The sequence below is a fragment of the Halichoerus grypus genome, chromosome 10 (assembly GCF_964656455.1).
Source record: "Halichoerus grypus chromosome 10, mHalGry1.hap1.1, whole genome shotgun sequence".
Classification (NCBI taxonomy): domain Eukaryota; kingdom Metazoa; phylum Chordata; class Mammalia; order Carnivora; family Phocidae; genus Halichoerus; species Halichoerus grypus.
This window is the reverse complement of record NC_135721.1, coordinates 113,030,372-113,091,319: the sequence shown is the minus strand read 5'-3', so window position 1 is coordinate 113,091,319 and position 60,948 is coordinate 113,030,372. Positions and strand designations below refer to the sequence as shown.

The window sequence follows — 60,948 nt, the reverse complement described above, 5'->3', positions numbered from 1 at the left end:
CGGTCTATGTGAAAGGCATTTTCTGGCCTTGAGCAGTGCACAACCTGCGGAGCTGTATGCAATGGTTCTACTGAACCCTGAAGTCGCCAAGTATGACGACAGGAGCTCGTGTGAGGAGGTGAGATGGTGGTAAAATTCTTGGTAAACAAAAATAATAGCTCCTAATTGTGGAGCAGTTACTATATGCTTCTAAATGTTCTAGGCACTTTCCCAATAATTCCGTTGAGTTCAGTACTTTTATCATCATCAGTATCATTTTACAGATAAGAAAAGCAAAAGAAATGGCAAAATCTGGTCCTGAACACACTTACTCAAGTGTGCCCGCCAGGCTCTATAGTCCACACAGAACTCCCTGGCGCGCTGCCCGCGCTCTTCCTCTGGCCTCTTACGGCGCCTGCGCGTGTGTCCCCGCGACCGCCTTCCGCCTGGCCTAGCGGCCGGTCACGTGCCGGCGCGGGGGCGGGGGCCCGCGCGGGACGCCTGCGCGCCTGCGCGCCGCGGGCCGACCGATTCTACCCTGTCCGGCGGAGCCGGCTGTGGGTCCCGCGGCCATAGCCGCGTCTTCTCTCAGCTGTGCCACCAGCCGGGGCTCGGGCCCGGGCCCGGGCCCCCGGGACATGGCCCTCCGGAGTGCGCAGGGTGACGGCCCCACCTCCAGCCGCTGGGACGGTGGCGCGGAGAAGACAGGTACGGAAGCCGGCGGGGCGCCGAGGAACGACCTTCGGGGACGGCCCGAGGGGCAGGGGCGGCTCTGCGGGGGGTAGGCAGAGGACAGCTGTCGGAGGAGCGGCCCCGGGCGCAGGCGGCGTCCGGGGGGTGGGGGGGCCGCGGGCTGGGGGGCCCCCGAGGGACCGCGCGGGGTGTGCCCAGCGCCGCGGGCTGAGGTCGGGACGGCGGGAGAGGAAAAAGGTGGTGGGCCCGGTCACGTCTGAAAGGGAAGCGATCCTGGAGTTGGGGAGTCAGCGAATGCCGAGACCAGAGGAACCCTGCTGGCCGACTCGCGTCCTCCGTGCGAAGGGCTGGCGGGGGATCTGGTCCGGCTTCGTCACGTCTGGGGAGAACTGGGTCTCCCGGAGAACTGAGGCCGAGCCTCCACCCCCGGCCCGAGGCTGTCTGGCCACGTCCGCACACTCCTGGTGCCTCCTCCCTAGTTGTAAGGCCCGTTTCCCAAACTTCATCTCTCGCCGGCTTAATTTACGCGGTGTACGTGCTCCACTTATTTCTTTTAATTGCCATAAAAATCCAGCCTTTTAAAATGTACAGTTCACTGGTTCTTAGCACATTTACAGTGTTGTGCAATCATAGCCACTGTCTGATTCCAGAACATTTCTAATTCCAAAAGGAAACCCCCCATCACTCCCCATTCTCCAGTCTCCGCAGCTCCTGGCAACCACTAATCTACTTTTTGTCTCGATCCTGTGCCACCTAATTTAACGTTACTTAACTGTGTAGTAGAAAGCGATTCTCCCAAATTTTTATAGTTTCATACTAAGCAATAATTTCTATGAAATCATCGTTTCGTTGTGCAGTGTTTTTGAATGTTTTACATACAATTAAAACATGGCACTTAGAATTATTAATGTTTACTCTGTACCAAGGAAAATAATCCTTTCCCCCTCAGATTAAGGTAGCTTTCCCATTTTTCCGTCCCCTGAGGGGTGCTGCCCATAATAGAGCCAGCCACATATGCAACCCACATTTTTGGTGAAGCACCTGGTGTCCACATCTTGTTTCTCTGGGCTGATTTTCTGTTATCTTCCTTTCCTCCTATTCACTCCTCATATTACTTCTTTGGGCCCTTTGGCCTTGTAACCCTTTGCTAGTGTTTTTGTATGACATCTGTCCTCACGGCATAGTGCCCCAAGCAGTATGGTTTTGTGACCTGTTGTAGTGTGGCTGTGCCTAGGTTGTGAGACTTCAACCCAGTTTCCTTGCTTCTCTGGAAGGAATTTAGAGATGAGAGTTTTTGTTCTGCTTTTAATCATATTGGAGAATTGTTGGCAAAGTTATTAATACTGGAATCCCTCCTTTGTAGACTTTATGATCAGATTGGTTTACTCTCTAGAATATTTTTCTTTATTGTTGGGGTAAAGCAGTTTTTTTGTTTTGTTTTAAGTAGGCTCCACGGAGCCCAACAGGGGCCTCGAACTCACCACCCTGAGATCAAGACCTGAACTGATATCAAGAGTCGGATGCTTAACTGACTGAGCCACCCAGGCGCCCCAAGCAGTTTTTCTTAATACATGCTTGTCTTCATGTTTCAGGTAGTTAATGGATCTCTGCTAATTTGGATACTGTTTGTTGAAACCAATTCGGACTTCCAGAAACAGAGGTTACTTTGTTTTATTTTGTTTTTAGTAGGAACCTTACTTGAGTAAGGTAAGGTTTTCCTCTCCCACTGTCTTTATCTGGTACAGGTATGAAGTTTAAACATAAAATTTTAAGTTAATTTCCAGTGTCAGCATTAGAAGTTCAAGGAATGGGACAGGAAGTGTCTGTTTGGGGGAATCTGTCTCCCCTCTGGCTGGGTCTTCCATTGTTTTGATTTAGGCTGAGTGGACGTTAATTTTACTGTTTTCCTGAGCATCCCAAGAATAGGTCTATGATTTTTCTCTTTCTGAGATGAAACTAGTTGTTCAGCTGAGACTCTGCTAACCTTTTCTTCCTTGTTGTATAGGCCTACTGTTGTCCTTATCACTCTATAATTTGTACATCTCTGGTGCACTGGAGTTTTCTGTTTTCTCCTTTTTTACATCACAATGAGAGCCTATATATTAGGGGCAATAAATTTTTGTTGAAGCGGGGAATGGCACACATAGGCGTGCCTTCCTCATCTGCCACTACCATTCAGTCACCAGATCGTGGGGTTGATAGCGGAGCCTAAACAGACAGCAGCTAAAGTCCACATTTGAGCAGTATCCTGCTTTGGGAAGTACCAGTAGCTTTAGAAAGAGGCCACAGAGTCTACACATCTATTTAGAGTTTTGCAGTGAGCCTGTCCCTAACAGTAGTGTGGGGGAAAATAATGTCATTTACTATAGGCCACTTTTTCCAGGAACAGTGGCTAAGCTAAGTTATTTCTCTTATTCTGCACATATTTGTTGAGTTCCCACAAAGTGCCAAAAATGAGAAGATAGTAGTAAATTTTGAAATGCAGGATTAAAAATAGAATAGGAGCATAGTGTTAGGAGAAATAAGTATGGGAGCTGTGGTTTGAGTTCAGAATTAGTTAAAATTCTGGCAGATTATCTGCCAAAGCATAATGGAAATCCAGCTGATTGCAAACAGTGTTATTTCCCGCAAGATACTAGCAACAGTTTTCCTTTCCCCCAGATTGCCGAATAGCTTACTTGGGAAGAGGGGTGGGGTGGATATATGTCTAAACAATTTGAGGAAATATTTCCACACTCTTAGCAAGTAGGTTAATAAGATTTCTAAATGTCAGCTTACCTCAAGCAATATTCAGTATTATCATTCTAAGTGTTCTTAATTTTTGATGTGTAGAAAGTACAAGGACACTCTGAATTTATTTATTTATTTATTTTTTAAAATTTTATTTATTTATTTGACAGAGAGCACAAGCAGGGGGAGCAGCAGAGGGAGAGGGAGAAGCAGGCTCCGCACTGAGCAGAGAGCCTGATGCGGGGCTCGATCCCAGGACCCTGGGATCATGACCTGAGCCGAAGGCAGACGCTTAACCAACTAAGCCACCTAGACACCCCAAAATTTAAAAATAAAAAAATATATAAATAAAATATTTTGGGGGCGCCTGGGTGGCTCAGTCGTTAAGCGTCTGCCTTCGGCTCAGGTCATGATCCCAGAGTCCTGGGATCGAGCCCCGCATCAGGCGCCCTGCTCAGCGGGAAGCCTGCTTCTCCCTCTCCCACTCCCCCTGCTTGTGTTCCCTTTCTCGCTGTCTCTCTCTCTGTCAAATAAATAAATAAATAAAATCTTTAAAAAAAAAAAAAAAAAAATATTTTGCTTTTTCTTTCTTTGCTGGAAATTAATCCAATTCCTGCCATATTTTGTCTCAGCCTATGTTGTTATATAAAAAGTGTTTTCTTCTACATGTCTGCAGTCCCTCTCTGAACACATACAGCCTTCTCTTCCAAAGGATGGGTCTTTGATCCAAAGTTTATTTTTTTAAATTTTATTTATTTGAGAGAGAGAAAGTGGGAGAGCATGCGCATGAGTGGGGTGAGGGGCAGAGGGAGAGGGATAAGCAGACTCCCCGTTGAGCAGGGAGCCCAACATGGGGGTCGGTCCCAGGACTCCAGGATCATGACCTGAGCCAAAGGCAGATGCTTAACTGACTGAGCCACCCAGGAGCCCCTGATCGAGTTTAAAATTCCTTCCTTGACTTCCTCTTTTTCTTTTTTTTTAATATTTTATTTTTAAGTCATCTCTACACCCAGTGTGGGGCTCGAATCCACAACCCCGAGGTCAGGAATCACAGGTTCCACTGACTGAGCCAGCCAGGCGCCCCACTTTGTCTTCTTCTTGAGTGCAGGATAAAACCAAAATTCTTATTGCCCGCAGTTCCTGCATCCATCCAGGTTCTGTTTTCTCTCTTTCCCTAACACTTCAGCCTCACAGAATTTTTGTTTTCTGGACGCGTTATTTCTTTCATGTGACAAGGCTTTCCACACACTCTTTCCTCTGTCTGGAATGCTTCCTTCAACACAGTCTTCCATGTGCAAAGTTTGCTTTAAGAAGAATAGGGGCAGAATAGGGGCGCCTGGGTAGTGCAGTCGGTTAAGCGTCTGCCTTCAGATCAGGTCATGATCCCAGGGTCCTGGGATGGAGCCCCGCGTCAGACTCCCTGCTCAGCAGGGAGCCTGCTTCTCCCTCTCCCTCCCCCTCTGCCTCTCTCTCTCTCAAATAAATAAAATCTTAAAAAAACTTTTTTTAACTAAAAAAAGGTGGCAGTGGGGCGCCTGGGTGGCTCAGTTGGTTGAGCGACTGCCTTCGGCTCAGGTCATGATCCTGGAGTCCCTGGATCGAGTCCCGCATCGGGCTCCCTGCTCAGCAGGGAGTCTGCTTCTCCCTCTGACCCTCCCCCCTCTCATGTGCTTGCTCTCTCTCATTCTCTCTCTCTCAAATAAATAAATAAAATCTTTAAAAAAAAAAAAAAAAAAGGTGGCAGAATATATTTTCATTGAAGCCTTTCTTGATTGCCCCAGAAGTAGTCATTCTTTCCTCTGGATTTTCATAATTTTTCAAGATTCTGTTATATAATAATGTGTCCCTCGCTAATGTGACTCTCTCAAAGGCTGAGGTGTCATATTCATCTTTCTGTCCCCAGTGTAGTACTTATTACGAGTAGCAGCTCATTCAATGATGGATTGATAAATGAATGGATAGACTAATGAGCGGGTGGGTGGAAGGAAGGAAGGAAGGACACACTCAAGCCAAGAGCTTGAAGCATCTTGGAGCGCCTGGGTGGCTCATTCAGTTAAGCAGTGGACTCTTGATTTTGGCTCAGGTTGGGCTCCACGCTCAGTGGGGAGTCTGCTTGAGATTCTCTTTCTCCCCCCCGCCCATGCACATGCTCTGAATCAATCAATCAATCAATCTTTAAGAACTTTAAGCACATTATAAACAAACGTTAGACTAGTTAGATGCTATGCTAGCAGAGGGAATTGAGACCTGATTTTTCATGATCTCTAGGTAGAGTTACCATTTAATTTAGCATCCAAGCTGGGACATTTCTGAGAGCGCAGTTAGCAGGAGGGCTTCACTATGAGTAATTATGCCGGGACTATAGACGTAAACCAGGAATCTCTCAGACAAACTGGAACAGATGGTCACCCTACTAGGTTACCAGGGAAAATAACAGTCTAACCAGGAGAACAGGTTTACCTGGGTGAAGAGTCACCTGTGTGGTATTCCTGTCTGCACCTCCAGGTGCATGTGACTCCAAGCCAGTGATGCCTCTGTTGGTATGGTTTGTATGTCACAGTTGTCACAGGTAACCAGGATCATTAGGACCAACTTCCGTGGTGTTAATAATGTGCATCTTTGTCATGGAAACAATTTGTAGACTGTTGTCTCAAAATAGGGTGTTATTGAGGAAGGCTGCTTAGGGACCCTTCTAAAGCTTACCCTTCCTTCCAGTGTTACCTTCCACTTACCTGTAGGGTCTTGCGCCTTGTATATGCTACATAACTATTTCTTAAATGAGTCTGTTTACTGTTAGATGAAAGGGCCTTGTGTTTCTTGGATCCAAGCCTTTCTTTTGCTCTCTGCCCCACCCCTTGCCTCTTGAAATCCCCTCTTCCTTTAGAAATTGCACTCTTCAGTAAGGCCTTCTCAAGTTAGCCTGACCTACCACGGCCTCTTTGAGCTCTTGGTGTCTGCACATCCATTTTTGGGGGAGCAATTATACTACACTGTTTTGTAACATCTCTTTGGTATTGTCTTGTTTAACTTTTATTGTGTTTGCTGTTCCTAAAATTAGATATTCTGCATTGAACTGTGAAAGCATATTACCGCATTATTTTCGATAGAAAAATTACAGTAGGATACACATCAACCACAGACTGTCAGCCAATTTTCTAAAAAGGAATTTAAACACAGTAAAATGCCAGTGTATAAATCACAAACTATCACATAAGGATGTAAGATGCTTAAAACATTACTTTCTGCTCACACACAACTAACATGGTGGTCAAGAAACAGTTGCTCTGTGTGCACGATCATGCCTCTCTTACCACCAGCCACACTGGAGACCCAAGTACACCCTTTGATGTTCTACTTTTGAAAATATCTCTATGTAGGGGTGCCTTGCTGGCTCAGTTGATAGAGCATGCAACTCTTGATCTCTAGGTCATGAGTTCAGGCCCCACATTGGGCATGGAGCCTACTTTTAAAAAAAAAAGAAAGAAAAAATATCTCTGTAATTTTGATATGTTACCAGCTGTCTTAGCATGTAACTGGAGAATTTTTTCTCATGTGGTTTTATTTTTAAAAGTATTAAATTTTGGTGACATGTATATAAACAACAGGAAAAAATTATTATATAAAGACATATGTATGTTCTGTGAAGTTAGTTATTAAGAAAGAACAAGCATTCTGTTCTATTCCAAAACTTTAATAGTGTTAGATATGCCTGAATTCACTGAGTGTTTATTATAATTGTAATCCCTTGCTTGTTACTTATATGGTATATCTCCTTAGTGTTTTGCACATGATGCACTAATGACATATCTGTAGGTCAACTTTAAAAATACCTACTTGTACCTCAAACCAAATAAGGAGATTGAGCCCTGCACAGAAAATGAGCACATGCTGAATATGTGCCTGATGCCTTTTCCCCCTTTGTTTTGCAGACTTTAACGCCAAAAGGAAAAAGAAAGTGGCAGAGATACACCAGGCTCTGAACAGTGACCCCACCGATGTGGCTGCCCTTAGACGTATGGCTATCAGTGAAGGAGGGCTCCTGACTGATGAGATCAGGCAGAAAGTGTGGCCCAAGCTCCTCAATGTCAACACCAGTGACCCACCTCCTATGTCAGGTAATGGTGGGGTGTGGTTGTGAGGGAAATTTGTCTAGGACGCAAGGATAGAAGAATTCCAGGTGGCACCTGGGTGGCTCACTTGGTTGGGCGTCTGCTTTCGGCTCAAATCGTGGTCTCGGGGTCCTAAGATCAAGCCCCGCATCGGGCTCCCTGCTCAGTGGGGAGTCTGCCTCTCCCTCTCCCTCTGCCACTTCCCCTGCTTATGCTCTCTTGCTCTCTCTCACTCTCTCTCAAATGAATAAATAAAATCTTAAAAAAGAAAAAGAATTCCAGGATCTTTGATTTTTATGCTCATTTTAAGCCAATAGTAGATGAACAAATCTAAAGCATTTTAGGACATGTTTGGGTGCCCTCTGAAACTGATAAGTAGAATTTTCTTCAAAAAATGAAATGAGCTTTTATTAGATTGATAGGTAGCTTTTATTGACTAGGTAGGGGAGTTTATTTTCTAGTTTCTATATTCACTTAGAGGTGGGTTATAGGAATCTGTATTTTAACAGGCAAATGAACTCAATTTGGTGCAGATGAACTCATTTTGAGAAACACTAGGCCATGGGGAGAGAGAATACCTCTCTGGTCCTTAAGCAAAACAAAACAAAACTTTTTTATTGGGAAATACTAAGATCGTTTTGAATTCTAAAGTTCTGTAACAGTATGAAAAGCTGTTACTGTGGCACCTGGGTGGCTCGGTCGGTTGGGCGTTCGACTCTTGATTTCAGCTCGGTTCTTGATCTCGCGGTCGTGGGATTGAGCCCCGCGTGGGGCTCTGCACTCAGTGGAGAGTCTGCTTGAGATTCTTTCTCCCTCACTCTCTGCCCCTCCTCCACATGCGTTCACTTGCGTGTTCTCTTTCTCTCTAAAATAAATACATAAATCTTGAAAAGAAAAGCTGTTACTTTACTAATTTGCAAGCCCCATGAAGTAAAAGTAGTTCCTTGGAATATAGTACAAAATACAAAAAAGTACTGCAGAACAATGAATCCACTTGGTCATTCATTCACTCAACAAACATCGATTGCTCTTCTGCTATGTACGGCCAAAGTCCAGGTGCTCGAGATCCTTTCACTCGTGTGGCAGGTATCAGTTGTGCTCCTGTCGTGTGCCAGGTGCTAGAGGCAGGTCACGCGGCCTCTGCTGCTAAGAAGCCCACGGCGCCGAGGTGCAGCCGAGTAGGTGGTAAGTTGCCGCTAGTTACTATCTTTGAAACCGGCTGCCTTGGAGCAGTCAGCTTTCGGTTGGAAGGAAAAGACGTCGCCACATTCACGCTCTAAACCCTGAGATGATGTTCTTCTGTCAGATTCCAAACGTCCCAGATCTTTACAAGATGAAGTCTGTGTGTAGGGAAGTGTTACACATGCTCCTCTGGTAGCTTCAGATTGGGGTTGTGATGGAAATGCGCACTTGTTATATTGCCCTTGGCTGGGGTTGAGGGAGATGTGTGCTTGTTCCATTTACAACAGCTGGAGACTGCCTCCTTACTTTCACACTGTGTTGGACTTAGCTGAACACAGGCTCCTATTTGCAGTGTCTTAGTTTTTAAATTTCAGGGTCAAGAGAGGTTAGGTTCTTCTTTGTGTGAGTTTATCTTAATGCTCCTTCCTGAACAGCTCAGTGCTCCCGAGGCTGCAGAGATGTCCGGGTTTTCCAGTGATCTGTGCTTTCCACATTCATGATCTTATTTGATCAGCGTAGTAACGTATGGAAGGAGATAACCCCATTTTACTGATGTGCACGTTGAAATTCAGAGCAGTCCCCCAGTGACATGCAGGAGCAGCTTCCAGTAGGTCCCTGGCTTCCTGACTTCTCTGCTGCTCCTTCTGCCTCACCCTGAACACTGCGTGTCCCTCCTCTTACGGTCACAGTGACTCGAATGAAACAGCACGTTTGGAACTAAACTGGGGATTCTTCTCCAAACGTTGTGTCTTGTGTCATGTCCTCTTCAGGAAAAACCTGAAGGATGTCCTCCGGGCCTCTGATGTCGTACCAGAACGTTTTTGCCCCCGATCTGGCTTCCCAGACATTCCTGCAGTAACATGTTCCTTTTCCTCCCACAGGGAAGAACCTACGGCAGGGAAGCAAGGACTACCAGCAAGTGCTGCTGGACGTCAGGCGGTCTTTGCGGCGGTTCCCGCCTGGTGAGAAGCTCTCCGGGTCCCGCCACCTGGGAGTTCCCGGCCCAGCTGCTTCCAGCCCGGCCCACGGCGTGACCTCGAAGGGGCCCCTGCCTCCTCAGGGGCCCTTTGTACGCTCAGTCTGCGGAGACATTCTCTCCCTGGCTCAGTCACGTTCACACCCCCACTGCGAAAGCCTGAGCCCAGAGTAATTTCTCTTGGCCTAGAGGTGCTGAATGAAAAACCTAGAGGCTTTCCCCGCTTCATGGCCACCAAAGCGACTTCCTAGGGACCGTTCGAGCCATCGTCTGGCTTTAAAGAGCAGATAGGTTTACAAGGGGGCACTAAGAAGAAGTATTCATATCTTCATTTGATTAGATGTATAAATAGGGATCTTACCTGTGCCTCCTTTGGGTCCCTGGACTGGAAGGGAAGGAGGCCATTCCCTGCATGTTTTAAAGGGTCTGTTTAGAAATCGCTTCCCATTCCGGGAAGCATGAGAAGAATGACCAACTGTTGTCTCCATGTTCACAGTGAAGGAAGCTGGGCAACAAACCTCGTGTTTATGATCCATTTCTCTTCCTTTGGCAGCCTCGCCTTTGTTTAGGTCCACAAAGAAAGGAGAATTGCTAAAGAGGACAAGAGCCTCTAAACCCGTTGCCTCACTCTTCCAAAACCATGCTCTGGCTTGGATTTTGCCTCTTAAATCTTGCTTGCTCCCCTGCTCATGATTCCTGTGTAGCCGGTAGCCTGCCCCCCCTTGCTTTTGATAAAAACGTCTGCCCATGGCCCAGTCCCCTTTCCCTGTCCTGCCGGTTTGGATGAGAACACGCAGGCAGGTGCCCTTGTTTCCCCCTAGGTAACCTGCTTTTCCTCTGACCCCTTTCTGCCTCTGCCGTTTATGGAATGTCGGTCTGTGAGGTTCTTTGTGTGGGCTGCACTTTCCATGTGGTTTCATTATTCTGCTTACATCCGTGTTCTTTTGAGCTCAGCTAACCTCTCTTACTCTGAAAATTCAAACAGAGTTTAGTCTTGTTCTCTCACCACTTTGATTACTTTCCCTAACCATAGTAGTTACTTCATTTTCTTTTTATTGGGTCTTTTAGAATAAGCCTTTTTGAGAAGGGGTTTCCAGATATATCTTGGATCAAGATATATTCCTGTGATACTTCGTTTGGTTTAGAGGAGAACATGCAACTCTTAAATTTTTTATTTTTATATAATTTCTCATACCTATAGAAAAAGTTGCAAAAATAGGACAAATAATTCCCCAGATGCCTTTTACGCAGATTTCCTATATTATATGTTAATGTTTTACTATATTTGCTTTAGTATTGCTTTGTCTCTCTCCTACACACACACATACACTTTTTTTCCTGAATTATTTAAGAATCAATACAGACATGGTGTCCTTTTACCCCTAAATATTTCAGGGTGTGGTTCCTAAAACCAAGGCTCTTACATAATCACACGGCACTCAGTAAATCAGCAGCACACTGAAAACTAGTGCTACTAGCGTGGAGATTTTATTCAGGTCTCACCCTTCAACGGCAGTAACATCCTTTAAAGGAAAAGGCAACACGAACACAAGCAGTTCCCGTTCAGTCATCCTACCTCATTAGCCTCCTTGACCCTGGAGTAGTTCCTTTGTGTTTTATGACTCAGTTATTTTTATAAAATTCCCCTCGGTGTGGGTTGCCGAGCATGTAGGTGCTCCCCGGCAGTGACCCCAGGGCACGTCCCGGCCACCGCAGGAGAGGCGCGAGGGGTCCGGCCGTGTCAGCTGTGGCCACTGGGCTGAGAAGGGGTCGGCGGGCTCCCCCCGCCGTAAGGCTGCTGCTCCGAGTAGTATCAGTGGTGTGGGGATTTTAATACGTGTTGCCAAACTGTTCATAACTCATTCTTTTTATTAAACACTTGGCAAATCTTTTGCTGACCGTCTTTGCCCCTCCTTGTTAGCAGTCTCCTCAGTGTGTTCAGGGGCATCTCCCCTCGTCTTCCCTCCCCAGGCATGCCGGAGAAACAGAGAGAGGGGCTCCAGGAAGAGCTGATCGACATCATCCTCCTCATCTTGGAGCGCAACCCTCAGCTGCACTACTACCAGGGCTACCACGACATCGTGGTCACGTTTCTGCTGGTGGTAGGCGACAAGCTGACGCCGTCGCTGGTAGAAAAGTTGTCGACCCACCACCTCAGGTAAGCGCAGAGGGATACGAGAGGATGTGGGATCGCGCCTCAAGCCCCCTGGGGACCACTCCTTGGCCCGTCTGCTAGTCTGTTTCCAGTGGTGGGAACCCTGTTCTACCCCCTCGGCCCTGATCTGAGCATTTGGTCTGACCGAGCTCATTGAATTGTCTCCGTCCAGGGATTTCATGGATCCGACGATGGACAACACCAAGCATATATTAAACTATCTGATGCCCATCATTGACCAGGTGAATCCAGAGCTCCATGACTTCATGCAGAGGTGTGTATGCGTCTCCGTTTATGTGCACACCTGCACACGGCACCCACACCCCTTTGACTTCCTCCTGGCCCTGGTCTCTTCCTCACAAGTCCAGCTCAATCTCACCACCGTCGTATGTTGATTGGCATTCAGTTCTTCCAGGTTGTCCTTTCTGTTTGCCAGCAAGCTGGATAATTCAGTTCTGTACGGCCTGGGAGCACTTTCTTGGGTACTGTGCTCTTGTGGGATACGAGAGATGGACAGCGCATGCCCTTGAGGAGGTTACATCTGGTGGGGAGGGCTGGGGAGGTGAGTATGCCGAGGTTATTGCTTCAAGAAAAGGACATACTACTGTAGGATCCCGAGTCGAGAAGGACAGGGCCATCCTAGGGTTGTTTTATTCTCCAGGTTCCAAGGAGAAGAAATATTTCTTTGCAAATCTTACATAATTTTTTTTCTCTTCTGTGTAATTGGAAATGAGTCCTTGGCCAACGCCTCACCCCCCCCTTTTTTTTTTAATGTCTATGTCTTAAGATGTTTCGATCGTCTCACGTTAACTGAACAATTAATACAGTTGTGTCTTTAAGCCTGAGAATATGTGCCTGTGTCTGCGAAAAGTGTGTATGACTTTTTCAGAAAGAAAACCATGGTATTGTTCTGTGAAAAAGCTATTTCTTCCTGTTACTGACATTGGTTAGCCGTTAGGACGGCAGGCGGCGAGATAGGGCACCCAGGACCCCATCGTAGTATTAGTGTCATGGTGGGTATGTTTTAAGGACTTTGTATTCAGTGAGAAGATGCTGAATTCCTAGGGGGCTGAATTTTCCAGAGAGTGTATTTCCCACATTCTTCCTTCTTATAAGCACCGAGGACAAAGATGTCCCATGGAGCGGAGAGGGACAGCCCATCAGGGAACCTAACGTCTGGATTTCCTTGCTCCTAGTGCCGAGGTGGGAACCATCTTTGCCCTCAGCTGGCTCATCACCTGGTTTGGGCATGTCCTGTCTGACTTCAGGCACGTCGTGCGGTTATACGACTTCTTCCTGGCCTGCCACCCGCTGATGCCCATTTACTTTGCAGCCGTGGTAGGTACAGACCACGAGCCAGCAGCTAGGTTCCCCATCACCCATTCCAGCTCGATCATTTTCCCTCAAGGGAGACCTGGTGATTATGGAAAGATGGGAAAGAGCATTTCCCAGACTGGTGCCCCCGGTTGCCGCTCTGTGCAATGTGAATGGGAGTGTTACAGGAAAAGAAAAGGCTCTGTGTAAAAATAGGATTGGGAAGTGCTTGGTTAAACCAAGTTAAAGAGATCTGTTTCCTGCATGATTCTTCTGAACCTTTAGAATGCTCATGTGCATAACGAATTGTCCGTGTTCCTCTTGACATCCCCCGGAACTAGTACAGACTGCCAGCTCCAGGCTGGGGAGGGAAGGGGTGCGGTATGACGACAGGGGGGACGCTGGCAGGGCTTGATGGGGTTCCTGTTCCGTGGAGGTGCCTCCACTGCTCTTGAAAGGGGAGCAAGACTGTTCTTTCTACTGCTTTGAACCATTTTTTTCTGTGTGGGAGCTCCAGGAGTCTCCCTGTGAGCCATTTCCTTTTCTTCCTCCTAAAAGAACCTCCTTCATTTCGTTGGTCTGCCTTCCGCATCCTGGGGTGGAAGTCTGCCTGTAGTGGGAAGGGCTAGCCCCCTGGGAAAAGCATACATACGTTATTCCTTCCTAGATGGATACAAGAGTCTGCTGTCTGTTACCAATTTAAATTCATCTCTAAGGAGAATGAAGGGCGGCGAAGGCCCTGCTTGTCCCGGTGTCTGATGCAAGGCCTTGCTCCCCACAGATCGTGTTGTATCGAGAGCAGGAAGTCCTGGATTGTGACTGTGACATGGCCTCGGTCCACCACCTGTTGTCCCAGATCCCTCAGGACCTGCCCTATGAGACCCTGATCAGCAGAGCCGGAGACCTGTTTGTTCAGTTTCCCCCATCTGAACTTGCTCGGGAGGCATCTGCCCAACAGCAGGCCGAGAAGTGAGTGAGGTGGAGGCTCTGGTTGAACTGGGGGTGTCTGTGGGTGAGCAGAAGTGGTGGAAGATTGTGTCTGCCGGGCACCGGGCTGGGGGATGTTTCCAGAGATCTAAGCTCAGGCCAGCGGAATCCCTACCTTGGTCTTCACGGGTCTTTATCTAGAAGAGCCTTGTAAGCAGTGGATGGCTCTGCCCTCAACCTCTGTGATAATCCCGTTTTTCTGTCTCTTCTTTCATAGCATTTCCTTCTTCTGTCTCCTCCCCCTCTGCAGGACGGCCGCCTCTACCTTCAAAGACTTTGAGCTGGCATCAGCCCAGCAGAGACCTGACATGGTGCTGCGGCAGCGGTTCCGGGGACTCCTGCGACCTGAGGAGCGAACGAAAGACGTCCTGACCAAACCAAGGACCAACCGCTTTGTGAAGCTGGCGGTGATGGGGCTGACGGTGGCACTTGGAGCGGCCGCCCTGGCTGTGGTGAAAAGTGCCCTGGAGTGGGCCCCCAAGTTCCAGCTGCAGCTGTTCCCCTAAATGCCGGGGAGGGCGCTGCCTCCTCCATTACGTTGAGGTCTCACCCTTCCATGGAAGGATTGGGAGGGGGTGGAATTTCCTTTATTAAAAGGGTTTCTGTCAAGGGTTTTCTATTCCTGCCAGCCCCCGCCCTGCCTGCCCGTGGTTCGCCTTCACTTCCGAGCCCACTGGCACCTGAGAGCTGCGCTCGGAGGCCGAGCCAGGCCGCGGGCCTCCTCTCCCTCCCCGCCGCCGTCCCCCTGCGCTCCCCGCTGCTGCCTCTCGCGCCAGGGGTTTCTTGAGCTGCCCGCGGCCCTGGGAACCCTCCGAGCCTGGTTACCGGGGACCTTCTTAGCTGCCCCATAGCAAGTAAGCTGGGCCACCAGGGGCCCTCCTCGCGGCGCCTCCCGTTCCGTCTGCTGCCGCTGGCCCGAGGAGGAAGGAGCTGCTGCCGTGGGAGTTAGACCTTGGCACCGAGGCGAGGGACAGAGGCTGCTAGCCGGGCGCAAGACTGGCCCCTCTCGAGAGCAGCTCCATTAGCTGGTCAGAAATCAGACAGATGTGAACTAGGTTACTAGGTAAATCCTATTTTCAGCCTAGAAATCACTTGGGCATTCCCAGTCAAACAGGAAGGAATGTGAGGTTGTAGGGCCCAGACGTAAACTGGTTTTGCCTGCCTTCTTTCTTTTTCCTCCCTGTTCTCTCCCACAAGCCACATGATGTTGCTTTTAAAGGACACTTTTATTACTCTTTTTAGAATTACATATACCCAACATGTAAAGTACCCTCACTCTAAAAATGATAGTTCCTTCACGGGAAAAACAGTCCTCATCAGCAAGATGAGCTTCTAAGACCCTGAAGTTTCCTTTCTCCTCGATTGTTGAACGTCTCACTTGAGCGAGAGCTGCTGTGTGTTTACAGCCCCACACTTCCAGAGCGCCCACGGGCCCGCTCTCCTGCCTTCCTCTTCTCAGACCACTCTTCTCCTCCCAAGTAGGCACCCGCTCACTCCTACCTTGGCTTCGTTTGGGGGATTCAGTTTATCTCCTCAGCTGTTGGTCTCTCCCTCCTGGTTGGAAATGTCACTGGAGACTTGTCAGCAACCAGAAGGGACACACCAGCCTGAAGAGTATGGGAGAAGCTGAGAACAGCCAGCTCCCGCCCCAAGCTTCTGGAGGACTCTCCAGGCCTTCGGGGACAAGACGGATCATTCAGTCCTTCTGGACTTCTTTTCCTGTAAGCGAAACCAAGTTTGTTTGAGATTAACTCTGGCTTGAAAAAAAGTGCCTTTTGCTGCTTTAAAGAATTGAAGTGTAGAGTATGAAGCAGCCATGTACTTTCATTTTTCTGTCTCTCGGGCACTGTTCTCTTGGCAGTTGTTTTCTTAAAGTGAACGTGCCAGAAGTCCTGTCCCTTAGCATACCGAGACCGCAGAGTGGGGGGCACTTAGTACGCCAGGCAGCCGGCAGGCCCAGGGCAGTGAGGGGTGTCTACGCCGAGTCACGTGAAGTGACACTAAGCACTTTAAAAACAAAAGGTTAAAGTGATGGGTCATTCTCTGTAGCAGGAGTCCCACTTGGGGTAAGTATAATGGGGATGGATTAATCTAGACAGTGATGGAGGCATGAAGACAGAGGAAATTCTTCCAGGACCCAGTCCCAGGCTTCTCCCCCGGCAAGCTTGTCCCTCACCGCCTTTACAGATGCACAGCTGCCCGCCGCAGCGCTGGGGCCTGTCTGTAAATACTGAAGGAAGTGATGGGCAAGAGGGACGGAGGGGCATAGGATCAGGGTCCCAGGGCCACAGGCTTTGGATCCCAGAAAGCAAGTGGCACAGGCTTCTGTTGTAGCCTGAGGAGGGGGTTCATGCTGACATCGGGATTCTCCCTGCCAATGAGAAGAGAGCATTATCCTTTTACCTTCAGGTGGTTTACTATTCTGTAAAGAATATATGTAAATATTTTGTACAGAACCCTGTATAAAATAAACAGCCATATGTGGTTACTAATCAGTCTCCTGACATTCCGTCCTTGAGCTCCCCCACGTCCCACTCCCGGCCTGGGACTGTGCTGGAGTCTAGGGACTCTTGGTTGGCCTTGACTTACGTGGAGAGCTTGGGGAACACCTGCAGTCCTGTTTCTACTTCACCTGCAAGAGGTATGACCTCCCCACTCCAGGTGCTGCCCGGGGGCACTGGCCCGTTAAGCAGCGCAAGTGACATGGGACATTCGTCCGGGGGGATCTTGCCTGTTTTCCACATACTTCTGGGGATGCCTTAGGCTCTAAAGGTGGATATTTGGTTTGGGAACCTAATCAGAGTCTGATGTGAATGCAACTTTATCTCCACATGTAATTTCCATCCCCAGAGGAACTGTTGAGAGCTGTTCTTTTTTTTTTTTTTAACGATTTTATTTATTTATTTGAGAGAGAGAATGAGAGACAGAGAGTATGAGAGGGAGGAGGGTCAGAGGGAGAAGCAGACTCCCCGCCGAGCAGGGAGCCTGATGCGGGACTCGATCCCGGGACTCCAGGATCATGACCTGAGCCGAAGGCAGTCGCCCAACCGACTGAGCCACCCAGGCACCCGAGAGCTGTTCTTGCCAAGCTCTTCCCACACCTCTTAACACTGCCAGCCACTGGGTAGTGGGAGCCCAGAGCAGTGCCTTGAGCGTGGGGCCATCTTGGAGGCAAGAATATGTGTTGTCTGGGACGTGTTTTGATGCTTCCGGAACTGGCCCAGAGTGGGGGTGTGAGGGCGCCCAAGCCGGACAGGCATCACTCAGCTCTTGGACCGTGTCCCGCCACCCTAGGCCAGCCCCCCCCCCCCCCCCCCCCCCCCCCCCGCCGTGCTGCTGCCCCCTGGCCTGACACTCATGCAGTCCACAGGACTGGCCAGAACACTGCCCTGCCTCCGGGAGCTCACACACCAGAGAGTTGCATTGAACAAGCAGGTTGTTCTGAGTGGCAAATTTGGTGGTCGTTTTGTCGAGTTGATGGTTGACTATGGAGAAGAGTTTTGGTAATTAGAACACTGAAGGAAGTACATGTGTGATATGATAAATACTTGAGTTTTGTCCCCAGTTGCCCTAACAGCCTGGGAATTTCCTGATGGGAGTGTCTTTTGTTGTTCACAATGATTCCCTTTTGATTCCAGGTGAGTTTATGCTAATGAGGTGACAAGGTAGGGCCACTGGAAAGTTCCAGGAATGGGCAGGTCAGCAGAAAGAGCAAGTGATTGGAGGGTGGGCCTTCCAGCCCCTCCCACTGACCCCCGGGGAGGGGAGGGGATCCTGGGGGGCCATCGCTACACCACACAAACTCTGGATTCAGAGATCTCACAAAGCTTCTGGGTGGACACCTCAAGGTGCTGGGAGGGTGATGCTCCCAGAGAGGGCTTGGGGGCACCGCACCTCCCTCCCCCACACCTTGCCCTATGCATCTCTTCCATTTTACTGTTTGCAGAGTTGTATCCTTTATAATCCGTAAACGTGAGTAAAGTTGTTCTGAGTTCTGTGAGCCCTTCTAGCCAAGTACTGAACCTGAGGGGGTGTCGTGGAAACCCCTGAATTTGTGGTTGGCCGGGCAGAAATGTGGGCAGCCTGGGCACCGCATTTGTGGCCGGCATCTGAGGTGGGGCAGGCTCGTGGAACTGAGCCCTTTAACCTGTGGGGTCTGATGCTACTTCCAGGTAGTTATGTCAGAAGTGAGTTGAATTGTTGGGCTGGGAGCTGTTGGAGAACTGGGGCAATGGAGTCAGAAAATGCCACAGGATACGCAAGGTGGAGGGGAAATTGTATGAAAACAGCTGAAAAAAAAGTGGGCACGTCTCGTAGAGAAACGGAGTGGGTTGTGCCGGCGTGAGGGGACCTGGGGTTGCGGCCCTGGAGAAGGGGGTTGCTTTTGCCAAATGCAACCAAGAAGTGAGGGGGCCTGAGGCTCAGCCTGGCTTGATCGTCCGTCTTTCCCCTGCCCTGCGTCCCCTCGCCCCCTCACCCCCATCCTTCTGCGGTGTCTCCCGCTGCCTTTCTCCCTGTCCTTACAAAGGCCCTCTCTTGCTGGTGGTCTCCCCCTGATTGACCGATGGTTGGCATTTGCCCAGCAGCCTTTGTGAGCCAGCAAGGCTGTGGGCTCGCCTCCAACTTGCTTTTTTTTTTTTTTTAAGATTTTATTTATTTATTTATTTGACAGAGAGAGACAGTGAGAGAGGGAACACAAGCAGGGGGAGTGGGAGATGGAGAAGCAGGCTCCCCGCTGAGCAAGGAGCCTGATGCGGGGCTCGATCCCAGGACCCGGGATCACGACCCGAGCCGAAGGCAGGCGCTTAACGACTGAGCCACCCAGGCGCCCCCAACTTGCTGCTTTTGAAGTGAGTGGCTTTCGTGCCAGCCCCCAACACGAGAGGAAGACGTGTCCCCTTCGGCAGGGGCTGGGCGGCCTGCCCTCCAGGGCCGCGGCTGCTCCCATCAGAGCCGCGGGCTTCCACTCGCCATGCCCCGCCCCAGCAGAGAGACTGGCACCCAAGTCCGCTGGGACCTCCGGCTGCTGGCTCAGGTAGGTGGCTCCAGTCCAAAGGCCGTGGGGTTCGGTTTCGAGTCTGCCCCAGTGAGTTGGCACTGGGCTCTCAGTGATCTGGGCCCCCGGCAATGGGCTGACCCCTTGGGAGGGGGAGGCACCTCCACTCGACCCATAGCAGGGAGCACTTGAGGCCCGGCCATCTTGGGTCCTTCGCCCACTGGCACGCAAGTATGGTGCTGGACGCGGAGCCTGGGACAGCCCGCACCCCTTCATTGGTACTCGGGACCCTCCGCTTGGCTGCAGCAGCCCCCGGCCTGTCCTGTCTCCACTGTTGATACAGCCATGGCTAAAGAAATACTCCATTAATACCTCTTAATGCTATGGGACAGAGAATGGTACAAGGCCCCGGGAAAGGCGACAGCGTGGGGGAGGACTGGGGTGAACCGAGAGCCACAGTCCTGCCCTGTGGAAATGAGCACCCAGGGTTACAAGTGTTGTCTCTTTCAAGAGAAGCTGGGCGTCTAGGTTTTAATGCAGTATCTCTCAATTTAAAATCGTTGGCAACCAAGTTTCTAAAATATTGGGGGGGGGGGGCGCCTGGGTGGCTCAGTCGTTAAGCCTCAGGTCATGATCCCAGGGTCCTGGGATCGAGCCCCGCATTAGGCTCCCTGCTCAGCAGGAAGCCTGCTTCTCCCTCTCCCACTCCCCCTGATTGTGTTCCCTCTCTCGCTGTGTCTCTCTCGTCAAATAAATAAAATCTTTAAAAAAATAAAAATACTGGGGAGACTGGTTACAGCCTGTACTAAGAGAACAGGTCTCTGCTTAGCTCTTGTGCTCAGGCCCCTGAGGGCTGCGAGACACTGGCCCCGGCGGGGGGGTGGGGGGTGGGAGGTGGAGCTGGGGACAGAATACCTGCCGCCCCACTGGGCCCCATCTCACTCTGCTGCAGCCCTGCTCTCCTCCCCGGCAGGGGCTCTGACCCTTTCTTCCTCCCAGGGCAGCGAGGCCGGCAGAGCACAAGACCCTCACTCATGTTCCCAGAGGACTCTGCTCCCAGTGCCTGGGGTCAACGCTTGAGTCTCGTCATTCGGGGACAGGGGGGCAATGCCTGTCCAGGGACCGGAACGTGCCCTGCCCCATCCCCCAGCCCCGGCCAAAGCCACACGCCCCAACTTCTGGAGCCTGGAATCCAGGCAGGCCTTGAAGGGCAGAGAGGCCCTCCGCCTGTCGTGACGGTGATCCACACGGAAGCTCAGATGACGTTTTCACCATCAAGTACCGGATCTCAATGGGAAAGGGGGCTTGGTCAGAGAAGGCAGCAAAACTTCCATCTCTTTCATCTCTGACCAGCACAGACGGACACCAAAACTGTGCCATCTTGCCTGAGGTGTTAAAATGGGGATGGCCAGCCCCGCCCTTCAAGTGTTCCTGAAAGATCGCTGTCCTCCAACCCTGGACGCCCACCGAGGGGCCACAAGTCTGCAGCAAGGCTGGCCTACCGGCCTTGCCCCCCCCACCCAAGGACCCATCTGCAGACCCGCTTCCTGCCTGACCCAAGAGCACGCAGCCCCTCAAGTGGGCCCAGGGGTGCCTCGACAGGGGCAAGGATCCCCGTGCAGGTCATACCCTCGCTCCACCATTGCCAGGGGCTACCCCACCCTGCCTCGGTGCCCACGGAGCTCGCCATCCTGCCTGCGTGCAGGGTGCCAGCCCGTGACGCTTTCACGCCCCCTCACGACATCACACGCATCCTTTCCTGGAAAGCCATTTTAATTAGCTTACACAGGCAGCAAAGAGGGAGACATGGAAGCTGAACCTGATGCGCTGTGCTTTAGACACCGCCAGGTCTCCCCCTGGCTCCGAACGGGCTTAGCAGCAGCTGTCTAACAGACCGCAGGCCTCCGACAGCAAAGACAGAGAAGAGTCAGCCCCAGAGAGCCGATGGGGAAGCGGTGGGCTCTGGGTGCTCAGCATTCAGCAGATGAGGGCGGTGGAAGGGGGAGAGCATGGACTCACACGGGGCTCTCAGAGGCTCCATCCAGCAGGGCTGTGTTTAAGTCTGGGTCAGGCGGAGGGAAGAGCCGCAGAGAAGAGCTGAGAGGTCTGGCCGGCAAGCCCCAGAGGAAGGGCAAAGGCCCTGGGGCAGATGCAACCATGAACAACACCGACCGCAAGCTTAGACAGGGCCCCCTGCAACACCCCTTGAAAACAAAGCCATCTGCACAGCTTGGAGGCCTTGGTCTCTACAAGGCCTGTCTCAGCCACACGCAAAGGCATCTCCCGGGGGAGAAATCAGAGCCAAAGCACCAGCCCTGTCCCACAGCAGCATGGGGATGTGGGGCTGTCAGCGTGGGGACCAGGCCATCCTCAGCTAGTGGCAGTTCTGACAGCTGGGGTGACAAGGAATCCCATTCACCCGGCAACGGCAGCCCCCACTGGTGTCTCCTGGGCCCTGGAGGATGGGGAGGAGAGAAGGTCATGACAGTGAAGACAGTGCCCTCCCTCCGTCACACCCTCAAAGCGCTGCACGCCCTCACTCCGGGCCTTTGCTTGGGCCGGTCCTCCTGCTACGAACGGCCCCCTCGGCCTCAGCTACCTGATGGAGGCAGTCAGTAAGACCTTTCTGGGCTCCCACAGCGCCCCCAATTGCATGGTCTCAGTCTACGCTCCCCTGGACCCAGAGCAGGCAAAGGATGTGACGGATCTTTGCATATCCTGGGTGGGCCCCGCACCCGGGCCCCGGAGACGGGGCGGCTCCCTCTGCCTCCATCTGTCCTGGTGTCCACCTGGATGGAAGGACGAGCCCCCGTCTCCAGGAACAGACTCCTAACAAAGAGGGCCGCCTTCCGTGCCACACTCACCCCAGACAGCCCGCGGAGCACCTCCCTTGCACGTTTTCAGCTGACTCAGGAGAAGGCGGGAGAGGCCCTGCCACCGTCTCGGCCAGTGTCCCCACGTTACAGATGAGCAGCCTAACCCCACGGCCAGGGTGCACCCGCCGGCGACCCGCTCGCCTCTGACCCCAGACCGACTCCTCATCGCTGCCCTGGGCGGGGGGGTGGGGGGTGGGGGTCGGTCGGCCACCTTTTTCCGTAAAGGGCCGGTTCCTTCAGGCTTCTGGGGCCATACGGTCTCGGCCTTTGTGGGCCAAATGCGGCCGCAGACAGGACACAACGGATGTACTGGGCTGTGCTCCCAGAACATGCTACTTAGGGACAGGACACTTGGATTTCATATCATTTTCACAGCTCACAAGCTAGTCTCCTGTTCTTGGTACTTTTCAAACATTTAAAAAATGTAAAAAACGTTCTTACTTTACCAGCTGGACGAATACAGGCGGTGGCCGGATCTGGCCCAGGGGCTGTCCCCCGTTCTCGGGCAAGGCCGCCGGGGCACCTCCCCGTAGCACCCCCAAGCCTCTGCTCTCCAGAGGACTCACCCCGGGTCCCCAGCGCGGGCCCTTGGTGACCCAGCAGATTTCCGTGTGGCACACAGTGCAGCGGATCCAGTCACAGCCGTCCTTCTTCTGCACCACGATCCGGCACTGCGGGCAGTGCATGGCCTCGCCCTGCTGCAGCATGGACTGGGGCCGGGGGAGGGGGGGGGCTTCAGCACCCGTCCCCGGACCCCCGCCCCCTGCAGAGGGAAGCCGGCTCTCCCCTCTGGAGTCGCGGGCTCACTCTCCTCCGCGGCTCCACCAGGCCTCGCTCTTCCTAACTGCTCACCACCCGCCCACTTGTCCTAACTAGCTCCCATTTCTGGATGGCGATGACACGAGAACGGGGTGACAGCGTTCAGGGCTGCCTGAACCACAGCCCTCTCTGAGAAGCCCCCCACCCGCAGAGAGCTCCCAGAGCTCCAACCTCCAGGCCCTCAGCCCCGACCCTGCCTCACCCTGAGCATCTCTGTTGTCTGCCGGGCGGCCACGTCGTTCTGAGCCCGCAGGGCCAGGTCATCCTGGTACTCCTTGCAGTTCATCTGCTCATGGATGGCCTGCGGCGGGGTGAGGGGCTCGAGGTGAGAAGGTTCCTCAAGGGGTTAAGAGGCTGAGAGACGTGAGGGGCACTTAATGCCTCTAGATGATGTCACGGACAGGGCTCGCTTTATACACCAAGCACCTATTTTAGGGAAGGGGACATGGAGGCCAGGGAGGGAAGGCCAGGGTTGTCCCATATGATGATAATAATACCCACGTATGCTAAGTCCTGAGGGCAGAGAAATCCCTATACCCCCTCTCCCCACGACTGCAGGCCCTCCGTCCCTGGCTAGACTCTGCCCCAATCACAGGCCCGATGCTCCGAGACTGAGCTCACTTAGGCTGTGACCAGGCTCGGACCTGTCTACTCGCCCGAGACCAGTCTCTTCAATGGTCAAGTGCTGAGATGATGAGGGGAGGGAGCGGCCTGAGGTCAGGGTCCGGCAAGACTCCATCGGGGGCCAGGGTTGAGGTCGGTCTGTGACTGGGATCGGGGTTCAGTTAGAGGCCAGGGTCAGGGCTCAGTATTGGGCCAAGGCTCAGTCTAGACTGAGGTTCCATCAAGGGCCAGGGCTTGGTCCAAGGCTTAGGCTCAGTATGGGGCCCAGGCCAGGCCCCATCACGGACATGCAGCTATCTGTCCTGACAGGCTAGTGTCACAGCTCCTTTCCCAGGAGAACAGGCACTGAACTGCAGTGAGCTCCTGGCAGGACGAGGGGGATGGACAGCACGGGTCCCTGTCCCCACCTTACAGAGCAGGCAGTTGACGTGGAAGCACACCGGGCAGGTAAACTCGTTGACATCATCCTCAAAGAAGCACCATCCCTTGCAGTCCGGGGTCTTGCAGTGGTAGCTGAAGGCGCTGCGGTTTTCCGCGATGGAGACACCCAGGTCCAGAAACCGCTGGTAATCCTCGGGGGGCAGCAGCTGCCAAAAGGCCCCAACCCGGTTTGCTCGGGGTTCAGAACAGCCGATGAGGGCCCTCCCTGCCCCCAAATATCCTCCATAAAGTCCAGCCTAGCTCCGGCTCTTTACTTCGCACCACCCTCGGTGTTAAAAACTCCATTCAAAAGTGGATTAAAAAGTTCTAGAGATGGATGGTGGTGATGGTTGCACAACAATGTCAGTGTACCTAATGCCACAGAGCTGTACACTTAAAAGTAGTAAAAATGAAAAAAAAGAAAAACGGTAAATTTTGTTATGTGTACATTTAAGGAAAAAATGAACAAAAATAATAACTGGCAATGCTGGGGAAGATGTGGTTAAACTAGTATTCTGGTACATCACACTCTGAGAAAGCAACGTGGCAGCTGTGTTTCAACAAAATTTCTCTGACCCATTGGGACTCACTCTACTTCCACGAGTTTATCCTAAGCATATAATATATAAGAAGAGACACCACGCAAAACATTCCTTGAAGCATTCATTACAATCTGAGAAACGGGAATTATTACAGGAAGAGGTATAAGCAGGATAGATACCATAAGATTTATGATAATCCTTAGAAAAATTCTATGGCAAAAGAGCAAAAGTTGTTGTATCCATGCTGGTAACAATGAAGAAAAAATCATGCCTACTTTCTATATCTGAATTGGGTGGTGGTTACAAGAGTTGTATTTGCCAAAACTCACCCAACTGCATGCTTATAAGGGCGCATTTTATTGCATGCCAAGTTTCCCTTAGTAAACTTGATTTAAAAAGGAATAAAGTCACGTCTGCCCACAGACACCAAGGGAAACAGGAAAATGCAGTCAGGGATTCCCTGGGATGGCAGGGTTGTGGGTGACTTTTCTCTTTGATTCCAGTTCTATGTGGTTTAGGCGTGTGTTTTGTAAAGATAAGCTCCACTGCATTACTCTGCTGATCCCTGCCCCTTTCTCCCTCTGCCACACCTGACCTTCTCTGAGTCTTGGGTCAACCCCCAAGGGCTCTGGGGAAGCATGGGCCCTGCAGCCCCTTGGCAGGAACTCTGGTCCCATCACAATGCCCTTGGTAGGGATGGACCTCAAGGAAAAACCTCTGGGTAATCACCATGGGTGCCAGGACATATGGAATGACTGACTCCATGTCTTTCCATGGGAGCTTTCCAGGCCGCAGTGAGAAGGCCTTAGCAACCCCCTGGAGCCGCCCTTCCCTGATGCCCCACAGACAACAGATAAAAGGGGCTGTTCTTGGTGTTAGGTGAAGTTCCCCAAGCTCTACCCTTTCTGCCCCCCCCTTCTCAGCTGAGGTAGACCCCCTGGGCTTCAGGAAATACTAGGAGCAGTCAAGGAGGTTCGCAGAAGCAGGATCCTAAGGGAGAGGCAGGAGGAACAGAGGTCTTGGGGACGTGCCTGTGGGGTCTCCCATGTGGACCTCAGCCACCTTTGACCCTGCCTCATGTTTTGGCCTGGGAATCCCAAGATGCCCATTTCTGAGAAGGCCCTTCCCAACAGTTTAAAAACCATGAATGAAGCCCAACAGTCAATTTTCCAGGTGGGGAAATGGAGACTCACGGAAGGGTGAGAACTTGGAAATAATACTGATAATAGTTACAGTGAATGCGCACGCCTGGACGCCTACAGCACTGGAATGGACTGCTGGAGGGATGGCCCCATTTATTCATGTCTCCCTGACGCCACACCCTTGGGTGGTCCCCTCTCACAGGGACTCTGGGCTTGAGCATGCTCAGTGGGAGGGCAGTGAGGGAACGAAGAGGGGAGGTACTCGTGCACTGAAGCCCCCTGCTGGCTGCTCTTGGAACCTGAGGACCATCAGCGGGGGAGCAGGCCTGGCCTGCTTGACCCAGCCAGAGAGCAAAGTGGAAAGAGGCCCAGCCGCCCTCCGCCGCCCCCCCCGCCCCCGCCACTGCAGGTAAGACCATCCTGAATCAGTCCAGGACAGCTGACCCACCAGCTAAACCCACCTGAGGCCGGCCAGGTCCAGCAGGAGCTAGAAAAATCAGGAGCTACAAGAATTGTCTGGCTAAGCCCAACCCCAATGACTAACTTGCAGATTCATGAACTAAATAAACAGTGTTGTCTGAAGACACTATGTCTGGAAAACTTGTTACGCAGCAAAAGCAAACTGATACAAGGGCTCACCCACCGTGTGTCAAGCACTACTCTAGAATCTTTACACACACTCTTCTCCTATATTCTTCACAGCCTTTGAAGAAACTAACTTCGACCCTAACTGAGATGAGAAAAGCAAGGCATGGGTTGAGTATCTGACTTGAGGTCACCGGGGCCAATGGGCCCAGTTTCCCCACCCCCAGTTTCCTAACGCCTCTGCTGTCTTTCCTTCACAACGGTGGTTTCTTTACCAGCTACATGCCCCAAGTCCCGACCTCTTCACTGCTTGGCCCCCGGCATCCCACGCAGAAGGGTCTGGATAAATGTGTGCTGTCTGAGATGTGCCGGCTCAGGGCGTGCCCCTCCCTCCCCCGCTCCCAGGCCTTACCGCCCGGATCTCTCTCTCCAGCAGCTTGCCTGAGCACGAGTAGGTGTTGTCAATGAAGGGGCAGGAGACCTCGGCCTCCTGGCTGTTGCGGATGGTGCCCTGCAGACACTCCCTGGAGGGGGAGTGGGGTGAGGGGTGGAGGTTAGGGTCATCTGAAGCCCATCTGACTCCTCACGTGGTGAGGCCTGACCCCAGGGAGGCTTTTCCTCAGTACCTCCCTTCCTATCCCTCCCACAAAGCCATCAGCAAGGCCTCCACCTCTGTCTACCCCGCCGCCATCCCCACTGCTCTGGTCTAGGCCCCCATCACCCCTCGCGCAGCTTCACTGGGATCCCTGTGTCCATCTGTCCCCAGCAGTCTCCCACCCCGACCTGCCCAGAACAAACCTGCACCCCTCACTACGGCTCGCAAGAACCCCAGGGACAGGTCCTCCCTAACACCTCTCTGTCCATCCCTCTGCTCTGGCCACACCGACCCCTGCTTGCCGCAGATGGGCCAGGCACACCCCTGCACCAGACCTCCTGGTCTCTGTTCAAGTGCTACCTCCTGTGGGGCTTCCCTGACCCCCTCCTGAAGCAGAGCCCCTGGGTTTTCTTTCCTCATAATTCACCGGGACTTAGATCTGACACAATTTACAATTATACGAGTCATGATTTGATTACCAGCAGCCTCTCCACTGGAAGGTAAGCTCCAGGAGGCAGGAACAGCTTTTGTGTTCACCCCTGGATCCCTAGGCCTAGCCCGGTCCCTGGCACCCAGGGGCCACTCAACAAACACCTGCTGTGATGAAGGAGGACCCCGTTTCCAGAGCCCAGGGCTGGCAGCCTGCCCACCAGCCAGGCAGCGAGCGGGCTCGGCTCCGGCTGCCAGGGACTGGGCCTCAACGTCCTCGGAGGGGCCCGCGCGGACGGCGGCAGGCCTCTCTGCACCTCCCACGCCTCCTTGGCAAAATGCGGTGACAGCGCCTACCTCGCAGGTTTTTGCGGGCATCCAATGAGATGTAAGCGCACGGGCCCCACCCACTCTCAGCCCTCCGGTAACTGGCGGCAGCGAGAAACGCGGCCCCGCTGGGGGTGGGGGTGGGGGCGGGGGCCGCACCTGCAGAAGGCGTGCAGACACTCACGCAGCACCACGGCATCGCCGGGCGCCAGCACCAAGTAGCACACGGGGCACTCGGTGGGCTCGGTGTTCAGCACCAGGCTCCTCTGATCCAGCTGGACGTGCTGCAGGTAGTTCCCCTCCTGCTGCTGCTGCTTCCGCTGGGCACACGGGGCGGGGCCGCGGGGCGGGTCAGGGTCTCAGGGGAGGGGCAGACCACGAAGGGGGCGGGACCAGGTCAGACCCCGGAGGCGGGGCAAAGCTGGCGGAGAGTCAGGATCCCTGGGTGGGGTGGGGATGGGGGTGGGGGTGGCCTGGCCGTAGGCAGGAGACGAGATGCTGGGAAGGGTGGGGCCAGCGCGAGGCCCGGAGGCGAGGGGGGAAGCCACGGGCGGGAGGCGGGCCAGGCTGGGGCAGGTCGGGGCTGCAACCAGGGGTCAAGCCACGCGAGGGAGTGATGGCGGTAGGGAAAGGAAGGGGGTTAAGGTCTGAGGGGGTAGTCTGGGATAAAAGGGCTCACATCCCTGCCAAGAAGCAGGGCACGGCTGGGCAGGGGGTGGGGTCGGAGCCGGTCAAGGTCACAGAGTGGGTCAGGGGTATGGAGGTGGTGATAAAGCTAGGGAGCAAGGCAAGACGGGAGAGGACGGGGTCTGGGCCAAGACTAGGTAAGACCACAAATGAGGTGATGGCTGGGGCGGGGCAAGGACAGCACTGGATCCAAGGGGAATGCAGGTGAGGGTTGGGGGGCATCCGATCAGAATGGGAAACACTCAGGATCTGGTATCTGTGTAATCAGAGCTTGTGTCAGGATGGGGGGGCAGAGCTATGGGAGGGGCAGGACAGAGGGCGGGGTCAACCTCGCAGGGAGAGGTGAAAGGCTGGGTCCAGGCTCATAGGAAGTCAGGGGTGAATCACAACAGGGAGGGAGGGGGTCAGGAATAGTAGGGTCCAGGGTGAGGTGACGTCTGAGTGGAGCAGGAGCTAGGTCACAGGCGGATAAGGAGGTGGTGGACAAAAGCACGGTCAGAGCTAGGGTACCGGAGTCACAGCCAGGGGAGTTGTCCGCACAGTGGGTGTGGGAGTCAAAGCTAGGGGCGGAGCCACAGCCCCAGTGGGGGCGGGGCACGTGATCACAGCCAGGGAGCAGGGTCTCAGCACCTAAGACCTCCAGGAGAGGGCGAGTCACAGTCAAGTGCAGAGTCAGCACCAGCGGTGGGCTCAGGAGGGGGCAAGGCGGCAACGCGGAAGGAGCGGCAACGCGGAGGTGCCTCCCTTCCAGTCCTACGCCTCCCCGCCCGGTCTGCGCGTGTTTGTCCCGGGACTTCCGCGCCCACCTGCTGGTACTGGCGCAGCGCCTCCTCCTCGCCCGCCAGGCGCGCTCTCTCCTCCTCGTCGGGCTGGTACGAGGCAGGGACCTGGTAGGCCTCAGGCCGCGCCCGGCAGCACATCTCGCAGCCGGGCCTCGTGGGCTTGTTAATGAAGGTGCAGCCGGGGCACTGCCAGCCCACCTGGGAGCAGAGCCGGGGAGTGGGGGTTGAGCACAGCGCGGGGAGTCGGGCGGGGGCGGGGCCCGGGAGCGCGGAGGCGGAGTCGGGGGTGGGGCGAACGGTCACCAGCACGCGGAGGCGGGGGCGGCTTACCGGCGGGGGTTCGGGCGTGGCGTCGGGCTGGCCCCGCCCCGGCTCCTGGGGGACTCCAGGCTTCGTGGGGCCGGGCTCCAGAGGGCCCCGGGGCTGCAGCGTGAGGTCCTTGAAGCCCAGATCTAGGGAGGAGGGTTTAGGGGGTGGCAGATCCAGCAGCCCACTTCGTGCACACTCTGAGCCAGCCAGGCGCCCTGCGGCCCCCCCACCCCCCCGCACCGCTCCCTCCTCCCTGGGGGAGTCTCCAGCTCGGTTCCCCAGGTGAGCCTAGACCTGGCTGAATGTCCGGCTCCTACAGGGTCAGGGGCCCTCCTCCACGCGTGAGTGCTCCTGCGAGCCCCCGCTTAAAAACCCGGGCCTAAAAACCGGCCTCCTATGCTCCTTACGTCATACACCTAGAGGCCCAATCACTTCTGAGATGCTCCTGACAAATACTGAATCTGCATCCATTCACGAGGGGATATCGGACAGAAAAAAAACCCAAAAACAAAACTGGCCGGACTCTTCAAATATCAGGAAAGTCAAAGTAAGACTGAGGACACCAAAGATTGAAAGACCCTGAGAGACATGAGGCCACTGCCAGGTGTCTGGCTACAAAGGACATTCGTGCAACAACTGGTGAAATCTGGGTAACATCTGTGGATTAGATAATAGTATTTCATCATTGTTAATTTCCTAAATTTGGTAGTTGTATGTTTACCACATGTAAGAAAATGACCCCTTTTCCAAGAACATGAACACTGAAGTATTTAGGCGAGAGGGACATCATGTCTGCAACTTCACAACAGTTCAGAAAAAAATTATTTAGACATATATAAATAATTATATATAGAGAATGACAAAGCAAAGTAATTGTGGTCAAGTGTTAGTATTTTGGGGAATCCACATGAAAGGTACTTGGGAATTTGTTATACAATTCTTTGTACAATGTTGCAACTTTTCTATAAGTCTGAAATACTTTCAGATGATAAGCAAAAAATTTAAACGCTATCAATGTACAGATTTAGAAACCGAGGAAGAGAGACAGGAAGGGACGGGCCCGAGGTCGTCCAGCTGATGAACGCCGGAACCAGGACTGAACTCAGCCCCCCTCCTCCCCCAGACCAGCTGCTCTCAAAATGGCTCTGAAATGGCTCCCTCCGGGGTGCCCTTTGTCCTCTCTTCCCCACTATGGATAAGGTCCTCCTGGTGACAGCTCCTGACCAAAAGCCACGGGCTCTGCTCCCTCTCACCCTGTGATCTCAGGTGAGTCCCATGGCGCTCAGAGGCAGAGCCTCACCTTCCAGCATCCGCAGCTGCCTCTCCCGCTGCAGCTCCTGAGGGTTCAGTGAGGTGTTGCAGGCTGACAGCAGATAGAGGTAGGCACTGTCCCCATTCCGCCGCACCCCGTGGGAGTGCAGGGTCTCTTGGTCCCGGGCCAGCCGCTGCCCAATCACCCACTGCTGCAGGACGGGCGGAAAGCCGTAGTCCAGGAATACCTGGGGGGGGGGGCGGGGTACGGAGAGCAGGAGAGTGAAAAGGGAGGATCAGAGTAAAGAGAGGTAGAAGCAAAATGGGAAGCATGTGCCCTGATGTTTCCCTTTAGTGTGGCCCCGCCCCTGCCAACTCACCATGTCCTTGAGGGAAGCCACGGTCATGTCAGGGCGCACGGTGAGCCAGATACTGACCGTGTGCATCTGAGCATCCTCCACGCTCACCCACAGCCTGCGGAGAAGGTCACAGGTCCAACCCTGGCCACCAGCTATTGGCATGGACGTGTCTGCACATTTGTGCACGCGTACCCAAGGGCACACGCCCACACCCCGCCCCCCCCCGGGGTAGAGGCCCTTCCTGGATTCCCACAGCACTGGGCTTCCTTCTTGATCAGAACCCACCGCGTAAGCCCCTGCAACGGCTTGGCACTGCTCTGAGAATCAGATCCACGTTCACCAGGGCACACCAAGGCCTCTGCGAGTGGCCCCTCCCCACTCTGCAGCCTCCTCTCTCATTCTGTCCTTCGGTCCTTAGCCAAGCCACCAACAGTTGTTATTTACTATATGCCAAGACACGTCAAAGCACTTCATATGTTTTAGCTCATTTAATGCTCTCCACGAACCCATGAGGCAGCTACTGCTGTCACTGCTGCTTTATGGATAAAACCCCGAGGCACAGCCAGGTCACACTGACTCTACTGAGTAAGCACTGAATGACTGTGAGACGCAGGATTCCAAGCCGGTGTCATTCCAGAGAAACACCAGCCTTCTCAAGGACCCTTCAACGTTTCTGGAAGATCAAAAGCATGAAAAGGAAGGGCTAAGATAAAAAACAAGAACAAAAACAAAACAAAACAGAACTGATCCCAAAGGAAACAGAAAAATCAGAATACAGAACAAGAAGAGCAAGGAGCAGTCAATAAATGAGGACAAGCTCCCAGAAATGTAAAACGTGACTCCTGACTAACCTAACCTTCAGCTCCAACTACAAGTTCACAAGAAAAACTGGAGATCCTAAATGACAGGCTGAGACAGCAATTAAGAAATCCAGAATGTGGGAAAATTCTGGAAGTCCAAGACCCGGTTTCTTAAATTAATGGCATAAAAAGAGAGGGAGAATAAAAAGGACGATATTAAGAAATGTTACGTGTAGATCTCCTTTGGCTCCTGACGGGAACAAACCTACTATAAAAATTGTTAGTGAGATAATCAGGGAAATTTTAATATAAACAGTATTAGAGGATTTTAAGGAATTTTTTTTTTTTTAAATATTTTATTTATTTATTTGACAGAGAGAGAGAGAGAGAGAGGCAGCTAGAGAGGGAACACAAGCAGGGGGAGTGGGAGAGGGAGAAGCAGGCTCCTGGCCGAGCAGGGAGCCCGATGTGGGGCTCGATCCCAGGACCCTGGGATCATGACCCGAGCCGAAGGCAGACGCTTAACGACTGAGCCACCCAGGCACCCCGATTTTAAGGAATTATTACTAATAATTCCTTAATTATTGTTAGGTGTGATAATGAATCCAAGTTCATAAACAAGCCACGGGGAGGTCATGTACAGCACGGTGACTATAGTTAACAATACTGTGTTGTTTATCTAAATATTGTTGAGAATAAGTCTTAAAACCTCTTATCACAAGAAAAAATAGGGGTGCCTGGCTGGCTCAGTCAGTAGAGCATGTGACTCTTTTTTTTTTTTTTTTAAGATTTTCTTTCTTTCTTTGACAGAGAGAGAGCACAAGCAGGGCTCCGGAGCGGCAGGCAGAGGGGAGGGAGAAGCAGTCTCCCCGCCGAGCAAGGAGCCCGCCTGGGATCATGACCTGAGCCAAAGGCAGACTGAGCCACCCAGGCGCCCCTAGAACATGTGACTCTTGATCTTGGGGTGGTGAGTTGAAGTCCCATGTTGGGTGCAGAGATTACTTAAAAGTAATAATAATCTGGGGCGCCTGGGTGGCTCAGTCGGTTAAGCTTCTGCCTTCGGCTCAGGTCATGATCCCAGAGTCCTGGGATCGAGCCCCGCATCGGGCTCCCTGTTTGGCAGGAAGCCTGCTTCTCCTTCTCCCTCTCCCACTCACCCTGCTTGTGTTCCCTCTCTCGCTGTGTCTCTCTCTCTCAAATAAATCAATAAAATCTTTAAAAAATAATAATAATAATCTGTAAGTATGTGAGGCGCAATGGACGTTAACTTATTGTGGTCATCACTGCACGATACACACATGTACCACATCATTATGGCGTCCATCTAAAATGATTCTGAGCCTCCACTTCCAACGTGTGGACGGGAAGAGGGGAGCTCCTCACACAGCCCCCAGCAATTCTCGGGCACCAGTAGGGCGTCCTACATTGCAACTCAATTCTGATCCCATCCACCCAGAGACAGCAGCTGCGTGCACAGGTTGAGGGCTCAGCCCGATGAGCCTGCCCCTCCCCCCATGCCAATCACAAGCCCGGGTTGTCACCTGTGCTCTCATCAGCTATAGAGTTGGGGGTTCCAAGAGCCCACTCCTCGGGTTCAATTAATTTGCTAGAGCAGTTCCTAGAACTCGAACATTTTACTTACTAGATCACTGGTTTATTATAAAAGGATATAATTCAGGAACAGCCAGGTGGAAGAGACACACAAGGCAAGGTTCATGGGAAGGGGTGAGGAGCTTCCATACCCTCTTGGACTGTACCGTTCTCCCCAAATCTCCATGTGTTCACCAACCCAGGGGCTCTCTGAACCCTGTCCTTTTCAGTTTTTATGAAGATTTCATTACATAGGCATGATTGGTTAAACCACTGCCACTGGGGACTGATGCAACCTCAGCCCCTGTCCCCTCCCAAGAGGTCAGAGGGATGGGACTGAAAGTTCCAACCCGCTAATCACCGGGGTTGGTTGCTCTGGTGACTAGCCCCTATTCTTAGGTGATCTGGGGACATTCCAAAAGTCACCTCATTCACATAACGAAAGGCACCTCTACCACTCTCATCACTTACAAAGTTCCAAGGAGGTCTGTGCCAGGAAAGGACAAAGACCAAATATGTATTCCTTATTATAAATCACAATATCACATCCCCTTAAACTAATACAATGTTATATGTCAGTGATATCTCAGTAAAACTGGGGGAAAAAAAATGTCCATGTAAACGGTGGACACAAATGTTCCCGGCAGCAGCATTACTCATATTAGCTGAAAAGTGGAAAAAAACCAAATGTCCATCAAATGATTAATAGATAGAGAAAATATGGTATATCCATACAGTGGATTATTATTCAGCAACAAAAAGAAAGAAAGTTCTGGGGCACCTGGGTGGCTTAGTCGGTAAGCATCCGACTCTTGATCTCAGGGTCGTGAGTTCAAGCCCTGCACTGGGCTCCACGTTTAGGGGAGCCTACTTAAAAAAATAATAATAAATAAACAAAAATAAAAGGAATAAAGTTCTGATACATGCTACAACACGGATGAATTGAGAAAACATTATGCTAAGTGAAAGAAGCCAGACACAAAAGGCCACATGTTGTATGATTCCATTTATATGAAATATCCAGACTAGGCACAACCCTGGAGATAAGTAGATTAGTGGCTGCCTAAGGCTGGGGTTGCGGAAAGGCAGGGAGATGAGGAGTGACTACTAATAAGCACAGACCTGGGTTCTGCAGGGGGTGATAAAAACGGTCTAGAAGTGGGGCGCCTGGGTGGCTCAGTCGGTTAAGTGTCTGCCTTCAGCTCAGGTCATGATCCCAGGGTCCTGGGATCGAGCCCCGCATCGGGCTCTCTGCTCAGCGTGGAGTCTGCTTCTCCCTCTCCCTCTGCCCCTCCCCCTGCTCCTGCTCTCACTCTCAAATAAATAAATAAAATCAAAAAAAAAAAAAAGTTCTATAATTGATTGTGGTGATGGTTGCACCACTCTGAATATACTAAAAGCCTTGAACTATACACTTTAAATTGTTGAATTGTATGGTATGTCAACTATACCTCAATGAAACCATTAAAAAATCAAATGGGATCCACCAGGATCACTGAAAATCACAACTATGAAACTACTGTCTTACTATGTATGCAGCAGCAAAAAAGCAGCAGGAAAAAGATAAACCCTGCCGTTTATTGAGTGACTGATATGCGCGAGGCACAGTGCTAAGCATTACAACATCAAGCTTAAGTCTCCTGGAGAAAGACTAACAGTATCCATCCTCCCTTGCTGCTCTTGCTAACAGAACCCCTGAATTCTAGTTGGATACCTGGTCACATTTCACAGCCTCCCTTCAAGCTGAGTGTGGCTGTGAGAATAAGTTCTGGTCCGCAGGAACTTAGTGGAAAAAGTGTGCAAGTTTCTGAGCTGTGTGCTCTTAAGTGTGGGAAGGGGTGTCCTTCTTCCCTTCTTGTAGAGGCCGCTTTTGGGCAACAAGCTGGAGCAATGGAAACTTGATCAAGGCAAAAGGGCCCACAGCAACCACCAAAGCTGAATGCAAATAGGCTCATTAAGCGACCCACCTCAAAATATGCATAGCCCTAGCTCACAATGGCTTACTTACACCAGACACAGTTACCAATAAAGGGAAAATTCCATCAGTTCCCAGTCCCCTACTTCCCTACTCTGCCCTTTAACTCAGCCCCCTACCCAGCCTCATTGAAGACAGTCAGTCCTGCTGTCCCGCCCACCGCTCCCCTGCAGTGTAGTCAATAAACTTCTGTCTCCTTTGTTCGGCCTAGGGTGAATTCTTTCACCTCCTGGGGCTGCCAGCTCCCACCCGGTTGGGTGGCCTCACATTTGGCCCTCCCCCCAACTGATCGGGAGAGAAACCACACCTTTCTCCTTACTGCTGACAAGAATGCTGATGTGATGGCTGGAGCTGGAATAGCCATTTTGGACGATGAAGCAAACCTCAGCATGGAGTCCATGAATGACAGAAAAACAGGACAGAAGCATGAGTCTCTGAGGACTACAGGAAGCACAGCCTCCACATCTAGACTGCCTGCCGTCAAACTTATTTATGCCACTGTTATTAGGTTTTTTCTGTTACATGAGGACTAACATTCTAATACACCTTCTAACCACCCTATGAGATAACTTACTATTATTGCCCCATTTTAAAAATTTAAAAAGCCCTGAAGCTCCGAGAGGTGAAGTGACTTGCCAAAGATCTCACAGGTGATTAGTGACAGAGCTTGGGTTTGAACCTAGGTCTCCTGACATCAGAACCTGCCACTAAACATAACTGTTCTATAGGCAAGAATATATTGTGGTCCGCTGCAGTTCGGGAAACCCTAAGTCTTTGGCCACCCATGCACTCCTTACCTGATGTCCTGTGTTGGGGAGACCTCGGGCTTTAGTCGCACACTCAGGGGCACCCGTTGCTCTGCCAGCCAGATGGCACACTGCACTGCCACCTTTTCATCCCCGCCTGCCACTGCCCGGCTGAGTCTCAGGGCCATCTCCTCGGCTGAAATCCAGCACAGTGGAAGCAGGTTAGCACAGGGTTTATCTTTCAGGAGCTGGGGGTGAGGGAGGTGGTGATCCCTTGTACATGGTGCTTCCTCTGTCTTCCTGGTGAACTCCTACATATCCTTCAGTACCCAGCTTAAAAGTCCCTTTGTCTGAGGGGCCTCCTCTGAAACTCCCCATTCCCCCTCCCTGTTCATTTGGTTCTATTTTTCCTTCATACTCCCAGGTCCCCATACTTCCATTCACTTATCTGACAAGCATTTATTGAGCTCCTACTGTGTACCAACCACTGCCGTAGAAACTGGCATTCAGCAGTGAATAAGATAAACAGGGTCCCTCTCCTCATGGACCTCCCAGCCCAGTAAGGAGACAGACAACAGAAAAAAATTCAGATTGTGATCCATGCTGGCAAGGAAATAAACAGGGTAAGATCAGGGAAGGCCTCTAGGAGGAGGTGACGCTGAAGCTGAGACCAGAAGGAGAAGCTACATATGTCCAGACCCAGTTAGGGAAGAGTATACCAGGTGGAGAGAAAGGTAAGGGCAAAGGCCTTGAGCAAGAAATGGTTAGATGAGAACAGAGAGAAGCCAGCGGGAGCTCCATCAGAATGAACAAGGGGGTGAATGGGGTAAGACTATGAGGTCAATAAAGCCCAAAGGGCCTTGTGGGCTAACCAAGGGCTCTGGCTTCTGTTTTAAGAACACAGAGGAGCACCTGATGGGGGGATTTAAGCAGGGTGATGACATGACTTGACATGTTCTACAATGCTGGGTGGAGGAAGCAAGACGGGAGGCAAGGGCCCCTGATAATCAGGTCAATTGAGATCTGTCTCCCCCACCAGCCTGCGAGGTCTCCTGTGCCCTCCGGGAGCTCCCTACCCCATCGCAGCAGAGTTGGCTCACGGTGGCCTCAGGGGCATCCCATAATTGAATGAAAAGCCTCTGGCAGCAACCAGGCCCCAAAGAAGGAAACTGAGGGGCACGTGGGTAGAGGAAGGACACTGTTAAAGCTCCCTCTCCCGGGTCCTTCTGGGGAGGGGAGGCCGGGTCCTGTCGGGGCCCACCTCCTAACGGAAGTTTCCCAGCCGCCTCCAGGGGGTGCCCACCTTTCTTGTTCTTCTCGTCCATCTGGCTTGGTTGCGCCCATCCCCCCGGGCGGGGGCAGCAGCTCCGGAGAAATGCTATCCCTGGGTCACCTGGCAGAGGGCGGACGACCACAAGCAACTCAGCCCCCACCGATGGCCTCCGACGCGGCCCGAGCCCTCTTTGTGCCTTGGTGTCCCCAGCGGCAATCGGGTAACATCCCAAGCACCGGGGGCCGGGTATGGGAAGCGGCCGGGACCCCGCGTGGGAGGTGAAAGGGCAGGCGGCACAGAGCCAAGCCCACAATGCGCGACAGAGGAAACGGGACAGGCCTGGGGCGGGGATGAGAGTGACGCCGCACGGCCGGGCGCTGTTTAGCCCCCGGGGAGGGGCCCCACTTTTCGCTGCTGGGAGCGCCCCTGGCGCCCAGAATTACAGCCACACTCTCTCCCCTCCGGGGTGGCCTCAGACAGTGGGGAGGGGAGGAGAGCAAGCTACAGCGGAAGGGAAAGTGAAAGTGGAGGCCCCGGAAGTGGGGCAGCAGATTGTTGGGACATCCGGACACCCCCCGCCCCCACACACCGCCCGGCCCACCCAGGGGCGGCTGCCACCTACGCAGTCCCCGGCGGTCCCCGCCCTGCTCCGGATCACGGCGGTCCGGGTGCTCAATGACCTTGACCGGAGTGACCCCTGTTGGGCTGACCTCAGACTCCCCGACCCTCACTCACCGGCCCTGCCGCGCCCGCAGCGCCGCGGGAAGGGGCGGGGGCGGGGGCGGGGCCCGGGCTGGAGGGGCGGGGCCCGGATGGGGGCGGGGCCGTGACTGCCGGGGCGGGGATTGGGCGGTATTGGGGTGGGGCGCAGCGCGGAACCACCCCGGCTCAGCCTCCGCGGAACCACCCCGGCTCAGCCTCCGCGGACCCACCCGCACACCTGAGGGTGAGCCGCATCCTCGGCTCTGTTTGCTGAAGACCAGCGGAAGTTCTGGCCTCACCTGACGGCTTCTCCTTTTGGCCCCAGCAGTCCATTTTCCACCTGCTGCCCGAGGGTCCCTAGAATGTCAATCAAACCACTCCTCAACACACTCGCAGTAGTTCCCAACACTCTCATGGCAAAGGAAAAGCCAAGGTCCTCCCCACGGCCTGCAAACTGCCTCTCCTCCTTCTCTGACTACTGTTAAACCTAAAATATAAAACAGCCAGTTATTTTCCCAGCAAAATGGGTTTATTCAGGAATAGCCAAGAATTGCAATTTGGGACATTCAAGCTATGAAAAACCATGGGCAAGTCTAACAAACAAAGAAAAGGAACATTATTTTACTGAGAAGGAGGAAACTGGGAGGGGTGCTTTGAGCCAAAATCCATTGGAGAAAAGCAAGAGTTCAGGGTGATGACAGGCTCTCATTGGCGGAGTTACAGAGGTAATGGATTTCTTGTAGGGGATGCAATGCACATCTTTCCCTGTCGGGGCCTGTAGTTGATACTTTCCTGTTGAGGACTCTTTGTTGGGGTGTGTAACTGACAATTCCTCCTGTAAGGGACCTCCAGGGGTACCTGTCAGACCTCCCCTTCCTGGCCTCCCCACTCCATTTTAGTGAGGTCTCCCTTGATTATTTGGCTCACTCCACTCAAGCCCATTGGCCTCCTAAGTCCTGCAACAAGGCAGACACACTCCACCTCAGGGCCTTTGCATATGCCATAACCCAAATATCCTTATAGCTTGCTCTCTCCCTTTAGTTTGGTCTTTACCCTAGAGTCTTCCCCGTCCACTCTATCTGAAATTTCACACACCCACATACATCCAGCATTTCATATCCTCCTTCCTGGCTTCATTTTTTTTTTCTACAGCATATATTACTATCTAATGGCATATTTTACTAATTTATCTTGGGGTTTTTTTTTTGTTTTTGTTGTTGTTGTTGTTTTGTCTATTTCCCTCTTCTAGAGGCCAGGACTCTTGTCTATTTTGCTCACTGCTGTGTTCCTGGTGTCTAGAATAGTTCCTAACATAATAGATCCTCAAGGATTATATCTTAAACGACTGAAGGAATCTCTGACTTTTCATCTAGGGTCACTTACCTTTCTCCTGAAATGCATCCCTTAACACAGAGGTTCTCAACCTGGGCTGTACATTTGAATCATCTGTAGAGCTTTTTAAAATCCTGATGCCTAGGCCACATCTCAGATCAACTGATTCAGCATCTCGGGCTGGGCCCAGGCATCAGGAATTTACAACGCTCTCTGCTATTTATAATAAGAGGTCAAGTTTGAGAGCCGCTGTTTTTTTTTTTTTTTTTTTAATCTTTTTTTTTTAATTTATTTGACAGAGAAAGACACAGTGAGAGAGGGAACACAAGCAGGGGGAGTGGGAGAGGGAGAAGCAGGCTTCCCGCGGAGCAGGGAGCCCGATGCGGGGCTTGATCCCAGGACCCTGGGATCATGACCTGAGCCGAAGGCAGACGCTTAACGACTGAGCCACCCAGGCGCCCCGAGAGCCGCTGTTTTAAAACTCCTTGTAGGAAGAGACTTCTGGTGACAAATTTTCTTGGTCTTTGAAGTCTTAGAGCTCAACCTTGATAGACATTTTCACTGGGAGAATCCAGCTGGCATTTCACCTTGAAAATAGCACTCCTGGGGCACCTGGGTGGCTCAGTTGTTAGGCGTCTGCCTTCAGCTCAAGTCATGATCCCAGGGTCCTGGGATCGAGCCCCACATCGGGCTCCCTGCTCCGAGGGAAGCCTGCTTCTCCCTCTCCCACTCTCCCTGCTTGTGTTCCCTCTCTCGCTGTGTCTCTCTCTGTCAAATAAATAAATAAAATCTTAAACAAAGAAAATAGCACTCCTTCGTTTTCCAGCTTCTATGGCTGCTACTGAAACATCACCACCTGTCGGTCTAACTGCTGTTCTTTCTTTCAACAGCCTTATTGACATATAATTGATATACTAGAAGAGCATCTATTTAAAGTGTACGGTTTAATGATTTTTAGTACATTTGCAGACTTATATATACAACCGTCACCACAATCTAATTTTAGGACATTTTTATCACCCCTAGAGAAGCCCTGTACCCATTAGCAGACACCCCCCACCTGGTATCCTCCAACCCCGTGGCATTAATCTACTTTTGGTCTCTATAGATTTTCCTATTCCTATATTAATTAAATCTTACGATATGTGTTCCTTAGTGACTGGCTTCTTTCATTTAGCATCATGTTTTTGAGGTTCATCCACGTTGTACTGCTGTCCTTTAGAGAGTAATCTCGCTGGTTTTTTCCTCTGAGTGCTTTTAAGATTTTTTTCTTTGCCTTTTTGCATTTTCACTATGATGTGTGTATGTGTGAAAATTTAGAGTCTCTCTCTCTCTTTTTTTAACATAATCTCTACGCTCAACGTGGGGCTCAAACTCATGACCCTGAGATCAAGAGTCACATGCTCTACAGACTGAGCCAGCCAGGTGCCCCTATAGAGTCTCTTGAATCTGTGGTTGATGTTGGATTTCTTTTTTTTTTTTAAAGATTTTATTTATTTATTTGAGAGAGAGAGAATGAGAGACAGAGAGCATGAGAGGGAGGAGGGTCAGAGGGAGAAGCAGACTCCCTGCCGAGCAGGGAGCCCGATGCGGGACTCGATCCCGGGACTCCAGGATCATGACCTGAGCCGAAGGCAGTTGCTTAACCAACTGAGCCACCCAGGCGCCCGGATTTCTATCTCACTATTCCCTCTTTCACCACATCTAATCTGTGGTTTAACCCAGATTTTGAATTTTTTTTTTTTTGAAGATTTTTTTTTTATTTGAGAGAGAGAGAACATGAGCAGAGAGAGGGGCAGAGGGAGAGGGAGAAGCAGACTCCCTGCTGAGCAGGGAGCCCGACGTGGGTCTCCATCCCAGGACCCCCAGACCACGACCCAAGCTGAAGGCAGACACTTAATTGACTGAGCCACCCAGGCGCCCCCGCACCAAGACTTTGAATTTTTTATTTTGGTTATTGTATTTTTTATTTTAGAAGTTCTGTTGGGTTTTCAGATCTGTTGTCACTTGATAAAGTTTCTATACTTTGGCCATAGTTTCAAGCTTGTTATTTATTTCAGGGCAGTACACATTTTTCTTTTATAATCTGTGTCTGATAATATTGCCATCTGAACTCTGAGTATCTGTTTCTGCTGGTTTTCATTGGTTTTCACTTCTGTTGCCTTGTTTTCCTCTGGTGACCCTGCCGGTTTATGATGATCATGGTTCCTTCAGCCCTGAGGTTACCTGCACAAATTTGGATTGAGGGCAGTTATTTTCTTTCAGCAGTGCTGGTCCTCGCCTCGGCCCTTCAAGGGCAGAGCCAGCGTTCACTTCGGACATCCTTCATCCCAGCGGGTAGACTCTTTAGTCGTTCAAACCTGGGCTCAGTCCCACCGTTCGCTATCTGTGTGCCCTGGACAAGATTCCCACGCTCTGGGCCTCGGCTTCCCCCTCCGTGCAATGGTAATCACGACGGCCCCTCCCTCGTAGGGCTGTTTTGAGGATCCGTGTCAGTTATGGCTTATTGATATCTAATGAGTTACCCCAAAATTCAGTGGCTTAGAACAACAATAAACATGTAGATCTCACACAGTTTCTGGGGGTTAGGAATTCAGGAGCAGCTTCTTCGGTGGTTTTGGCTCAAAGTCTCTCAGAGGTTGTAGTGAAGATGTTGGTTGAGGCTTCAGTCATCCAAAGGCTTGACTGGGGTGGAGGATCAGCTTTCAAGAAAGCTGCTCACGGGGCGCCTGGGTGGCTCAGTTGGTTAAGCAACTGCCTTCGGCTCAGGTCATGATGCTAGAGTCCTGGGATCGAGTCCCACATCGGACTCCCTGCTCAGCAGGGAGTCTGCTTCTCCCTCTGACCCTCCCCCCTCTCATGTGCTCTCTCTCTCTCTCATTCTCTCTCTTTCAAATAAATAAATAAAATCTTTAAAAAAAAAAAAAAAGAAAGAAAGGGGCGCCTGGGTGGCTCAGTTGGTTAAGCGACTGCCTTCGGCTCAGGTCATGATCCTGGAGTCCCGGGATCGAGTCCCGCATCGGGCTCCCTGCTCAGCGGGGAGTCTGCTTCTCCCTCTGACCCTCCCCCCTCTCATGCTCTCTCTCTCTCTCTCTCTCATTCTCTCTCTCAAATAAATAAATAAATAAAATCTTTTAAAAAAAAAGAAAGCTGTTCACACACCTGGTTGGTGCTGGTTTGCAGGATGTCTAAGTTTCTTGCCACGTGTGCCTCTCCATCAGTCTACTTGAGTGTCCTTGAAACATGGCAGCTGGCTTTCCCAAGAGCAGATGATTCAGGAGAGCAAGGCAGGAGCCATGATATATTGTATGGCCGAGGCTTACTCCTTCAGACGGACAGTGATTCCCACGACTGGGGAGGGCGAGGTGACCCCTGTGTGGGAGTGACGCACCGCCGCGACCCTGGGCCACGAGTTTGGGAATCTAACACGGACGCAACATGGTGCCACATCCAGCTTTGTGGCCGTCAAGGGTTGCACTTTCCCGCACACTTAGGCAGTGGCTTCCCCAGTGTGCAGCGCCACACTCGGGCACACATCCTGGGCATTGTGCCACCATTTGTAGTGTTTTATCTTGTCCACACGTGGGGGACCCAGGAGTTTGAGAAATCCAAGGACAAGAATCCAGCTGCTTATTAAAATGACAAATGGGCTACTCATCTGGCTGATGGTTCTGTGGTTCTATCTCAGAGATGGTTCTATCTCAGAGATAGACTCTCTGAGAGAAGAGTCTACATTGTTGTGTTGTGTTGTGTTGTGTTGTGTTGAAGACATAATACACGTCTTATGAACTGAAAAAAAAGTCATATTTTTTCATTTTCACAATATCCTATTTGTTACACCCGTCAACCCAGCTCAGGGTAGGAGGGAACTACACAAGGGCCTGAATACCACGTGTCAGGATCATAGGGGCCATGTCAGAGGCTGGCCCTCGCATGTCAAATGAGATAGTGCATACAAAGTGCTTAGAACCATGCCTGGCACGTGATGTATCCTCAGTAAACATTAACCATCCCTAACAAGTGTCCTGCTTTGTTCTAGCCATGTAGGGTCTGCGTAGCCACCACTTTCATTTAGTCATTCAATAAACATTTAATTGAGCAGCTCTGTGTGCCAGGCACCGTTCTAGGAGCGGGGGAGACCGTTATGAACAAAACATAGCCCCTGGCCTTCTGCACCTCCCACAAACAACAGAGATAGAATGTCCTGCCAGGTGGTGCTAAGTGCTGTGAAGAAAAACAAAGCCAGTTAAGGAGAGAGGTAAAGCCGGTAGAATAGTCATCGTGGCTCAGATTTGAGCCCTGAGAGAGCCCTCTCGGACCTCTGAGTCCCTCCTGGCATCCAAGCAGGTGGAACTTATATACCCATTTTATACCTGGGCTGGGGTCTGACAAGCTCAGAGAAGAGCTGAAATGAGCTTGAGTTCCCCAAGGAGTCAGAATTTCTCCAAATACAGAGGTTCTCCAAATGGATGCTCAGTAACATCACCCAGGGGCTTGTGAAGATGCACAACCCCACGCAGTCTGACTCACAGGTCAGGAGAGGTCAGGGATCGGCCTTGTAAACAAGCATCCCAGGGGACTGACCAACCACATCTAGACTCTGTTCTTCCGGCTGCAGAGGTGCAGGGGAGGGCTGGCCCGGTCTTACAGAGTCTCCAGGTCCAGCCTCAAAGGTGGGGTGGGCCTTAGCCACACAGAGAGGAGCGGAACAGGCTGGGGCCCAGAGACACCAAGCAATTTGTCCAGGGACACACAGCCCACAGGGTCAGTTTTGGGTACACAGTGGTCAACTTATTTGATCAAGTATATCTCGTGCTGTCTATTAAAATAAATAAGTAAGGGGTGCCTGGGTGGCTCAGTCGTTAAGCGTCTGCCTTCAGCTCAGGTCATGATCCCAGGGTCCTGGGATCGAGCCCCACATCGGGCTCCCTGCTCTGCGGGAAGTCTGCTTCTCCCTCTCCCACTCCCCCTGCTTGTGTTCCCTCTCTCACTGTGTCTCTCTCTGTCAAATAAATAAATAAAATCTTTTTTTTTTTTTTTTTTAAGATTTTATTTATTTATTTGAGAGAGAGAGAATGAGAGACAGAGAGCATGAGAGGGAGGAGGGTCAGAGGGAGAAGCAGACTCCCCGCTGAGCAAGGAGCCCGATGTGGGACTCGATCCCGGGACTCCAGGACCATGACCTGAGCCGAAGGCAGTCGCTTAACCAACTGAGCCACCCAGGCGCCCCAATAAATAAAATCTTTAAAAAATAAAATAAATAAGTAAATAAAAAGCCATAAATTATTTTCAGCTCCTCCCATCAAGAGGGAGGATCTTTTTTCCCACCTCCCGAATCTGACTGTGTGACATGCTTTGGCCAATGGGACATTTGCTGATGTGACACTAGCATAGCGTGCACATTGGCGTCCGTCCTCTCTTATTGCTTTTTTGAAACCCAAGACCACCACATGAGGGGGCCTGGGCTAAGCCTGTTGGAGGCTGAGACCTTGAGGAACAGAGGTGAGCCACCCAGCCCAGCCTCCTTAAAGCCTGCTGACTGACAGACTGACGGACGACACACAGCCAGGGGTGAGCCTGCGTGCCCTTCTAGCGGGCCCAAACTGCTGACCCAGAGAAGCAGGGACGGCTAAGTTTTGGTGTTTGTAATGCAGCAAAGCCTAGTTACTGGGGGAGAGAAATTTTCTCCCCTCCTTTGGGGCAAATTATACTTAATCATGGTCATTAACCCTAACTGCCCAACAGACAAACCCCGAATCACAAAGACCTCACCCAGGCAACTTCATGTCTTGCTCACTAAAACCCAGTGTGGATCTGGTGGTCCTCCTCCGTCTCGTAGCTAAGGGAACTGTGGCCTCAAGGTGGCTGTGTTAGGAATGAGAGGGTGGAGGTCCACCAGCTCTCAGTGGCCTCAGCCCAGAAGGCATCTCCCACAGAGGGCACTTCTACACACACACCATTGGTCAGAATTAATCACGTGAGTGTAAGGGGGGGCAGGCAGGTAGGGGAGCACCTGGAATATGTGGTGACGCTCACCTTAGCCACAAAGAACTTACTTAACACAGAGGTAATTAGTTTCTTTCTCTCTTTCTTTCTTTAAGATTTTATTTATTTGAGAGAAACAGAGAGAGAGAGAGTGAGCATGAGTGGGGGGACAGAGAGAGAGGGAGAAGCAGACCCCTGCCGAGCAGACCCCCCCCACCCCCCGACCACGTGGGGCTGGATCCCAGGACCCTGAGATCATGACATGAGCAGAAAGCAGCCCCTTAAACAACTGAGCCACCCAGGCGCCCTGGTAATTAGCTTCTTAATTTGTGTGGTTACCTGTTTAACATCTGGCTTCTCTCTTAGACTGAGTCCCTGAGCGGAGGGACCACGTTTGTGTCCATCTGGCACTATGCCTGCCTGTAGCCGTCATTCAAAATAGCGGTTGAATTCCTAAAGCGAATAAATAATGGGGCAGACCACAATATTATCTTTTGTGTTTAGCTCCCAGTTATAGAGAAAAACCCCAATTAAATTTCCTATAGTCCTCTCACTTGTAGTAATATATATGTATTACATTTGATATTGTAAAAGTTTTACAATGATCATTATATGAATATAAGTAGAACATGAAAGTCCCCACTAATTGCGTCAGGGGTTTGGCCACATGCATTACTTGGTGAGAGTCGATTCTGCATTTTTCTGTGCCGGTTTTCATGCAGCTGCCTCTGAGCCGCCTTGTCAAAAGTTCCTGCTTCGGGGGGCGCCTGGGTGGCTCAGTCGTTAAGCCGCTGCCTTCAGCTCAGGTCATGATCTCGGGGTCCTGGGATCGAGCCCCGCATCGGGCTCCCTGCTCAATGGGGAGCCTGCTTCTCGCTCTCCCTCTGCCCCTCCGCTCATGCTCTCTCTCTCTCAAATAAATACATAAAATCTTAAAAAAAAAAAAAAAAAGTTCCTGCTTCAAGGCAAAACCAGGAAACCGGGTGAGTTTCTCTGTTGTGTGGTGTGGGCCGAGTCTTCTGCTCTCTAAACCACTTTTTTTTACCTATAAAATGACAAGCGTATTTACCTTCTAGGGTTGCCGTCAGAATTAAACGAGTCCCTCTGTGTAATGTAGATAAAAGGTTGGCACAGTACCTGCCACTTGGCACCCCCATTTTAGAGTTTGTGTCCCTCCCCCTCACTCCACTGGTACCGGCGAGAACACTCAGCTTGTGAGGGAACTGGGGCTGTTAATTTGTCCACACAAATTGTTCCAACTGTCTGTTGGAAGCCAGCGGGGGAAGAAGAAAGCTTGGGGCCCTGTCCCCGGCCATCCTGGGTACAGAGAGAGGAGGCTGACTTGTCCCTATCAGTTAGCTTTTGCTGTGCAACAAAACACCCCAAAACTCAGTGGCTTAAAACAAAGAACCCTTTATTTAGCTCATGATTCTGAGGCAAGGCTTCTGGTCTCGGCCAGCCTGACTGATCGGTGCATTTGCAGACTGGTGGCTGCATGATCTAGAACGGTCGCCCTCACCTGTCTGCAGCCAGCCATAACTTTGACCAGGACCCCTCAGTTCTCGTGCTTTCTCCCACTACCTCCTCCCAGAATTTGACTTTGCTCAGGTGACAACCCCTCCCACATGGAGCATGAACCTCAGGGAGGCTGCCCCCGCCCCCCCCCCCCCCCCCCCGCCGCAGGAGGATTGGCCCGGTTAATTAGTGCACCCGCATTGCCCTGCTGGTGATTGGTCAGGAGAGGACATGTGACCCAGCCCTGGCCAATGAAATCTGTGGGAAAGTCAGCGAGGAGGGCTTCTGGGAAAGCTTTCCCCATCCCAAGAAAGAGCTGGGGGGGTAAAAGCAACAGCTGACGCTTATTGAGGGTTTAAGTGCTTTACAGGAAATAACTCATTCAACTCTCGTGAGTTGGGCACTGTTCGCTCATTGTACGGATGAGTAAGCTGAGTAGTTAAGACATTCGAGGGTCAGCTAGTGAGTGTGGGAGCCAAGACATCGTTCCCGGCAGCCTGACTCCAGAGGACTGAGTCCTCGTGCTACAGTACCACCCTCCTGCTTCCTCTGGTCACGGATCTCTCTTCTGTTGACACCTGGGACCTCTGTGGCCATTGTGTCAGTCGTCACTAGGGACAACATAGCAGAGAGAGAATGAGCCCAGGGAGCCAGTCCTGCTGACGGCTCTGAGGGCTGAACCAACCAGCCCAGAAGCCCGTTCCACCTCTTGACTTCTTGGCTTTGTGTGAAATTTCCTTCTTTTGAAAGCCACTTTGGCCCAGGGTTTCAGTTACTTGCAGCCAAAAAGTACCCTACCAGAGACACCCGTGCCTCCCGAAGGGGCAGACGGCGCGTGCAAGACCCACTGGGCTGCAGGGAATCTGTTCTCACAAACCACAAGCCTCTGGCCTCACTATGGGACAAGGAGAACTGCTGAGATGGGGAGGAGAGGATAGAACAAATGTCCGGGAGACATTAAAATATCTCATAACTCCTTTATTAGGCAAAAGGTAAAAATACACTCTTATGGCATCCAAAACCCATAGTGTTGATCCAAAACCCAGAATAGGGCTTGAGACTTTCCAGGAGGCCAGGAGGAAGAGCCCGCCTCCTCCAACCTCAACTCTGGTGCTCAGGCCAGCGGTGGACAGCCGTGGACCCTCATTCCAAACTGTCCTTGAGTTAGATGAGGATCAGCCTCATGGTTTGAACTGGCAAGCCTCCAGCCCGAATCCTTGGCTCGGGCCTGGATGGAGAAGACAGAGCTGCTGGGAGCACAGTTCCCAGCACAGCCTGGGCTCTGGGGTCCTGAGTTGTGAGGGGGAGGCCTGGAGGCTTTGGCACGGGGATTTGTGAGAGGGACTGTCCAGGGTCACAAGTGCCTGGGCACCAGCACGAGTGGATGCTGACGCCTGTACTGGGAGGGCCCCGTGCGGACACACCTGCAGGCATGGAAAAGTGTGGTGAGCTCTGAGAGCGGGAGATTTGTCTTCTGTTCACTGCTGTGTTCCCGGCGCCTAGAACAGGGCTTGGCACACGGTGAACTCCCAAGAAGGATGTGTTAAGTGCACAGGCCTGTGTGCACAGGTATGAGGAACCACACAGGTGTGCATACGGCCCACTCCATTCATGCCTCTTCCTTTCTCCCTTCTAGAAGGCACTAAGGTTCGGCTCAGTGCAAAAAAGGCCGGAGAGAGCTTGGAGATACCCCAAACTCAGTCCACTGTTTGCAGCTGAGAGTCTAGGGCTACCTAGCCATACAGACCCGCTTCTGCTTCCCCCTCCTCTTCCTCAGCTTCCTCCAACCGCGGCCCTTCGGGGACCACCTGGTCAGCCGCCCAGAGGTGGGCTCGGGCTGGAGCCGAGGGGATCGGGTTGTCCCGCAGCCAGGGGTGCAGCAGGATGCCCGCGGCTGTGAGCCGCTCAGCTGGCTCCCGTCGAAGGAGGCAGCGGACCAGGCAGCGGGCGGGAGCCGAGAGGCCCTCAGGCAGGGCAAAGGCACCGCGGCGGATCTTGCCAAAGAGCAGGGCAGGCTCTGAGTCTTGGAAGGGGTAGCGGCCCGCCAGCATGGTGAAGAGCGCCACGCCCAGGCTCCACACATCGGCTGCCTTGCCCGAGTAGGAGGCCCTGGAGCTGAGGATCTCCGGTCCCACATAGGCTGGGCACGCGTGTTTGTCCCACAGGGAGTCGTCCGGCCCGGTCAGCACACAGGCGTCCTCCAGGTTCTCCAGCACCAGCTTTGTCCTGTGGCAGGGAGGCAGAGGGGTCAGCTCCCGTGGGGACCCCATGCCACCACCCTCTGCTCTCACCCTTAATGGCACCCGTGTCGTGAGCGACTGCTGGCATCTGGCAGAATTGAGCCAGTCCTGTGAGACTGGTTGGTGGATCACATTTTACACACGAGGAGGCCCAGGCTCAGAGACGTTAAGTCATTTCTCAAGGCCACAGAACAACTGGGTTTGAACTAGGACTCTGAGAGGAGCACATTTCCCAAGAGTCCCTCGAGGAGGGGCTGAGGGGGCCGAGGGCACTAAGCCTCTCTCTTTTTTTTTTTTTTTTTAAGATTTTATTTATTTATTTGACAGGGAGAGACACAGCGAGAGAGGGAACACAAGCAGGGGGAGTGGGAGAGGGAGAAGCAGGCTTCCCACTGAGCAGGGAGCCCAATGCGGGGCTCGATCCCAGGACCCTGGGATCATGACCTGAGCCGAAGGCAGACGCTTAACGACTGAGCCACCCAGGCGCCCCGCACTAAGCCTCTCCTAAACCAGAGGCAAACTTAGGGTCCAGGCAGGTAATAAAGTGAGAGAAATAGGAAGTGGGGACCATGCCAAACACCTCAGCACAAACACTGCCTAAAAAGGGCACCGCTAACATTACAGTCAATGTTCTGGAGCGTCCATGGGGCACCTGACCCAGAGCTAAGCTCTTTATCTGCTGTATCTCATCTCGTCCTCGCACAACCTGTGAGGAAGCCATCATTTTACAGCCACAGGGCACAGGGCTGGGATGTGAACCCCAGCTCTCACCCACCCAGAGCCACTGCTATGAACCCCTCACCGTTCCCAAGTGGCCCCACATTCCCATTTTTCCCCAAGAGAAGCCAGAAACCATATGTTAATGAAAAATCCCAGTTTTTGAAATGTTGGCAGCCAGTTTCAATTAAAAACAAACGAACACGGGGCGCCTGGGTGGCTCAGTCGTTAAGCGTCTGCCTTCGGCTCAGGTCATGATCCCGGGGTCCTGGGATCGAGCCCCGCATCGGAGCCTGCTTCTCCCTCTCCCACTCCCCCTGCTTGTGTTCCCTCTCTCGCTGTGTCTCTCTCTGTCAAATAAATAAATAAACTCTTAAAAACAAAAAAACAAATGAACATGTACGTGGGACCAAAAAAAAAAAAATGTGTGTGAGGCCCACCATTTGCAACTTCCGCTTTAAACAATTCCCACAGAGCACTCCAGGTTACTTTAATAATAACCTTTCTGTTACCAATGCCATTTTTTTTTTTATTACCACTGCTATTAAAATTATTCTATGACACCACTTCCGGGGCGCCTGCTGGCATTTGAAAAAAATCAAGGCCCAGGCAGGTAAAGCCACGGTCAAAGCCAAAGAGCAGGTAAAAAGTAAAACCGAGATTCGAAGCCAGGTCTGTCTCCACCAGCCCTCTCCTACCAACAGTGCTTCTCAAGCTATTGCCCTAAAAAGACACGAAGTACTTTCTCACCCTGGGAGGTCTGTGGGTGATGTAACTCATCCTAAGTTCACAATTATTTGAAGCTGTGTATTAGCTTAAAAAATCATTATAAGATTTATATTCTACTTTTTACTAAAGGCATGTTCATTTTAGTATAAAATGTAGAAGGAGAGAAGGAAATAGAAAATCACCGTTAGGCAAGCATCACAACAGTAACTGCTACAAGGAAGGCGGATGCCCTGTGAAAATCCCTGGGCAGATTTGAGGAGAAACAGTATTTACACGCATGCCCTCGAAGCACCTGCCCAAGGTATGTATGTATGTATGTATTTTTAAAGATTTTATTTTATTTATTTATTTGACAGAGAGACAGTGAGAGAGGGAACACAAGCAGGGGGAGTGGGAGAGGGAGAAGCAGGCTTCCCGCCGAGCAGGGAGCCCGATGTGGGGCTCGATCCCAGGACCCTGGGATCATGACCTCAGCCGAAGGCAGACGCTTAAGGACTGAGCCACCCAGGCGCCCCACGATTTTATTTTATTTTTATTTTAGAAAGAGAGAGCATGAGCAGGGAGAGGGGTAGAGGGAGAGGGAGAGAGAGAGAAGACACCCCACTGAGCACAGAGCCCAAGGTGCGGGTTCAGTCTCACAACCCTGAGATCATGACCTGAGCAGAAATCAAGAGTTGGAGGCTTAACCGACTAAGCCACCCAGGTGCCCCCCCCAAGGTATTTATTAATTACAAGGGGTAAATTAGGAACCTTACAGTGGAGAAGCTTGGCAGACACCACCTTAACCAAATGACTGAGGTTAACAATCACAGGAACACATATCACCATCATGCATCTTCTGACACGGTGTGCTGAGAAGGACCTATCCCTCGTGTGGTACTCTTTTTTTTCTTTAAGATTTTATTTATTTATTTATTTATTTATTTATTTGAGAGAGAGAGAGAGCACTCATGAGTTGGGGGAAAGGGAGAGGGAGAGAGAATCTCAAGCAGACTTGGCAATGAGCACAGACCCCACTTGGGGCTCCACGCACGGCTCCATCTCAAGACCCTGAGATCATGACCCAAGCCGAAACCAAGTCAGACGCCCAACTGACTGAGCCACCCAGGCACCCTTCCTGTTGGTACTGTTGCCAAAAATGCATGATCTCAGTCTAAGCATGAGAAAAACATCCATCAAATCCAAGTTGAGAGGCAATGTATAAAATAACTGACTGGTACTATTCAAAAGTGTCAAGGTCAGGATGGTGGCCATGGAAGTCGGAGTCTGGTAAGCAGTGTGTACAACTCACCTGCTGAATCAACTAGCCCTGAAAAGAAAATTTTGAAAAAAGAAAAAAAACCCAAAAACCAAAAAGTGTCAAGGTCAAGGAGGACAAGGAAAGACTAAGGGACTGTTTCAGACTGGAGCAGACTAAGGAGACAGGACAACTGAATGCAGGCTGGGGTCCTGGACTGGATCCTGGACAGAAAATTGGTATTCGTGGGAAGCTAGTGAAATCGGAACCAATCCATGGTTTAGTGACTAGTACTAGATCAAGATTAATTTCTTAGTTTTTTGGGTTTGTTTTCGTTTTTGTTTTTTTTTGAGAGAAAGAGAGAGAGAGGGAAAGCAAGCTTGAGCTGGGGGTGGGGCAGGGAGAGAGGGAGAGAGAATCCCAAGCAGACTCCCCACTGAGCACGGAGCCTGATGCAGGGCTCGATCTCACGACCCTGAGATTATGACCTGAGTGGAAACCAAGAGTTGGTCACTTAGCCAACTGAGCCACCTAGGCTTAGTTTTGATAGTTGTTTTTTAGTTTTGATAGTTGTTCTGTGGCTATGTGAGAAGTTAACATTAAGGGAAGTGGGTGAAGGAGATATGAAAACTCTTTGCACTATTTTCACAACTTTTAGGAAAGTCTAAACGTATTTCAAAAAGTTTAAAATGGGGACGCCTGCGTGGCTCAGTCAGTTAAGTGTCTGCCTTCCACTCAGGCCATGATCCCAAGGTTCCGGGATCAAGCCCCGCATCAGGCTCCTTGCTCAGTGGGGAGTCTGCTTCTCCCTCTGCTGCTGCTCCCCCTGCTTGTGCGCTCTCTCTCTCTCTCTGATAAATAAATAAACAAACAAACAAATAAATAAATAAATAAAATCTTTTTTAAAAAAGTTTGAAATGTAAATGGGTGGGGGGTGCCTGGCCGGCTCAGTTGAAAGAGCATGTGACCCTTGATCTTGGGGTCATGAGTTTGAGCCTCATGTTGGGTGCAGAGACCACTTAAAAAAATAAATAAAATAAATTAAAATGTGCCGTGGGGTCGCCCTCCTTCCCCACCCCCCACCCCCACAAAAAATCTTGCAATGTAATCCATGTTCCTGATGGCTGTTCATGTGGACCTGACTGGCTTGCCTGCTCCCGGACACACCCCCCTCCTGCTTACACCCCCCCCCCCCCCCCCCCCCCCCCGCCCCAGTCTGGGGGAGGGGAGAGAATGCCGGCTCCCCTCTCCGCTCCCTCCCTCCAACATCACCGATTCTGTTTCACAGAAAGCGTTCCCATTGAGGAGCCTCAGGGCCCGTTGTGGCTTGTTGTCTGTGGCCCTGACATCCTGGAAACATCTTAACAGTCCACTTTTCTCCTACCAATGGGGAAACTGAGGTCCAGAGACCTTGAGTCACCCTGAGTCAGCAGGTAAGCCCAGCCAGGCCTCCCCCCTCTCAAGCTCAGGGTGGATGAGGACCTCTCTGGAGTCACATCTGGGTTCGCTTCCAGCTCTACTATTTATTTAGCTGTGGCATCTTGGGGGTTACTTGACTTCTCTGGGCCGGTTTCCTCACCTGGCCTGTGGGAACAAGAAGAGTGCCTACCTCATCTTTGTAAGCATCTGGGCCGAGTCAGAGAGCGCAGCCAAGCTCTTCGTCACTGTCAGGACTGTCACAGAGACAACGCTCCAGCCCAGGGGCTTTCATTAGCCCCGAGTCAACCTTTTCCCGGGAACCAGGCAGAGGAGCCAGTCCGGGCTTCTCCATTTCTTTGTGTAAGTTACTTTGCCTTCGTGGGCCTCAGTTTCCCCATCAGGGCCCATCTCTTAGGTATGTCTGCGAGGAGGGTCTCTGGCCACACTCACCTCTCGCGGTCGGTGAAGACAAAGCGCCGCAGCTTGAGATCGCGCAGGACCAGCCCGTGCTGGTGACAGTGCGCCACGGCGGCGGCCATCTGGCGGAAGAGCGCGGCGGCTTCGGGCTCCGGGAGGCGGCGGCGGCGGCGCACCAGGCTGTGCATGTCCCCGTGGGGCCGCGGGAAAAAGGTGTACAGGTGGCGGGGGCCTGCCACGACGTCGGCGGGCCGTGCCACGTGGCCTTGCGGGGGCAGCCGCGAGTAGGGCTCCAGCGCCGCCAGGGCCTCGCGGGCCGGGTACACCTGGGGGCGGGGCTTGGCATGAGCGCGGGCGCCGCCCGGTGGAGCGGTGGGGGGGGGGGGGGGTTGGGAACAGTCCCAGACAAGCCTTTGGGCACTACTGTGCGCTAGGCACCGGGTCCCGCGCTCCAGCCGCAAGCCGCTCCCCCCTCACAAAGCTGGGAGGCCACACAGCCAGCGAGTGGCAGGGCTGAGATCTGAACCCATGCTCCATCTGCGCTCTCAACTGCCACCTTATATGGCCTTAAACTTCAGATAACTGGGAAATAATAGGTAACCCAAATGAAAATAACCCCCAGGGCCCAGGGCCGGGTAAATCCAGAAGAGCAGAGAGCGCGCAGGTCACCTTATGCAGAGCATCGCCAGGCTCAAAGCTCCCATTCCCTAGGATTCACTGCCTGCCAACCCCCCGCCCCCCGCCCCCCACCCTTGCCACCCACTCCAGGCGCAGGCACTGCATGGCGGGCCGCGGGTGCCAGCCATAGGGATCCAACCTGCCTGACAGCCATGGTCCCTGCCCTCCTGATGCCCACGGTCCAAACCAGCCAAAAACTAAATATTTCCCAATTCTGATAAGCATTGCAAAGGAACCAAGAAAGATGCTGGAATAGAGAATATTTTGGAAGGGGGCACCTAGGTGAAAAGGTGTGGTCTGAAAGGGGTTCTGGGGAAGTGACCTGAATGATTCAGAGATGCCCATGGGATAAGGTTTCCAGGGGGAGGACATGGGCAGTGCAAAGGCCCCGAGGCAACAAAGAGCTTGAGCTGCTCCAGAACACCAGCCCCAGATTAGTTCAGCTGGAGTAGGGTAAGAGAGGGAAGAGGGGCAGTGGTGAGAGGGCGAGGGTGTCAGAAAACGTGCTAGGGACTTTATGGACTTTAGGTGGGAGCCTCGCCACAGCCCTGAAAGGTGTGTTCTGTTTTACTGCTGGTGAGACTGATGTTCAGAGAAGGAAGGGCACTTGTTGGAGGCTACACAGCCAATCAGAGGCAGAGCGGGGAGACCCACTTAGTTTGTCTGCCTTCAACCCTTCCCATGTTATGTTGGCTCTGCCACACAGAAAATAAACCAATAAAGCATATACATATTTAATTCATGAAAAAAATGTAAGCATGTCTTAAAACAACAAACAAACACTTGGGTGGCATGGAAGAAAGAATCCAAAAAACAGAGACTACTTTTTTTTTTTTTTTTTTAAGTCAGGGCAAGCACATTCCTGCCTTCGTACATTTGCACTTGCCTGTCCTGCTTCCTGGATGCTCTTCCCTAGATACCCACAGGGCTGGCTCCCCCAGCTCACACGTCATTGCTCAAATGTCGCCTCCTTGGAGAGTTCTTCCTGGACTAAAATCACCTGCTCCCCCACGGTCCCTGTCCCCCTCTCTCCCAGCCCCTAGCCTTCTCTCCAAAGCACTTATGATCACCTGGCACAGGATCACCCTTCCCTTGTGCCATATTTTACTCATTCCCTTGTTTACTGTCCAAGTCCTCCCTAGAGCATCAGCTTGATGAGAGCAGAACTCTATCTTGGAACCACAGCAGGGTGCATGGCACGTAGGGTGCTCAGTGAAGGTTTGTTGAATGAATGAATAGGTGATAATCTACAGACAGAATGCCGATCCCTCTACACACTGACCAGAAAAGGCGATGTGGAAACGGCAGGTCAGCCCTACGGCTCATGCTAGCATGAGGATAAGCACGTGCCAGGAGACCCCCCCCAAATGTTTCTGAATAACTGGGGCTATGAGAAAGCATGGCACTTCTGGTTTGAGCCTGCTTTGGTCATGCCACTCAGCATGGACTCCCCTCCCCAGTAGGAACAGAAGAAAACCTGTAATGTTGCAGGAAAAGGAGCCAGAGTTCAGGGATTCCTTAGAGCACTTGGGGCAGAGCACTGGGGACCTGCAGTGGGCAGCCCAGAGCCCAGGTAAAGCTGGTGGCTGGACACAGGTCTGCCTCTATCCCCCTGCCCACTGCACCCCCCCCCCCAGTAGGAGCCAGTTGCCAATGCTCCCGGGTGGAGGCTTCCTGCTTCTCTGTGCATTCCCAAGGGGACCCAGGCCCCCTTCTTCCCCTCCCCTGTGTAGCTGGGTCTCCTGTATCTTTCTTACCCCACCCACCAGAAGCAAACTGACCTGCTATGTCTGAAACACGTGTCCTAGCATGGGGCCACAGCCCTGGGCTCAGTCTCACCTCTGACACCCCCTGGCTCTGTGACCACAGTTTTATGAGCCTCAGTGTCCTCTATCTGCAAAATGGGCCAATAATAGTAACTACCTCATAGACTGGGTGAAGATTGGAAGAGATTACACACACTAAGCCATCAACATAGTACCTAGTGCACAGTAAATACCTATTATTATAGTTCTTCGTCTCTGCCTTTTTAGGATGTGACCTGCCAATGTCCCCTGGGCCTCACCTTGCCCATTTCCTGATTTCTGCCAAGAACCCTGGACTTTGCCCTAGGACCCAGGCCCGATACAGTGAGGTTTCGTGCTTGGCCCTTCCTTCTTGGCCTCGGTCTTTCCATCTGTGAAATGGTCACAGGCTAAGCCCAATGACCTCCAGGGTCCCAGGAGTTCTGATGTCTACCCCACCTCACCCTTCCCTTGTGCAAATACCTTCAGTGGCTCCCGCAGCCCAGGGCCAGCTCCTTTCTCATGCTTTCACAACCGGTGGCCGCCGGCCCTCCCCTCCTGCCCCTCTCCAGTCTGGCCGTGGTGAAGTCCTTCGAACCCTCTGATGCCTCACATGCTCTTGCTCCTCAGGCCTCTGCATGGCAGCCTCCCCTGCCCAGATCTCCATTCTCCCATGTCTCCCTGGCTAACTCCTGCTCAGCTTTTCTGACACCCGCCTTGAATACACTGGAGGATCCTGCTCTGTGCTCCCACGGCCCCTAAGCTCCACCCCTATGGCCTGTATCATACTATGGGCCTAAGCTGCGCATCCCCCAGGGCTGGGCATGTCGGGTTTACCTCTCTGGCCTCAGCCCAGGCCAGGGCCTGACAGAGAGCTGGGGGCTCACTGACTGCTTCCCCAATAAACACAGGAACAAAGTAACCCTAAGGACCCCTCCACCCTGACAGTCCTCTGGAGCCAAGGCCCTTTCCAGGCCCCTGTGATGCTGGGGGAGAGTGACCCCAGGGGACCCACCTTGCAGGTGTACTCCGTGCCTATGGGGCAGCGCAGGGCACGGTAGGCTCGGCCACCTTCCTCGGGCTCCAGGAGGACATAGGGCCCAAGCCGGGAGGCAGTGGTCACAGCGAGGGCCTGGGCTGGAGCAGGGGGTGGGATCAGGGGCAGCGGGCAGGGGGGCAGCCGGGGCTGGGGCCCGCTTCGAGCTTGTTTCCGGGTGGGACATTCGGTGTCTAGGTCACTGTCCAACTCCAACCGCTTCCTCCTGGACGGGGCACCCATAGGAGCAGCCAGAGGGGTGACTTGCATCTACAAAGAAGGGGAGAAAGCACTGAAGGGAGGCTGCTTGGTGGCCCCCCCCTTCCCTAGCTGTTATGGAGGGTGACTTGGCAGTGTGCATTAAACTGACAAATGCACTTACCCTTGACCAGGTGTCCCACTTCTGGAAATGTATCCTCCCATTAAAATGCTCACCAAAATATTAAACACAGGAAAAGCTGTTCAGGAGAGCCTTGTATCTAATAGCAAAAGGCGGGAAACACCCCCAAATGGCCATCAGCAGGGGGCTGGTTAAACATCATGGTACGGCCACACGGCAGACTACAGTACATGGACTGCCTTGGGAGGGAGACCCCACATTGAGTGAAAGGCCATAATCCCAAGGTGGTAAGAATGCAACAGCAGGTGGCTGTAGTCAGACATTCCTGGGTTCTAATCCTGGCTCACACCCTTCCTGGCTGGGTAGCCCTGGGCAAGTCCTGCAGTTTCCCCGGCTTCAGTTCCCTCACCTGTAAAGGGGGAGCAGGATGCAAAGCCCATAGGATTTTTACGATGATGAAATGAAAACACAAATAATTTAGAGCGACCTGTTGCAGGGTGGCTGTCAGCAAACAGTCACGGTCCATTGCTACTACTATCATTCATAGCCGAAGGCGCTTCAGTGTTCTCCTTGGGACTATCCCTGGGGTGGCTCTTCCAAGGCCACAGCAGCACTCCAGGCTCTGCTTTGGCTGGATCCATGCCTCAGAGGCTGGTAGGGCCTGGGATAAGCTCCATGGGGCAGGTGGCTACCCTAACCGAGCAAGGGACTTCGCAGGCCACACTGCGGGACTAGAATCTCCACTGTAGGATGGAGGCAGCCCCTCATATCTATTTCTTGGCGGGTCACACCAAACACACACTCACAGAACCCAGAGCAGACAGGTGTACACACACCCCTCAAAACCACAGTTTGTCCAAGCCAGCCCTCTGAGACACCACATCGAGGGCAAAGAGGGGCCCGCACATCATTAAGTGACACACACCTCATCCTCCGTGGGCAAGTGTGCAGTCATGCACACACAGAGCCCTCGCACCCATCACGCTCCCCACTGCACGACCCACAGCAGGAAGGCCACCGGCACCGTCTGACACGAGCCCCATCCCCCTCGGCCGCCTCGCCCAGCCCTCCCCAGCCGGGCTCCTCGGGTGGGAGCGGAAGCGGCGGCCGGCGGGTGTCCCGAGGCAGAGGATTCAGCGGAAACGGAGCGGCGGGAGGGGGAGAGGCAAGGCAAGGAGGCTGGGCCCCAGGGCTGCGAGACACCCCAGGGTCCGCCGGCACAAAACACACACGCGCACAGCACAAGCTGCGACCCGCAGCCGCAGCGCCAGGCGCACACCTGCGGCGACGCTCCGTGCGCTCCGGGGTCCCGCACCCTGCATCCTCGCTTCCACTCGCCCTGCGCCCGCCCCCGTCCCCAGGGCACCCCAGCCCGGCCTCAGCCGTGTCCCCCGCTCGGCCGACACCTGCCACCAGGTACGCAGCCCTCCCCACAGCTCGCAGCGTCCGCCGAGACACATTCCCCCCCAACCCCGCAGGCTCACGCGGACCCCCAGGCTCACCCTACAGCGACACAGACCCTACAGAGTCCCCGGCGCCCCCCCCCCCAACAGGCCCCTCACACACACGCCTCCCCCACCCCACGCTCACTTCTCGGGGCGACACTCCCACACCTCTGTCCCCGCCTCCCTCCGCCCCCCGGATACCGCCGCCACCTTCGCGGGGGCGCACCCTCCCACCCCCCCCACCCCCGCCCGCTCGCGGCTCCGGCCCCTCTCGGGCCCCGCTGGGTACCTTGCCCGGGCGTGCGGCAGGGGTCCTGAGTCGCCGGGGCTACTCCCACGTGGCCGGGGGCCCGCTGCGACGTGACCGAGCCCACAGCGGGACACGTGTGGAGCCGCCGGCGCTTCCGCTGCGAGTCTCCCGGCGCCAGCGCCGGCTCCGGCCCCGGCCCGGGTGATGCAAACCTGCGCTAATCGGCCGCCGCCTGCGCGCGGGCCCGGGATTGCACCATCCGCCGGGCTCCGCCCCTGGGGTCACCGCCCCGGCGCGCCCCGCCCCGCCCCCCTCGCCTCACCTGACCTCCCGGGGTGCCTGGGCTCCACCTCCTCCCCCACCTGCCCCGCGCACACACCCCCTACTGGCTCTCCCTATCACCTTGGAAAGAGCACTTTACTTTTCTGAGCCTCAGTTTCCCCGTGTGTGAAATGGGGAGAACATCCTCCCGTTTCAGGATGCAGAGGAGAAAAAGAGCAAACCGTGACGGTTTCCGCGTGCTTTCCTGTTCATAAAGAACCTTCCCACCATTGCTTTATTAACTTTAGGAAGACCCTCGGCAATCAGAAAGCCCCGCTCGCCCCATCCTACTAAGGGGTAGCCTGAGGCCCAGCGCTGGGAAAGCAGCCTGGGAGCTCTGCAAAGCCTGCAGACTTAGGAGCTGACTCCGGACCCAGAAGAGCTAGTGTGGTCCCCTGGGGATGCCTGAGGTCGGGCAGGCTTCACAGCGTTCACTGAGGCAGTGCAGCCTAATGGTTAAGAGCCAGTGCCTAAACCAGCCTAAGAGTGCACCCCCCACCTTTGCACCGCGCACTGTGCAACCTCAGGAAAGCTACTTCAAACCCTGCTGGGACTGAAGTTCCTCCTCTGTAAAATGGGCTTATAGGAGTCTCACTTCACAAGATGTTTGCTGGGACAAAATACTTAGAACTATGTGGCACATCCTAAGTGCTCAATAAATAGAATGGAGGCTCAGAGAGGGGAAGGCACCCATAACAGGATTTGCAGCCCAAGCCTAGGAGGCCCTGGGGCCACTTGCTGTTTGGTGAAGCATCACTGTACAGCCCTAGGGGTCCAGCACCTTTCTGGGAAATCCCTTTTAGGTCTTGATGTCTGAATGCACCAGCGTCAAAAAATAACTCCTCCAGGCAGAGGTTGGATGAATCGTGGGTGGAGTTACTTTTGTTTCTCAGGTTCCAGAACCCCAGGGAGCAGCTCACCTGTGTCTCAGGACCTTCAGGGCTCATCAGGGTGTTCTGGGATCTCATTTAACCCTGGAGACTCCCCTGCCAGGGAGGGACTAATGAACTCATTTTCTACACCAGGACCTCTAGACTCAAGTGGAAAATCCCACAGCAGTAAGGGACAAAGAAAGGCAGGTTTGATTGTTTTCTGAGCTTCTCTCTGAAGCCAAAACTGTGCTGGGTTTGCTCAGACATCCTTAACTTTGTCCATGCTGTGTCAGACCCTGTTCTAAATGCTGGGGGCTCAACAGTGACAAGACTGACCCATCCCTGCCCTCACAGATCTCATAAATCAGTGGGAAGACAGACCATTAGCAAGAAAATAAAATCAATAACCAAGATCATTTAAAATTGATGTCATGTATTTTCTTGAATAAAGAAATAGGATAGATTTGAATAGGATAGATTTGTCCTCTATCAGATATGAGTGAGGGGTGTCTATTTTCATGAGGGTTCATCAGGAAGGTGATGTTTAAACTAAGATCTTAAGGAAGAGATGGGTGAGAAGTGCAAAGATCTGAGGGGACACAGAAAAAGTAAGTGCAAAGGCCCCAAGGCACTTAAGGAACCATGAGATAGTCACTATGACCTCTATTCTACAGATG

At 52.5% G+C, this 60,948-nt stretch overlaps 3 protein-coding genes and 1 long non-coding RNA gene across 10 annotated transcripts; 2 read left to right on the top strand and 2 right to left on the bottom strand.

The window, feature by feature from the left end:
• Positions 1 to 456: 456 nt before the first annotated feature.
• On the top strand, positions 457 to 16,617 carry TBC1D20 (TBC1 domain family member 20). 3 transcript variants are annotated; one of them, XM_036121795.2, is made up of 9 exons: positions 457 to 687; positions 2,120 to 2,264; positions 7,332 to 7,517; positions 9,575 to 9,655; positions 11,641 to 11,827; positions 11,997 to 12,098; positions 13,021 to 13,162; positions 13,920 to 14,107; positions 14,376 to 16,617. In XM_036121795.2, the coding sequence occupies exons 3-9, from the start codon at positions 7,418 to 7,420 to the stop codon at positions 14,629 to 14,631; spliced, it is 1,056 nt and encodes a 351-aa protein (XP_035977688.1). In that variant the 5' UTR covers positions 457 to 687; positions 2,120 to 2,264; positions 7,332 to 7,417; the 3' UTR covers positions 14,632 to 16,617. The 3 variants fall into 3 exon arrangements, with proteins under 3 accessions (XP_035977688.1, XP_035977689.1, XP_035977687.1); XM_036121796.2 differs by having other exon boundaries at positions 2,117 to 2,264; XM_036121794.2 differs by lacking the exon at positions 2,120 to 2,264.
• Positions 16,618 to 17,490: 873 nt separating this feature from the next.
• On the top strand, positions 17,491 to 21,176 carry LOC144379276 (uncharacterized). The gene is made up of 2 exons (XR_013441994.1): positions 17,491 to 19,160; positions 20,121 to 21,176. It is a non-coding gene; the product is annotated as an uncharacterized LOC144379276 (long non-coding RNA).
• On the bottom strand, positions 20,877 to 38,037 carry RBCK1 (RANBP2-type and C3HC4-type zinc finger containing 1). Of its 5 annotated transcripts, none has more exons than XM_036121785.2 (14): positions 37,988 to 38,037; positions 37,283 to 37,372; positions 36,031 to 36,175; positions 30,890 to 30,983; positions 30,559 to 30,757; positions 29,280 to 29,401; positions 28,974 to 29,147; positions 27,640 to 27,800; positions 26,542 to 26,653; positions 23,848 to 24,027; positions 23,019 to 23,117; positions 22,564 to 22,707; positions 21,986 to 22,170; positions 20,877 to 21,576 (listed from the first exon to the last, which is right to left on the bottom strand). In XM_036121785.2, exons 2-14 carry the CDS (start codon positions 37,302 to 37,304, stop codon positions 21,537 to 21,539), a joined length of 1,677 nt encoding a protein of 558 aa, XP_035977678.1. In that variant the 5' UTR covers positions 37,305 to 37,372; positions 37,988 to 38,037; the 3' UTR covers positions 20,877 to 21,536. The 5 variants fall into 5 exon arrangements, with proteins under 5 accessions (XP_035977678.1, XP_035977680.1, XP_035977681.1 ...); XM_036121787.2 differs by having other exon boundaries at positions 37,875 to 38,005; XM_036121788.2 differs by lacking the exon at positions 21,986 to 22,170.
• Positions 38,038 to 47,749: 9,712 nt separating this feature from the next.
• TRIB3 (tribbles pseudokinase 3) lies at positions 47,750 to 59,313 on the bottom strand. The gene is made up of 4 exons (XM_036121798.2): positions 59,118 to 59,313; positions 57,023 to 57,313; positions 53,579 to 53,871; positions 47,750 to 49,012 (listed from the first exon to the last, which is right to left on the bottom strand). The coding sequence occupies exons 2-4, from the start codon at positions 57,311 to 57,313 to the stop codon at positions 48,520 to 48,522; spliced, it is 1,077 nt and encodes a 358-aa protein (XP_035977691.1). The 5' UTR covers positions 59,118 to 59,313; the 3' UTR covers positions 47,750 to 48,519.
• Positions 59,314 to 60,948: the final 1,635 nt, after the last annotated feature.

Bases quoted from the DNA above. Each gene is read 5' to 3' on its own strand.
- TBC1D20 (XM_036121794.2), top strand. From the start codon at position 618: ATGGCCCTCCGGAGTGCGCAGGGTGACGGCCCCACCTCCAGCCGCTGG. The intron at 12,099-13,020 runs GTGTGTATGCGT...CCTTGCTCCTAG, and splicing joins CTCCATGACTTCATGCAGAG to TGCCGAGGTGGGAACCATCT. The intron at 14,108-14,375 runs GTGAGTGAGGTG...CCCCCTCTGCAG, and splicing joins GCCCAACAGCAGGCCGAGAA to GACGGCCGCCTCTACCTTCA.
- RBCK1 (XM_036121785.2), bottom strand. From the start codon at position 37,304: ATGGACGAGAAGAACAAGAAAG. The intron at 36,176-37,282 runs GTGGGCACCCCC...GCTGGATTTCAG, and splicing joins GGACGAGAAGAACAAGAAAG to CCGAGGAGATGGCCCTGAGA. The intron at 29,148-29,279 runs GTAAGCCGCCCC...CTCTGCTCCCAG, and splicing joins CCACGCCCGAACCCCCGCCG to GTGGGCTGGCAGTGCCCCGG.
- TRIB3 (XM_036121798.2), bottom strand. From the start codon at position 57,313: ATGCAAGTCACCCCTCTGGCTGCTCCTATGGGTGCCCCGTCCAGGAGG. The intron at 53,872-57,022 runs GTGGGTCCCCTG...CCCCGCCCCCAG, and splicing joins GCACGGAGTACACCTGCAAG to GTGTACCCGGCCCGCGAGGC. The intron at 49,013-53,578 runs GTGAGTGTGGCC...TCCCTGCCACAG, and splicing joins GTCTTCACCGACCGCGAGAG to GACAAAGCTGGTGCTGGAGA.